Source organism: Archocentrus centrarchus, chromosome 17 (assembly GCF_007364275.1).
Source record: "Archocentrus centrarchus isolate MPI-CPG fArcCen1 chromosome 17, fArcCen1, whole genome shotgun sequence".
Lineage (NCBI taxonomy): Eukaryota > Metazoa > Chordata > Actinopteri > Cichliformes > Cichlidae > Archocentrus > Archocentrus centrarchus.
In genome coordinates, this window is record NC_044362.1 from 28,750,901 (window position 1) to 28,806,237 (window position 55,337).

Genomic DNA, 55,337 nt, shown 5'->3' on the forward strand with positions numbered 1-55,337 from the left:
CGTTCTTCTTCTGTGGCTGCTTCCAAGTTCAGGTCTTCTTCCATTTCTCTTGCCTACAGTGTGCCAGAAGGTTCTGTTTCTATTACATCTGCTCTCTTTTCAGCACATTTTGAGGACTTTTTATACCTTTTTTTGTTGTAGCGCTTGCAGAGGTATTTGGACTCTATTAACAGTTGGATGGCTAAAAGATTTTTTTCCAATGACGAGAAAGCAGATTTGTGCATAAGATAATGGAAAGTCTACATCCCATTGCCAATAGTCTGTCGTGTCTGACGTGACCATTGTTTCGGCTTTCACTATGTTCAATCTCTGGTTTATTCTTGTTTTTATCACTTAAGGAGTATTGCCAAATATTGCCAGGTTGTTTTCATTATTCACATGTCTTTCCAAAACCTCCTTAGAACATGAGGAGATTGTTTAGAACGCCACTGCGATGCTTCTAAGTACTCACGTGTTGCACCGTTGCTAATTCTGTCGCATCTCCCCATTAACTTCAAAGTCCCACTTTAAGATTGTGGTTGTGTTTTTTGGACTCTTGTATAGGCAAGCACCAGCGTATATCAGAGAACTTTCACATCCATGCATCCCCAGCAGATTCCCGAGGTCATGTGATCAGGGTCTGCTGGCTGCGCATCAGTTTAGACTGAGAACTAAAGGCAGCGGAGCTTTTGCAGTAGTGGCTCACAGACTCTCGCCCACTGAGTTTGAGATCTGTGGAATCCAGCTTTTAAAAGGCAGCAAAAAAACTCCCTAAATTTGCTTTTGGATAACTTAAACTTACAATTTAGTAAAATCAAAGATTTGCTCAAAACTCTAAATGAAGAAAAGGGCTCAGACAAAGAAAGTAAAAAGTATGTTTCAAATTTCATCAGCCACTCCTTACAATGGATCATTTATGCCTAAAGTGGCATGTGCTTAAGAGGTTTCTTCTCAGGCTGCAGTCACATATTATTATTCTGATGTTTCTGAGCAGCATGCTGGGAGAATGTATAAAACATGTTTTGTTGATAAATGTCATCACCCCCACTGTTACAATACCTCCCCACCTGCAGCGAAGACAATTAGAATTCAGACGTAACGTCTTATCTAATGACTACAATCCCGTCTGTAGGTGGCTGTGAGGAAAACAGCATAACACATAAGCGTGGGGGTTCCTGACATGAAAAGGAGTCAAAGCTTATGAACCAGACACCCGTGGGAGGCTGCACACTTGTTTGCTGTTGATGTTTGTGGAAATGTCTGATCTCTGCATGTTATTTCACACACGTCTTCTTCACTGTGAGTTGCAACGGGATTTGTGACTGCCGTCACACATTTGAGGAGGTTGGCATTCATGCATCTTCAGCGATAACTTCTGCTCTGAGCGATCAGCAATCGAACAGTTTTAAATCCTGAAAGCGATCAGGGATATGTGTCGAGTGAAACCTAAAACCTTTTGGAGAGGAAAGGCCTCGGAAATGAGCCCGCGGGCATTACGCATTTCTCATCATGCATTTCTCTGAGAACTGATATCGTTTCTGTTGATCTGAAGCTTCAGAGGAGTCAAAATGTGTGATCTGAGGGTACGAAAACAGCAGTGGCAAAAAAATAAATGTTGCCAGTGTTTGAAACATATATAAGATATTTTTACAGTAGAATAAAAGATTCCTTCTTATACGAGGATATCTCTAATAGAAGAATCTATTACCAAAGTTTAACCCAGGCCAGGCGGGGAAGATCTCATCAGATTGATTTCTAATGCTGCCATTTCACTGTCCACACAGCCGTGAAAGCAATGACTCTGTGCTTTGATCCAGTGTGTTTTTGGTTGTAATTCTCCTTTTGCTAATTGTGTTCATTTTCTGTCTTTTCATGTTTGTCTGTACTGCTCGGCTCAAAAAGCTCTTTAGAGTTTAGATTTGATCGGATAAAACGTGCCAAAGCGTGGGCTCTTCAAACACATGCACGCAAGTCAAATATTTTACACGTCCCTCTGAGTATCTGAGTCTGCTGAGACTAATGGATTGTGTTGCCACCGCAGAGCACTGCAGAGATCTGTCTGTAAACTGTGAGAGGGCTCATTCCCTCTCTGCTTCACAGAGACTCAAAAACACTGTAATAGTGGGAAGACTAAATTTGTTTGATGAAAGAAAAACATTGTCAAACTAGACCCTGAAACATGACAATACAAGTGAGAACTATATTCTTAAAAAAAATAAATAAATAAACGAAACACTGAAGCGCAGCTGCCGGGATTTCCAGGTCACAGTTGAATAATTAATCCAGCTCTCAAACTTTTTCTGGCATGCCCCATTTCAGAAGCTGGAAAAACTTCACGCCCCGCACACCAAAATTTTTCTATCAATCATTAACAGTAAAGAAGCATTTGAGTCAAACTTTAGTGAACTAAAGGTCAGCGTAGCATCCATAATTATTTTTTAATCCCATTTCCCCATTAATTAATTAATACTATCAGTCCATATATTTCCATAAAACCATTTTCCCCCCTGCCAGTAAAACACTGGTGGGATAGAGACCACCCAACAGTTTGTGATGAATCTGTTGATTATTGGATTCATAAATGACTCATATTAGAAGAACTTTTCTGCTGATCTTGCCAGAAGACATGCATACATATTAGATTACAATGCAACTTCAAGGCCTTTGAACTCACTTAGCTATAATGTAATTTAATCTTGTTGCTTTCATATATTTATTTTTGTCTTAGTCTCACCCAGTATTAAAGTCCAGCATAAGCTGATATGACTGACACGAGGTGGAAGAAATTTTAGCCCTGTGTGTTTTATATGGTGTTGTTTTTATTCGTAGATTTTGATTGTTTTATATTTGCTCATTTTTAGGTATTTATTTGCATGATTTTATGTTGAAAGTTTAGTGTTACTTCCTACCCACATCTCCCCAGTTCAGGAAATAAGCTATCTGCTCAGTCACCTGTTAGGACCTGCTGGGAATCCAGCACAGGGAGCACAGCTCAGGAGAGAAGAAGCCCAGCAGAGCAAGCTGTAGCACGAGAACCAGAATATATGGATGGCAGTGAGTCTTATTTGGGGCCGTGGCAGAAAGGCCATAGAGGGTTGGTTTTTAAGATGCTCAGATGCAGTGATGGAGGCAGGAGAGACAGCCAAAAAAAAAAAAGTGCCCCAGTCCTCGCAGAGAGAGGTCAAGGATCAACTGTCAGAAGAGCAGGATTCAATGTGTGGAGTGAGAGAGAGGCTGCTACACAAGGAGGGATGGGACCTGCCCCTGCAAATTTTAATTGGGCTTTTAACATTGTTTTAGAGGCTGTGGAGGCTGCTGACTGTGTGTATAAGAGTTTTAGTTTAGCTATTGGTGGTCAGTCCCACAGCTATGAGCCTTCCTGTAAATATTATTTAAGAACTCTTTACTTTTATTTTGCTTTTGTACTTTTTAGTTGTACAAGGCCTGGGCTGGTTTCATTGTTTTATTGTAAATAAACTATTTTTTAACCTCTGGTGTCTGGGAAACCTCCATGACTGGCCACCTTTCTTTCTTGGTGCAGTCCACCCAATCACAAAGGCTCTTTTTTTTCACACAATATTTAAAAATTCTGAGGATAATTTAAAAAATCTGAATATTATACAGGTCCATGGCATGTGACAGAGGAATGTTATGATGATGGCAGTCACATCCATGGCAAGAAAAAAAAAAACAACAATGAAAAAATCCCTCTGTGACTGTGTAACATGGCCTGAATAAACTGATCAGCCACAGCATTAAAACCATTGAAAGGTTTAAAAAAATAAGAAATATCTGATGCCATGCAACATTCTGCAGGAAACACGAGTCTCTGCGATGGTGTGGAGTATGCATGTCAAAGCAGCATCTACATTGCTGCAGGTCAAGTGTATCTGACTTCTCAAAGGCACTCCGTGATCGCAATCATCTCCCCGTGCGAGCCGATGCTCCACACTGTAAAAACTGTTCAGAAATTGTTCAAAGAACTCAACAAAACGCCCAAGGTGCTGATCTAGATTCCAAACCCACTACACCTGAACCCTACAGAGCATCAGGATGCACCAGAACAACCTCAGTCAAGGAAGCTCCACCACAGCCAAAAGCCACTTCCTGGTGCCAAACATCACAGAACAACTTCAGGGGTCCCTTGTGCGCACCCTGACGGCTCAGAGCTGTTTTGGCAGCACAGGAGGCAGCCCCACAGTGTCAGGCAGGTGGGTTTAAAGCTGTGGTTGATCGGTGCATATCCATGTTTGACACCTGCAGGTACTGCTGAGACTTATCAACACTTCCAGGTGTCACAAGCATAAATGTATTTTTATGTCCACGTGAACTGGCATGTTAAATGCGGCTCAGCCACTGCGTTACAAAGAGATTACATCTGTAATTTAAAACTGTGGCCTGAATTTCTTATCTAGAGTGACATGTCCAATATGGGTTGTTTGTTTTGCAAACAGAAAAATAATAAACCCCTTGATCCACAAAATACAGACAGTCACAGGGATGATGTAATCTGGGAGTGAACAGTACCAAATGCAATATAAAATGTATCATAAAAGCTTTGGCAAAACAAGCAATAAACCTATATCAAACACAGTATCCCGGATTTCCAAGCAGCAGGGATGAGCGCAGCCTGTCAGAGGTGTGGCCAAAGGTGAAGCAGCTTTTCTTTCACTTGCAGGGCTGGATTACAGAGACGGTTTACTTTTGACCCATTAGTTCAAACCAGAGAGGCACTTGAGATGACCAGAGGGGGGCACTGGGACACTCAGGTGACATTCTGGTGTGACAAGAGGATTGTGGTTTGATATCAGTTCAGTGAGTTTGCTTACAGTGAATCAGATCTCCCATCTCATTAAAAAAAAAAACCTGACCTGGTTTAGAAACCCCACTTTGTAAAGTTGTATTTGACTGGGTGTTTATGGAAATATCTATATATTTTATATATGTTTCCTTTAGAAAGAGTTATTTGTGATTTACCACCCATGTACACATAACTGCACACATGACTTCATATTTTTTGTAAAAGTACATCTAATGCATTCATGATGTGCATTAAGAATAGGTGACTGACTTGGTCATTGACGAATATCACTTCTTTACCTTGACAGGCTCTTGAGTTGCTTTTGCTCTGTGCTTTGGGTCATTATTCATTTGCAGGCCTGTACACTTCAGAGTTCACTCTGCTTCTTCTGTCAGCAGTCACATCACCATTCCCTGATACGCCCACCTTCCTGACAGTGTGCTTCACTTGGTTAGATCATGTAAAGGGGTTTTTCTCAACCAAAGACAGGATTCTGTGACAATCCACTTAGTTGTCTTCCGTGGTCTTCCAGACCTTTTGCTGTTGGTGAGCTGGCCAGTGCATTCCTTCTTTTTTAACATCATGCCAGATTGTTGATTTAGCCAATCTTGGTTGTTTTTCTGTCTCTTTGGTAGGTTTATTTGAATGCTTCCGACTGCTGATTGCCTCCTTTACTTCATTTCAACATGTCTTTGGACTCTGTTTGAGAATTCCAGTGAAAAGTTATCAAATTCAAGTTCGACATGTGAAATAAACTCCAGATCTTTTTTTTTTTTTTCTGATTAGTTTGTCATGGATTAACAAAGGAACAGGCCTCACCTGTGCATGATTCAATCATCCAATTACTTTGAGCCTTTGAAAGTGGAGGGCTGTGTATAAAAATGTCTGTAAATCCTAAATACTTAATTCAGTTTAACCCCTTGAATTAAAGCTGAAAGTTTGCACTTCAGTCACATGTTGATTCCTTCTACTGTGGTAGTGTACGGAGGCAAAACTGCAAAAAATGTCATCGTCCAAATACTTATGGACCTAAATGTATCTTCCCATCATCAGGAAAAGGATTTTGATTGCAGTTTCTAAAGTTTTTTTTGTTTTTGTTTTTTTGCACTGGCATGCACAAAGGGGCAAAAAAAAAGGTAAACCTGCTTGTGTGCAGAACAATGAGAAGAAAGACAAAGAGGATCACAATGTTCCTTCATTTAAACCAACTCTGATCCACCTGAGGATTTCAGCGCTGCTCTCCATCTTCAAGGTGAGACAATTATTCTTGTACTTTGTCATCATTATGGGAATATTTTTCCCTCCTCTGCTGCACGTCGCTGCCCTTCTGTTTGACATTTCTATTAGAAGTTGCCGTGCAAGCGGAGTCGCTTCACAGCAGCACTGTGCGCCGAAGACTCGGAGCTACTTCAGTCTAAATATTGCATCAGATAGGCTGTGAGAACACACCTCAGATCATATATACAGTGTGTCGCTCACATTTGACAGCTACATGCCATTAACAAGGCTGTTTAGAGTAATAGGTTTGCTTGTTATGGAGTAGAAATAGAAATGATATCAGATGTTAAAAATGTTGACTTGTTTAAAAACATTCTTACTGGTTTACTTGTTTAGCTTTTTTGTTCCTGTGGTTAGAGCAATGCTGTTTCTTATCTATCACAGATGAGTCTTGATCGTCTTGATCTTTCCTGGTGTGACACCAACGTTGAAGTCTTCAGCAAGAAACTGCCTCTCCCCTAAATTAACACTTCTTCATCTGAACCCCTTAGGCCCAAACTATTTTTAAAGATTAGTTTTCCCTGTGAGAAAAAAGCCAAATTCAACCCAACAGCTCCTCAAAGTTAAACCTAATCTTGCTCCATAGTATATGAGACAAAAAGTCTCTTTTCCCCCATGAACCGGGAAGAGTCGGTAAGTTTAGTTTTAAATTAAAGCAATAAATAACTTTGAAGTTTTGGAACCTACTCTACCAGGATTGATGCAACAGAAATGAAGCACACCAATGCTGCATCTATTTTTATTTAGCTGTGATGAGTAAACTGATCTTCATTTGTACAATTGGGTTCTATAATTTAATTACTTTATGTAATCATGTGTTTTGAGTACTGCACCTTTTTTCCCTGTGAGCTGAGAAAGTTGCCTCGGAGTCATCAAAGCTGAGGACAAGCTGGACAGACCTTTTTGCTTCTGCATTCATTTTCAGAAGAGTTTACATTATCGCTTAGGTTAGAAATGGCATGCAGACCCCCCCAGGAGGAAGGAATGGACTTCTCTTATGAATGATCCCAGGGCTACTGTTGTAGTTATTGCTTTCTGATATGGTGGAGGTTGAAGAGTTTGCTTCATTTTCTCCAAATTGTTCCTTTTGCCTCCTGCATGGACGGCAAAGTAAAACTGAAGTACATTGTTAGGCTACTATAATAAGAGATAGCATTAAAGGGCCCCCTGGAGACCCATCATCATTATTGTTTTCCACATACGTAGGTGCAGTAATGAACCACTCATCTCTGAGCACCACTGCATTCAATTCAAATTTCAATTCAATTTTTGGGGCACAAAAAGCTCCAAATAGTAATAATGTGACTGGAATATAGCAGCAGTGGCCTCCTTGGATTAAAATCAAAAGCCTCCCGTTTTCTCTTTTTATTGATGCCTTTCATTTCATTCGAGCTGCGCCTCACAGCCGAAGCCCCGTCTGGCCTGCAGAGGGCAGTCTACAGCCTCGCACGAAGGACGAGCGGGCACGTGACCTGCAACAGGAAGTAAATAAACTGCCTTCCCGCGCAGTTAAATCGGTTCAGCGAGTCGTCTACATTCAAGGAGAGTGAAACGAAATGGACGAGCTTTATTTGGATAATATTGACGAGTATGTCAATGATCATGATAAAATAGTAAGTGCGCTTTAAATTCGTGGCATTTCCTTTTGTGATGAGGTTTTCTGGCTGAGTTAGAAAGCTAGTTAGCTCTGCCTCGACATGATTGCCTGCTGAATTCTGTTTAAAAAAATTCCCGTTTTAACTTCGCCTGGCTTTCACGACAACATATGTGTGTATAGTTGTATTTTTATCAATTGTCAGGATGTTTGGGGGTCTCCTTGTTAATTCGGCGGTGCTATGATGTAGTAAATGGCACGTAAATGTAACAAAAGCTTATTTTCAGTTGACGAGTTTCAGTTAAAGCTGGGAACCGCCAACTAGACAAACACTGCTGGAAACACGAGTCAACATTTGTTAATATCTGTTCAGTATTTGATAGTTTCCGGGTCATGTAACTTAATACAAAAACAAAGGTGTCAAAGAACGGCCCACTACCTTAAAGAAATGACAACATTTTGTGTTTTCTGTCTGTCATGTATTCTCCGTTACTGTTGGCTCATACCTGTGTAAACGCCAGTGTTGTGATGTGCTTTCTGTTTACCAGGTGACCTATAAATGGCTGAGTCTCACTCTTGGAGTTCATGTCAATACAGCAAAACAGTAAGTGGCCCTGCAGCTCTTCAAGCCTTTGGCATGAAAATATGCAGATGGCCAGACTTGGCTTTACAAGTGTGAGACTGTCTTGTTTTTACTGGTTTCAGTTACTGCAAATTGTGTGGCACAGACATTAGCTGAGTTATTTTTGTGTGTACATTAATGTAGAGTGCTTTCTACAAAAGAAATGTACAAAAAAAAACTTTGCAGAAGTTTTAGTGTTTAATATCAAAAGCACAAAAATCATAAGTGCAAATTTCTTTTGTGCCTGGTGTTTCAAGGTGACCAGATTCAATACATGGTGAACTGGTACTTTAGAACTTGTTGTAAATGCCTTTCTGTAACCCCTTAAGAGCCAACAGCTTAATCTATTTAGCACCAGAACATCAGTATCTGCAGTACTGGCCTATTAGTCGATAGGGTGACATCTACTGATGTCAGTGGTCAATGTGTAGTTTATACATGTATTGGCTAAATGTTAAAAAAAGATTGATTTCTGTGCTTCTCTAACACAAAAAGTATAATAAGTGACTACAAAAACACAGCAAATGGAAAGACAAAAAAAATTACACTGGCTGTTGACCCAGAATTTGACAGTTGGTGTATGTCTAATGATTTGGCCTATAATGTGATAGGACATCTTAAATATATATAAATAAATATATAAAATTTTCTTAAAACTTCTTCAAAATGTCTTGTTTTGTTGATGCAACAATCCCAATCCTAAATTTCTTTAGTTTACAGTATTGAGTGTCAAAGAAAAGCATCACATCCAGATTTGTTTTTTAGAAGTTGGAACACGTGGAAAAGTTCAGCATTCTAAAATAGATGCCAATTCATTTTCTGCAGGTTGATAAACTGCCAAATATTTGCAGCACTGAGTTTGACAGTAATATGGAGTACAGTGTAACATCACTTTGTTTTTTTTTTGCACAGAATTAGACTGTTTTTGTTGTGGTAGTGAGATGAGGACACGCACATATTTGCATGTGTGTAGGCACATGAAAGGAGGCACCGCATGGTTTCATAAATTTAAAAAAATGTGAACTTTGTGTCAATAGATGACAGTGCTATGAATACAAATTTATCTAAGTGGCACAAGTAAAGTCTACAGATGTTTAAGTTGTGTCTTGTGTTCAGGATGCTCTACCATTACCTGGATCAGAAGAGGAAGGAGAGTTCAGCTCAGCTGCATGCCACTTATCTTGTGTCGGGGAAATTTGTGGACAACGGTCAAACGGTGAGAGCAGTTCTGGCTTTTATACCTAAGTTTTTCTACATGCACAAAGTTAGTTTTTAGTTGTGTTTTGTTTTTTTAACACTGTGTTTGCTTTTCAGAGTCACAAGGTGTCAGTTGTGAGAGAGGAACAGCTGGAAGGTGCGTAAATATTAATTCATAGGGCATCATGTGGTTTTTACTCTGTAACAGCAGGGTTGGCTAGTTGTTGGTTCTTCTCTCTTGTGTGCAAACTTTTATCTTCAGTGTATAATCAGTCACCATCATTAAACAGTACACTTTTATGTCTTGGAATCAGAGTGTTGTCTTTCTTTATATTTTCTTTTATTTAATGATGCATATTTTTCAGAAATGAAACATCAAGGTGTGACCTTACCTGCTTTCTTCTGCAGATTTTAAAGCCAAGATGAGCTTGGTAGTCAGCGTGCACGTCTACAGTGTCCAGAAAGCTTTACTTAAAGACAGTGGCCCCCTTTACACTGTGGACTACGATGCTGTGAAAGATCATCTTAAAAACTGCAGCAGGTACGCTGATCGTGGTGGTGTTTGCTTTGCTCTGACCAGTAATCTGGATTTTTACACTGATGGTGAAAGGCTGGAAAATCTTTCCAACCCTTAAATGAACCTAGAGGACGCTTTGGCTACAATTAAGAACAAAACATAATTAATGTTTAATGTTGTTTTATATTTTCTAATATTTATTTTCCTTTGGTTTTTAGATACAGTGCAATCCACTGTCCCAGCGCAGTGCCCATGTCTTCTGTGGAGCTGCAGCAGGCGAGGGAAATGCAGCAAGCTCCTGCGCCAGAGCCCGAAAACAAAAAGTCTGGCATGAATGGCGACCCCAGCCCGGTTTCAAAATCATCCACCAAGCCACAGAAAGGCATCATGGGAATGTTTGCAAATAAACCTACTCCTAAGAATCAGGATAGCAGCAAAGAGCTTGAGATGAAGTCTGAACAGAAAGAGGATGCACATGTGGTATTGCTTTATGTCCATTCGCTGTAGTAATTGTTTTCCAGGGTAGTCGAGTGGTTGCTCTATACGTTTATAAGTGTGTTTTTCCTATTTTAGGTCAATGCTACCAAAAGCAAACCAGTCACAAAAGGCAATCCAATGGCAAACTTCTTTGGGACTCAAACATCAAGTGAGTAATATGTGCCAGAATGTGTGGTGTTCTTTCTTAAAATGGAGATTACATTTCATATATTGCATTCAGATTACTGCTATTTAGATTCAAGATTCCTTTATTGTCATTGCATAAACAACAAGAGTCAGATGCACAAAATAAATATTACAATAAATACAAAATCTACTATCAAATATAAATACAACCCCACGCACACCTAAACAGACACACTAATTATTTCACACTTGTGGCATTAGATTTCAGTATGGTGATGACCTTGGGATAGCAGCTGTGTGTCTTGTGGTTCGTGCTCTGATTGTTTTTGTGTCTCCTGGATGGTGAGAGTCTGCAGATTCTTGATGCCTTCGGGAGGTGTAAATGTCTTTCAGGGTGGGCAGATGTGTGTTGTTGATGCATTCTGCAGTCTTCATGGCTCTTTGTGTTGCCTTCTTGTTTGCTGCTGAGCTGCTGCTGTACAATGAGAGGATCCCATAGATCAGGACACTCAATGGTACATCGGTAAAAGGTGACCGTGGGATGTTGTAACAGAGCAAGTTTTCTGAGTGTTCTCAGGAAGTGAAGTCACTGTTGTGCTCTCTTGACCAGTGAGTTTGTGTTTATAGTCCATGTGAGGTCTTCCAAAAATATGTGTGCCCCTGAAGCTGGAGACTCACTCCACTCTGTCCCTGTTTATGAGAAGTGGCCGATGTTCCTCCTGCTGTTTCCTGAAGTTGATCCGTTCTTTTGTCTTTTTAGTGTTCAGTGTCAGGTTGTTATCTGCACACCAGTCAGTCAGTCTCTGAAACTCCTCTCTGTATGTGGTCTCATCACTGTCAGTGAGCAGCCCTACCACTGTGGTAATCTGGAGCTGGAAAATGAGAATGATGTAATTTTCCTACCTGCATCATTTGACAGACTCGGTAAAGCTACAGTAGCAACTTGTTGTTGCTATATATCAAAGACAGACCTTAAGTAGACAGACAGGTATCCAACAATTGCATGCTTCCTTCAACCTTGTTGTCAATCACAATAAGACTTGCTGGATTCCACTGCTTTCGGTGAGGTGTAAAAATGAATAGTGTTATAACACAAACCCAATTCCGGAAAAAGTTGGGACGCTGTGTAAAATGGAAATTAAAAACAAAATGGAATGATTTGCAAACCTTATAAACCCATATTTTATTCAGAGTAGAACAAAAAAAAAAGATATCAAATGTTTTTTAGAGCTGTGCAGCTTCCCTTCTTTTAACAAAAGTCTAAACGTTTGGGGACTGAAGAGACCAGTTGCTGGACTTTTTGGGAGAGGAATGTTGTCCCATTCTTGTCTGTTAATAGTTAAGTGTGGCCGATATGAGTATGGTTACCAACTAATTATTCTTTTTCGCTACTTCAGAGAAACCTGACAAAACTGTGAAGAAGGAGGAGAACGCGGCTCAGTCATCCTCCAGAGCCGAGCAACAGCATGAAAGTTCACAACCAGAGGAAAAGCTTGAAACTGTTGCTGCAGTCGAGCCACAAAAAGACACACAGAAAGACTCCAGAAGGTGTGTGTGTGTGTGTGTGTGCTTGTGTTCATGTGGGGAATGTGAAACAAATGAGATGAAATGTTCCTCTCTATAACTGGAAAAAAAAGAACCAGCTTTCCTCAACTCTGACTTCCCCGTCTATAAATGTGACTCTGAAATGTAACGAGTCGATTTCTTGCTTTAAACAGATTTTAAATCCTTTAATTTAATAACGTTTTTCCCCTTAAACAGCAAAACTAAGCGGATAGAAGATTCTGACAGTGAGGAGGAGAAGATGGAGAAGAAAAAGAGGAAGAGGATTAAGAAACCAGAGCCAGACAGCAGCGATGAAGATGGTTACACTTTTATTTTTTTATTTGAAAACTGTTATAAGCTGTTAAATTTAAAATTGACCTACAATGATAAAATGGGATTGATGATAGAAATATACATTTTTATTAGCACATTTTTAAGCTAGTTATGCAGCTGTAGTCACACTGAAAATAATTCCGGTATGAACTTTGTAATTAATCAGATTATTTGGCACAAATAGTTTGAGAATAAACTCCAGTTTATTTGAGTCTTTGGGGGAAAAAGAAGTAATTATGAAAGAAGACATCTTAAAATTGATTAGATAATCTATTTTTCTCCTTCCAGTTATTCCAGACTCTCCACAGCCAGTGGAAACAAGGGAACCATCGGCACCGAGTCCCAAAAAGGAGGTTGAACCTGTTAAACATTCTCATGTAAGTGTTTGAGTTATGATATGATATAACTGGAAACTTCAGTAGTGTTTCATTCGATTTTGATGTCTTTCGCTCATCATTGTGTGTTTTTGTATTCTGCAGCCGGGCAGCTCTGAAATGAAAATAAGGAAGAGAAGACGAGTCCTGAAGTCTCAGATTTTTCTGGACGACGATGGCTGCATGGGTATGAAAAACATACAGGAGCGAAAATCCTACCAGTGCAGATATATAATAGATATATCTATATATCAAATATTTATAGTGTATCTAATATGTTTTCCTTTTTTCAAAATTTCCTTTTCTGTATATTCTGCTACACTATATGTGGCTAGTTTTAAATAATGAGGTCAGCGTCCAAGGAATCCATATGATTAATGTATTCATTTGAGGTATTACAGTTTTGATGTACTTTGTATCTAAAAGTGCACTTTTCTTTTCATTAACTTTCTTTGCTCTCTATCATTTGTGTGGAGCGGTTCCAGCTCCACCTTAAACTACAGCAGCATCATTTCTCCTGCTGTTGTTTTATCAATCTTTTTGCCGAGAAAAACCGAAGCTAATTGGGCTGAATCTTGTAATATCCTCTTGGCCACAGTAGATTGATTAGCTTGATTGTTTTTCTATGAATTTGTAACTGTAGTTTCTCATCCACAGTGACAGAAAAAGGCTATGTGAGCGAATCTTACTCTGAATCCGAAGATGATTTTAAAGTCACCAAACAAGCTCCAAGAGATCCCATTAAAGCAAAACTATCATCAAGTAACAAAGAGGATGAGAAGAAAAATCAAAAGAAGGCGTCAGGAAATGCAAATAAAGGAACTAAACAAGCTTCCATTAAGGGATTTTTCCAGAAGAAATGATGGATGATGGTGTTGGATCCATTCACTGGCACTGAGGACAAACACTGCTGCAGACTTCCTTTAATGACACTCTGGTGCAACTGAAATCCTCTGAAACAAATCAGAGCAGTACACTTCACATGGACATTCAAAATGACATTTTATTTTTTACTGTTATAAGCTGTGGCTACATGTCCAACTCAATAAACATTTAGAAGCTGAAATGTGTTTGTCCTGTCAGAAAACGTAGAACCATCACAGGCCTGAAAATCTGCACACATTCCCCCAAATCCACCACATTTCCTGCAACAACCAGAATATAGTTTCACTGGGCCCACCCCTTATCTCCAACCCGGAATTTGTCTTCTTCCTCCTCTGTTCATCTCAAGCTCAAAGTCTTCACCTGTTGGTGCTTTGCACTAGTTTTAAGTGTTATATCTTAATCTCATTACATGACCACCAAACCAGGGACTCGTTTACAAATGATAAAATTCAAAATTTGTTTTTTTGCAAAACGGTAAATTGTCCTGTACATATGAACATATAAATTTTTCATCAACTGCAGATAAAAGCAACAAGAACTACATTATGATAAGTCTGTTATGCATCTATGAATAACAATAAGGTGGCCTAATCCAAAAACAAAACGCGTCACAGCGTGGTCTGCAGTGTGGCCTTAAAGAATTTGAGGACACAGGACTAGTGGAGGACAGGATGGGCGGCTGTCAAGAAGCCATTATTAAAGAAACAAGAAAAGGCTGAGGTATGCCAAATCACACAAGAATGACTGAAAATCAGTGGTTATGGGTCTAATGGAGTGATGAAATTTGATGTTTTTGGTTCAGATTGGCAGAATGGAGGTTCAGTGAGTGTCTACAGCCATACGTGAAACATGGTGGAGGCTCTGTTACGCTGCAGTTCAGCCAACAGTGTTGGGCGTCTCAAAACTGATGGAATTATAAGAGTGGAAAAATAAAGCTGAAGAATGGTCATAAATACTGATTTTCAATCTTTGGTCATTTTTGTATGTGATGCTTCGACACAAATGCTACAAAAGCAACCTCCTTGGAGGAGGTAATAAGCTCAAGTTATTCATGTTCAATTATTTACAAATCAATACCTATCATCCATTACCTACTCCTACACAATAGTTGTGTAATCAAACCCTTATCTGATTTTTACTGCATTAAACTCTTAAAGTGTGTTTAAAAAGAACAAAGAAAACAAAAATGAATATATACAAAATACAATATTATTCCCTAAAAAGTAAATACTCCCCAGAGAGTGAGCTGCCTTGGTGGAGGTTTGCACTCTATGAGGGCTTCTTGTTATTATAACAGTGTAGCATGAAGCAAAACTAGAGAAAAAAAAAATCAGTGTGGAGGGAAAAACCATTCACTTTTTAAGGGTTGTCTTGTTGCCTCTCCAGTGCACCTGTTGTCAGTTTCATTTGCAGCAAAGCAGGTCAATGAATTCACAGTGGTTTGTGCTTCTTAACTGCACAGGTTGATATACCTGAGGTTTACTGACTTTGTGCTACACTGTGATGACTGAGTGATCCCTTCATTCTTTTTAATTGAGCAGTGTATCCATCCATTAATCCATCACAGTGTATTTATTCTTATTTATTTGAATCTTTCATAATTTTATTCCAGGCATCTATACATTTCCAATTTATTTAAGCCATTTTTTTTTTTTTTTTTGCTTGGCTTGGCTTATAATCATTTTAATCTTATGTGGGTTTTTGTGTTTTGTAATTTTTTAGAAACCCGCCGAGGCAAATGTTACTACATTTTCTTTAATGGGAAACCATTTTGTGCCAATGCCTGTTGTTTTAAATGTGCTGTATAAATAAAAGTGACTTGACTTGCTGAATATTACATAAAATGCAAATACAAAAACAAGACAGACCACTAACTGCATTGTTGTTCTTTTTCCCCCAAAACTGTTCACTAATTGAGTTTTATAGAATAATATAACCATCATACAAAATAACGGCACCAATGCAAAAACCACCTGACTTACATCTGTGCTATATTGAAGGGATATGAGAATGAACACTTTCACTTCAATAATAGAGACTAATGACTGAATCTAGTCCTGTAATTTGTACCTCTTTGCCTCCTGTGACCTCTGTCCGCTTGTCCGTGATGCAAAAATCAATCTCAGTATGTCATGTTGGAGGATAACAGCCTGAATACACTGAAGTATCTCTGGAGAACAGAGGAGGCTTGCTGCAGGAGCTGTGACCAAGGATGTACAGGTGTATCCTTTAGAAATGCTTTTACCTTCAGTGTTTAAAAGAGGTGCTGTATGTTGTTGCAGTTTAAGATGATCAACCTGTTTTGCACTGTATCTTGTCACACAGGGATCGTCTCATTTTATCAGCTGATTGTTTTGTCTTGTAACTTTCATGATGACCCCGATGATGGCCACAAGTCTGAATGCATCGGTCAAACAATAAAGTTGTTCTTTATATGTATATATAAAAATTATATTTCAATACCCATTTCTAAAATAGGAGGTGGAAATGAATCCATTATGGATCATGGGTTGGGAGAATTACATTTGCCATGTTTACTATTAAATCTAGACAGATACACTGATGATCAAGATCAAAAGGTGGCAGCAAAAGTGACCAAACAAACGTGAAATATGTAAAGCAAACAGATTAATACAAGAGAAAGTACACAGTAATATTTGACATAAAATTAAAAACACAACTGATGGTTTAGGAGTTCTACTAATTAGAGGTGGGAATTAAGGGCTTTTACAGGCCACATTAAGCTGTCACTGCTTAAGTCATCATTTCAGCAGCTGTTGCTTCCTCTCCCATTTTTCTCCTCTGCCAGTTCAGATGTTTCACAGGTGAAGAAAGGACAGAAATGCTGGAATGTAACAAAAAGACCATTTGAGTGAGTTAAACACTTGTTTACTGCTGGACATTTTGGCCCCCATAGATGAAGTATAAACAGCTCGTAATCATGACCTTGCAGAGCACCCACTGGTAGATGATCACAGAATAGTATATAAAATCAAAGTATTGATAAATTAAGAGCATGCAGATACAAAAAGAAAAAAGTATTTTATAATATTGACCTGTCTCATTGGAACCAGCTATCAAACACATCTATCCGGCTGCAACATTGGCACCACGAGAACAAACTGATCCGTCCTAGTGTGTACGCCCAGTCGGGGGTACAAGTCATTCATTTTGAGGTGTAACTAATCAGGCAGATAGAAGATGGAGGAAAAATCTTCTATATCAGGGGTGCCAAACACAGAGACTTAGGGCCTTAACCATTCTGGGTCTGGCTCATCCTGCTGGATTCAGTCAGAGATGTTGTTTGATTGTTAAAGAGGTCAAAAACTAGTGTTTTTATTGACAAAAACTAATCTTTTACACCTTCACTGTGATCTGTAAATTTTAATGTTCACATAATAACGGTAAACTGTTATTCTTTCTTCTTTTTTTAAATATTATTATTATTTGTTATTTTTACCTTTTGCTGGTTCTCCATCTATGACAGCTGGGACAGGCTCCAGACCCTGCGTGGACAGTTGGATTCTACTAGTCCAGCTCCCTGGAGAGTAAATTAGGCTGGATGTGGCCCATGAACTAAAACGAGTTTGACAGCATGTACAACAATCAGACCTGTCTTTCCTCAGAGGAGCTGGCCCTTGCTGGTGATTAGAAAGAATGCAGGTTTAAGGCGCTTCAGCATTGGCTTCATTTTTCAGATCTAAAGGCTGCTTGTTTTGACTCCCCAGTGACAGCACAGAAATGATGTATTTCCAGCACAGTTTAAAGAAAATAAGTGGTCTTTGTCCTGTTATGTCCTCAATAACACTGATTACATGGTCAACACCAGACAAATAAGTTAGACTGGAACACCTTTGAAGCCAAATTGTGTTTTTAGACATGTCAAGCTAAAATGAGCCTGGAAACATTATAAAAGGGGAAAAAAAAAAAAGTCTCTGTGATTTACAGTACTGTGCAAAAGTCTCGAGCTGGCCCTCATTTCTTCATATTACACTAAGAAAATGGAAAATACATGCAGGTATTTATTGAAACGTGCAAATATACAACTCAGCAGTTGATAAGAGGTCCTAATTGCCTGGTGGGCCTCTCACAGGGCTAACAGAGAGAGAGAGAGAGAGAGACAACCATTCATGGGGTTAGGTGAATTTAGAATCACCTAACCCCACTATCTGCATGTCTTTGGACTGTGGGAGGAAACTGGAGAACCTGGAAAAGGCCCACACAAACACAGAGAGGACATGCATAAAAGTCCTGGCCAAGGTGGATTCAAACCCAGGACCTTCATGCTGTGAGGCAACAAAGTTGCTCCGCCATGCTGCCCTCAGGTTAAATTCCATCCATCTATCTTCTTCAGCTTATCCTTTTCAGGATCGCGGGGGGCTGGAGCCTATCCCAGCTGTCACAGGGCGAGAGGCAGGGTACAGGTCAGACAGACAACCATTCACACTCACATTCACACTTGTGGGCAATTCGGAATCATCGATATTACCTGTGTTCCAGGTGTTCTCACAGCTGGCCCAGGGCAGAATGAGAATAGCAGGTAGACGAGAGTACAGACTCGGATTATAATGTAGATGAAGTCATATTATTAATGATAAGATTAATGATAAAATTAAACATTATATTCACCTCCATTTCCACACATTCACCAGACCCACTACATTTCCCTCAACAACCAGAATGCATCCTGTTTTGTTGGCCCACCGTCCTCTGTCTCCAACAATGCTCTGACTTCCCATTTTTCTTTCTCTGTTCACCTTAAGATGGATGAAGGATTTCACCTGTTGCTGTACAATAAGGGGTTGGATGTCAAAGCTCATTCTTCATTTACCAATCAAATCAAGTTGGGGGATATGTGACATAATCAAACTCACATCAGGCAGTAAGAAGTGCTACTGCCTGTTGCATATTTTGATAAGCACTTGGATCGTACTCATACAGTCAAGCTGACCTGCTGTCTGGCAGCATCACATACATCAGATCCTCAGTGGAAACTAAAACAAACTGTGCATGAACAGGTGAAAAAAAGCTGCATTTAATGCATTCAGTGTACATGAGTGTGTTCACTTGTGTGTCTACTCAGCACATCCAGAACGCAGCAGGAAGTACTTCCTGTCTGACTCTTTAACATGAACCACTAACCTTAATGCAGTTTGACATAGTATTTATATTGTGCATATAGTATTTCTATTGCATTTTTAAAGTATTGTATATTGTATTAGTGTTTAGTGAATTAGTGTTGCTGTAACAAAGCACTTTCCTGTACAATAAAGTTCTATTCTATTCCATTTGTGCAGTCTAGTTGCTTTTTTGCTGTGCATATGCTTTGATTCAAGATTATTCCAGTTAACTAAAACTACACTAAAAGCAGGCATGAATAAAACATTTAGTTAGCCCAAATCTGCAGCTAATTAAATTTATCTTCAGCAGATACATGTAAGAGGCTCAAAAGCTTACTTTAAGTCTGCTGTCAAAAAATCTAATTAGCACTTAATTGAAATGGGCATATTTGCTCTTATTTTACCACATTGGAAGAGGTATGGAAATATGAAGGTTCACTTTGATTACATTTCAGGAAATACTGACACTGACCCCCGTCTCTGCTTATTGTTCTAAAATGTATTCACAAATTTAATGATAATTAAAAATGCTATGATTTGTTGCCATCTATGACAGGTGAAAAGGCGCTTTAATTAACTAGCAGTCACAGAGCTGTGCATTCGTTGCAGAGGTCCTCAGCTTTGCAGTCGTCACCACTTTGTTTCACTGCTCCATTTTCTGTCTGCTTCACTGACGCTTTAGTAGGACGACAAAGGACGTGCAAACGCTGGAACATGGGAAAGGAATAGTTATTAGTGATTAAGCTGACAAATTAGTAGAAATTTTTGGAACCACCACTGCTAAAATTAGAGGACACCCACAAGGCAACTGAGTAAAACTGGTTTCAGCCCCTACTGACATGTAATCAGACCGTGGCTTATTTTTACACACTTTGTGTTTTTGGGACTTTGATAGAGATTGATAGTAGCCTAAACACAAACCTTCATTAGCTGACTAATTAGAAAATGCTGCAATTATATATTAAGCCATTATGTACAGTGTAAGTCACATGGTGTCATGAGAACCAAACAAAAAGCTCAGTTTTAACAGCATGTGGCAAAGTGGCAGGAGTATCTTCACTCAGCACAGACCTGTCTGAAGGTGCCTGGTGTTAAATACATCTGTCCCGCAGCCCACAGCGGTACAAGGAGAACAGAAGACAGAGTCATGGCCCATCCTAGCTTGTACGCCCAGTCAGGGTAAACGTACCCGTCATTAATTGTGAGGTGTTGGTAATCAACAAGGTATAAGATGAAGGAAGACTGCAAAGGTAAGGTTAATTACAAAACTAAATTTAGATACATAGTTGTTACATGGTTATAAGACATAATTATAGTCTGTCATTCACTGAAACAGGTGAAGAAACTCAGTAATGAGGATTAGCCCAGTGAATAATTTCAGGCTCACTTAGATGCAGTTAAAATTCTGAAACTGTAACAAACAGAAATTGTGATCAACTTGCTAAATTTTATCACTGTCCGTTATCGCTACAAGGCATGAAATTAACTTCAGATGCAACTGGAAATTATAGTAATAGATTACCAGCTGTAGATACATCATATAATTCACAGGCTGTACTCAAGGTACACACCAAAATAAACTGTTGAGTGAATTCAAATGTCTGAGACTTACAAATGTCAGCAGGGGAATGATGTATCTCCAGCACAGATTAAAGAAGGCAGATGGTTTCTGTCCTGCCATGTCCGCAATGACGTTAGAAAAACATTCAGCACCTGATGGAAGTTCATCGGTTGATGTCAAGTTATGGTATGAAATGATTTTTCTTATTTGCACTCTTTAAGGAAAGCAAAACACTGATAAATCTCCTGAGATGTCCAGTTTTCTGGATTCTGCAGTTCCCTTTTTAAATAGTTTCAACACCTTTTTAAAACACACAAGTGCTTCACAATTTTCATAAAATCCACATAAAACAAGCATAAATCCCACCATCCAGAGTGCATACATATACAAACTAATATAAGCTGAAAAAGTTTTTTAAAAAAGCTAAACTATTTTTTAAAAAGCCCTATTAGCAGATGTATAAAAGCAATGACTTATTCAGTCGACCTGACGGGCTGAGGAAGGCTGTTCCGAAGTTTAGGGGCTAGATTTTCACAGGCCTTTACTTCTTGTTATATTTTAGTTCTAGTTACTGTCAGGGCTGAGCCATATCTCATCATCATAAATTTTTACATAATATAAAAATGTAATATTGTGATATCGTTGCTATAGCACCGCCATGCGTTTAGGTTCCCTAGCGCACGATAACAAGACAAACCCGGGCATGTCAGAGAGCCACCGCCGATAATGATTTAGTATCTAAAAGGGAGCTACTTCAATAAACTCCAATAAAGCACAATATTGTTCCTGCTAAAGATGGTAGCAAGAAATGTGTTTCACCACTTGAGGCAGAAACACACCATCAAGTACAGCCAGGCTATGTGCGACCCAAATGTAAAAAAATGACTCCACTGAGCATCACTGGAACACTCAGTAGTTACACTTCATATGAAAAAAAGTGGTGAATGAAAGCAGGACTTTGAGCAGCTGGTTAAAAAGCTCGACCCAAGATACAACATCCCAGGTAGTGAATACACTGCTCAAAAAAAAAAAAAGGGGGGGGGGGGGGGGGGGGGGTATTTTCAACCAGAGTTTAGCATCAAGTCATTTAAATCATTTAAGTAATCGGTGTTGGGGAAGGGGGGGGGTGTTAATCTGTTTCAGCTGCTTTGGTGTTAATGAAATTAACAACAGGTGTACCCCCCAAAACAGGAATGATTTTACAGGTGGAGGCTACTGACATTTTTCTGTCCTCATCTTTACTGTTTTTTCACTTGTTTTTAGTATTTGGCTAGGGTCAGTGTCACTACTGGTACCATGAAGCGGTACCTGGTCCTGCAAAGGTTGAAAAGGTAGTCCAACTCCACCAGAAAGTTTGCTGTGTCTCCGAGCACAGCCTCAAGAGCATGGAGGAGATTCCAGGAGACAGGCAGTTACTCCAAGAGAGCTGGACAGGGCCATGGAAGGTCCTTAACACATAGGGGAGACCGGTATCTGCTCCTTTGTGCAAGGAGGAATAGGATGAGCACTTCCAGAGCCCTTCAAAGTGACCTCCAGCAGGCCACTGGTGTGAATGTCTCTGACCAAACAATCAAAAACAGACTTCATAAGAGTGGCCTGATGGCCAATCCTCTAGTGGACCCTGTGCTCACTGCCCGATTGGCCCTGTGAAACCCGACTGGCATTTGCCAAAACTGAGTTCAATTTCAGTTGCTGCAATCAGGCCTGATTACAGCCAGACCTGATGAATCAGGAAATCACTTATATAGAACCTGTCTGACAAAGTGAAGTAGGCAAAAAGATTGCAAAAAACAGCACATCATGCCGCAATCTAATTCAATTCAATTCAATTTTATTTATATAGCGCCAAATCACAACAAACTGTCGCCTCAAGGCGCTTTGTATTATGGGTAAAGACCCTACAATAATACAGAGAAAACCCAACAGTCAAAACGACCCCCTATGAGCAAGCACTCGGCGACAGTGGAAAGGAAAAACTCCCTTTTAACAGGAAGAAACCTCCAGCAGAACCAGGCTCAGGGAGGGGCAGTCATCTGCCGCGACCGGTTGGGCTGAGGGGAGAGAAAGACATGCTGTGGAAGAGAGCCAGAGATCTAAGCTCAAGAACAGATGAGAAACAAAGTTATTGATATCTATCAGTCTGGAAAGGGTTATAAAGCCATTTCTAAGGCTTTGGGACCTCCAGTAAACCACAGTAAAAGCCATTATCCACAAATGGAGAAAACTCGGAGCAGTTTTGGAGTGGCCGGCCTACCAAAATTACTCCAAGAGCGCATCAACGACTCATCCAGGAGGTCACAAAAGAACCTTGAACATCATCTAAAGGACTGCGGGCCTCACTAGCCTCAGTTAAGTTCAGTGTTCATGAGTCAACAGCAAGAAAGAGGCTGGGCAAAAATGGCATCCTTTTGCACATTTTCTAAAAATCCAGTTAAAATAGTTTCTGCATTTGGGTTTCTTGGCTACCTTGTTAATTTTACCAAACAAAACAGAGCGAGAACAACTGTGCTCAGGGTTTGGCTGTCTGGTTATTAGGGTAATCTGATCTATATGTAGTCAAATACTCACCAAAAATCCAAGCTACAGCCACACACTCACAAACAGCCATAAAATCCTGACAGGCTCTGGTGCAACCGTAATAATCAATAAGCTGGAATATGTAAATTCCTCCCTAGAGCAGAATGAAAAAGCTTTTTAATAATTAACAATATTTAGAAAAACAAACACAACATCGTATTTTGTTTTACCTCTGTGACCAAGGTCAGATGTATGAGAAAGAAGGCTGAACAGACGGCAAGGACAAAGATCTCGTGCCTCACTGGAGCGTGAAACAATGTCGGAAACAAGTCGCTGACAGAGGTGATAACAGACTCTACTGTCACAAACTGGAGACAGTGATTAAACAGACTAAATTAGACTATTTTCAAGGGTATGTTCAACTGAATAGTTGATAGTTAATAAAAGCCTTGTTAAAATATTCCTACATGTGTGTCGACACTGAGCAAAATGAGCATCAGGAAAAAGCAGATAGTCCAAAACTGCGGCAAAGGCATCATCGCTGTAGCCTGAGGGTACGCAATGAAGGCCAACCCTGGACCTGTGAATCACAAACACCAAAGTCTACACTACAAAAATTCAAACAAAAAAATACAAAAGCTTGTTCAAATGAATATTTGTCACAACTATTCTTTTGCTAAAATCTTTATACTGTGCTGTAAATCTTTTTTATATGTACAAAATGTTATACCTGACTGAGCCACAGCGTCCACAGTAACACCCTGTTTCTCTGCCATGAATCCCAGTACAGAGAAGACGACAAATCCAGCAACAAAACTGGTTCCACTGTTCAGCAGACACAGCCAAAAGCAGTCCCTGTGGGACAAAGTAAAGCAATCATGAAGTTATTCTTTCTGACACCAAACAAACATGCTATATACAGTTAAACCTGCTTCTTAATTCAATGCAGGAGACAAATCATGTGACTTGTACCTACTTGTAACAGTTGTTGTTGTAATCATTGTAGCTGCCCAGAACATTTAGAGTCCCCATCGTCAGGCTGTAGGAGAAGAATATTTGAGATCCTGCCTCAATCCAGACCTGGAACATCAGGAAAAATTGTCACTTGAAATGTGTTTTCTGTGAATGGTAATGTTGGCATGTTTGTCAGTTCACTGCTTTTGAAGATGTCTTCACAAATGTGCAGATATCCTCAGAAAAGCTTTGTGTAAAGGGAGTCTGTTATGCTAATCCTTATTTTCTATCATTTAAATGGCCAAAGTTTTATACAATAAGTGAGTCAAAAGCACTGGCTTCACACTGCTCTAAATACTTGGTTTATTTTCTCTGCTCTTGGTTCTGTGATTGAGCACAAACTCCCACATTCTGTTTGCAAGGGGCAGCCAAGCAGAAGACAGACAGTGAAAAGGGACTGTTTCAGATCTAGATGAATTAGGTGGCTGCGCCAGAGCCAAGAATAAGCTTTAAAAAGCAAAAAACAAAACAGTGAATTATGCAAAGCTATTGTGCCTCATATGGTCATCTCAGGTACTCAGAAACCCTGCCCACGTGCTGCTCAATCCTTTTGTTTGTAGAGTGCAGCCAATCAAAAACAGGTGGCTTAAACGCAGGGGTAAGGAAGCTGGATTATTTTAAACTGTGACTCACACAAAGAGTCCAGAAATAAAATATGGAGTTGGAAATTAACCTAACAAGTCCCCTTTAAAGTAAAATTATAGTTACATTTGTCAGCACACAAAAACAGACAGTTTTTCAGACAGTGGATGACCTGAAGCGACCTAAAGCCCAGTATAACATAAATAAAGATTATTGTGAACTATTAATCACACCCAAAATACATCTTTTTTAAAACTGGAAATCACCCCATGACCCTGAAAAAGATAAGTGGAAGAGGATAGATGGATGAATGGATGATGTACATCAAAACAAGACAGTAATCTACCTGAAGGTTAGCCAGGTGGTTCACATCTGGATACAGGTAGAAGTAAATCCCTTCCCATGCTCCAGGTAAAGTCAAGCCCCTAATGAGCAGTATCAGGAGGATCGCATAAGGAAATGAGGCTGTGAAATAGGCTACCTAAAAAGAAAAAAAATACATATATGTTTTACACACACACACACACACACACAAACAACGCACCATATACGCTGCTCAAAAAAAATAAAAGGAACACTTAAACAACACAATATAACTCCAAGTAAATCAAACTTCTGTGAAATCAAACTGTCCACTTAGGAACCAACACTGATTGACAATCAATATCACATGCTGTTGTGCAAATGGAATAGACAACAGGTGGAAATTATTGGCAATTAGCAAGACACACTCAATAAAGGAGTGGTTCTGCAGGTGGGGACCACAGACTACTTCTCAGTACCTATGCTTTCTGGCTGATGTTTTGGTCACTTTTGAATGTTGGTGATGCTTTCACACTCGTGGTAGCATGAGAAGGACTCTACAACCCACACAAGTGGCTCAGGTAGTAGAGCTCATCCAGGATGGCACATCAATGCGAGCTGTGGCAAGAAGGTTTGCTGTGCCTGTCAGTGTAGCGTCCAGAGGCTGGAGGCGCTACCGGGAGACGTGGAGGAGGCCATAGGAGGGCAACAACCCAGCAGCAGGACCGCTACCTCCACCTTTGTGCAAGGAGGAACAGGAGGAACACTGCCAGAGCCCTGCAAAATGGCCTCCAGCAGGCCACAAATGTGTGTGTCTGCACAAACGGTTAGAAACCGACTCCATGAGGATGGTATGAGGGCCCGACGTCCACAGATGGGGGTTGTGCTCACAGCCCCCATCTGGCAGAGTCTCGAGATGCCGTGGAGAGCGATCTGCTGCCTGCAACATCCTTCAGCATGAACGGTTTGGCAGTGGGTCAGTAATGGTGTGGGGTGGCATTTCTTTGGAGGGCCGCACAGCCCTCCATGTGCTCGCCAGAGGTAGCATGACTGCCATTAGGTACCAAGATGAGATCCTCAGACCCCTTGTGAGACTATATGCTGGTGTGGTTGGCCCTGGGTTCCTCCTAATGCAGGACAATGCTAGACCTCATGTGGCTGGAGTGTATCAGCAGTTCCTGCAAGATGAAGGCATTGATTGACCCTCACAAGATGGCTGCCGGGATGAGAAAAATGGCTGCCGGGATGACACGCAATGTGGCTGGCTCTGTGTGGATGCCTCAAAAATCCTTTAATAACATCGAAAGGAATCGGCTTTTGCCTTTAACTGGTCTTTTCTTTTCTTTTTTGTGTTTTTCTTTATCTGTATGTCATACTGGTCTGGAAAAAAGGGATAACCAAATCCTGTGCCCAGCACAGGCGAGTCAGCATGTCCTTTTCACAATATTATTGGATAATGGTCATGCCAGACTCACCTCACCCTCAGGTAAACATGGACAGTTGGATGATACTAAACTAGTTCATGTTTTAATAATACTTCTTTTGGCTGGAGACATTGAAGTAAATCCGGGGCCACAGCCAGCTGGCCCGCGGCCGCTGCTGTTTGGATTACCAACGTTGCTATTTGGGCTGCCATCGAAACTGCCTTGGTCTGTTCCTGTGCCTCGTCCGTTTCCTCTGCTGCTCCCCGGGCCTGTTTCTGGTCTTCCGCCGCTGCTCCCTGGGCCTGTTGCTGGATTTCGGCCGCTGCTCCCCGGGCCTGTTCCTGGTCTTCCCTTGCTGCTCCCCGGGCCTGTTCCTGGGCTTTTGCCGCTGCTCCCCGGGCCTGTTTCGGGGCTGGCGCCGCTGCTTCCCGGGCCTGCTTCTGGGTTTTCGCCGGTTTGCGCCGGGCCGGCTTCCGGTTTATCATCGCTGCTTCCCGGTCTGGCTCCTGGGCTGACTCCGCCGCTCCCTGGTCTGGTATCTGGGCTGACACCGCTGCTCCCCGGGTTTGCTCCTGAACTTTCACCGTTGCGACCTGTGCCAGCTCCTGGGTTGCCTTTGCTGCTCCCCGGGCTTGTTGACTGTTCTGATGATCTCCAGCAGTCCCATCCAAAAAGGTACAGGAATCCAGTTCTTAAACGGCATAGATCTACTAAAATATTCCGGACATTAAACCAGGCTAAGGTTGTCTGGGACCCGTTATCAAAAATAAAGGGATTATTTGGCGGGCACTTGAATATCCGCAGTATGAGGCCAAAACGTGAACAGCTGGAACACCTGCTCTGTAATTCCAACATTGACTTTTTAGGACTTTCAGAGACGTGGCTGTCCCACTCTTCCCCAGAGGCTGTAGTAAATATGCCCGGTTATAATGTATTTAGGAAGGACAGAGAAAGTGGGAAGGGTGGGGGAGTATTAATATATGTTAGAAATACTCTTAAGTGTACAATGATTGAATGGCCAAGTGAAATAGTTTTGGAATGTGTTGGTGTAGAGATATCACTTTCTGAAACAATGTCTTTTATAATAGTATGTATGTATAGAAAGCCCACAGCAAAAAATGATTTCTATGATCAACTTAGGATTCTTCTTGATCATTGTGATAAATTTAAAGAAATTATTTTACTGGGTGATTTTAATATTAATTGGAATGTAAAGAAAGAACGAACAAATCTTAAACGAATTACTGATTATTTTAATTTAACACAAATAATAGAAAACCCAACTAGATTAACAAATCATTCTGAAACTCTCATAGATCTTTTATTTACAAATCATGCTGAGAGGATTCTTAAAACATATAATCTCATTACAGGTCTTTCTGATCATAATATTGTACTTTTCTCCCGCAAATTAAGTAAAAAACGATTCAATACCGCTAATTTTAATAATCATCATAAATTTATTCCAAAACATTCACATTCAAATCTTGAAGATATTATAAACGAAGTAAATTGGCCCGAATTGTTTTTGGAAGATAATATTGAACTCAACTCTCAAATATTTAATTCAAAAATCACAGAACTTATGGAACCTTTTCTTAAAAGGGGAAAAGAAAATATAAGGAAAAAACAACTGCCATGGCTAAATAACTACTGTAAAAAACTTATGAAAGAAAGAGACATTTTGCTTAAAACCTCTTTGAAAACTGGGTTGACTGTTGATAGGCAAAGATTTACTTCCATGAGGAATAAAACTACTAATGCACTACGTAAAGCCAAAGCAAATTTCTTTCTGGATGTAATCAAAGGTGCTAATGGAAACGTCAAAATCATATGGCAAAACATAAATAAACTGATAGGTAAGGAACATAAAATGATCAATGATAGATTGGAAATAAAAGTTAATAACAAGTTGTTGATTAATCCAAAAGAATTAGCAACTGAGTTCAATAACTTTTTCATTAAGTCTATTGATGAAATAAGACATATGTTTAGTCAGTCAGAGACAGTTTGCAATTCTAATGACTTTGGACAGCCTCTTTTTAGATTAGATCAAATTACAGATATGGAAGTCGCTAGTATAATTCAATCAATGAGGGCTTCAAAAACTAAAGATGCATACGGGCTTGACACACACTTTTTAAAAACACACAAAGATGCACTGGTTTGTCCAATAACACATCTGATAAATTTATCCATCAGAATGGCAACAGTCCCAGCAAGTTGGAAGGCTGCCATAGTCTCACCAATTTTTAAATCAGGAGACAAATCAAATATTTCTAACTATCGTCCCATTAGCATCCTCCCTGTTGTTTCTAAGGTTGCAGAAAAATGGATTGCCAAGCTGCTGAACAAACATCTCAGCCACCATTCTCTTCTGCACCCCATGCAGTTCGGGTTTCGCCAGCATTCCACAGAGACGGCAAATTGTGTCCTTATAGAAACAGTGAAATCCCTGCTCGATAAAACCACCTGTGTTGGTGCAGTCTTTCTAGATTTAAAGAAGGCATTTGATACAGTGGACCATCAGGTCCTTCTGTCCAAACTGACTTATTTTAACTTTGCCGAAGATGCACTAGCTTGGTTTCAATCTTATTTATCCAACAGGAGACAGTCTGTGTCTGTCAGGGGCACAATGTCGTCATACCTTGACTGTCCAGCAGGGGTTCCCCAGGGCTCTATTTTGGGACCAGTCCTGTTTTCTTTGTATATAAATGATTTGCCAAATGTGTGTCAAAGTGTCCACTTCCAAATGTATGCTGATGATGCTGTTATTTTTACACCTGCAAAAAGTCCTCAGGAAGCATCTTCAATCCTCACATTAGCCTTGGAGAATATACAACACTGGCTCCTTCAGTCCTCCTTACTGCTGAATAAGAAAAAAACAGTTACAATGATGTTTACAAAAAAACCTATAAAACTGGAGCGGTCTAGTGTGTTCCTGGGGGGCGAAGAGCTTGATCTTGTGCAGGATTTCAGGTACCTTGGGGTCACACTGGATCCCACACTGTCTTTTAAAAAACATATAAAACTTACAGCAAGCATAATTAAATTTAATTTAAATAACTTCAAACAAATTAGACCATCAATGACAATTGTTTCAGCTAAGGTTTTTCTACATTCAATGATATTATCACATATAGATTATTGCATTACATCTTGGTCACTCACTGGAGATACGTTCTTAAAACCAATAGAAATATTATTTAAAAAGGCTATAAAAATCCTTGATCAAAAGCCCTTATCATATCATCAGTGTAATATTTTGGAAAAATACAATATGCTCAATTTTGAAAATTTTATTAAATTTAAAAATAGCTGCTTGATCTATAAAGTTCTTCATGGACTAGCTCCAGTTCCACTTTCAACATACATTAAATCAAGAACTGACCGAGGTTTTGGCACCAGAGCCTCTTCCAGAGGAGACCTTGAGATCCCCCGTAGAAAAACAACCTTTGGACAAACGGTTCTGTCAGTCAGAGGGGGTCATTTCTGGAATACTGTACCGACTAACATCAGAGAATGCTCCACTTACAGTACTTTTAAAAAGCACCTTAAGCATTTCATTAAAAGTTCCCAGACATGTTCGCACTTTCACTAATTTTTATTTTTATTTTATTTTATTTTTTTCTTTTTTCTCCTTTATTTCTTTTTCCATTTGTATATTGTTTTAATGTTTGTCAATGTGTTGTCTTTTACTACTATTGTATATTCATGATGTTTTCTGTTGTTTGTCCTTCTGCCTAGGGACTACAGATGCAAATTAGCAAATATGCTATAATCTGGCTCATTTACAATCTGTACTAAGTATTGATTGTTTTATTAATGTGCATTGTCCCAAATAAATAAAAATTAAAAAAAATTAATTAAATGAAGCTATGGACTGGCCTGCCCGTTCCCCAGTCCTGAATCTGATTGAGCACATCTGGGACATCATCTGGGACATCATGGCTCCATCCACCAACGTCACCACAGCCTGTCCAGGAGTTGGCGGATGCTTTAGTCCAGGTCTGGGAGGATTTCCCTTAGGAAATCATCCGCCACCTCATCAGAAGCATGTCCAGGTGTTGTAGGGAGGTCATACAGGCACATGGAGGCCACACACAATACTGAGCCTCATTTTGACTTGTTTTAAGGACATTACATCAAAGTTGGATCAGCCTGTAGTGTGTTTTTCCACTTTAATTTTGTGTGTGACTCCAAATCCAGGCCTCCATTGGTTAATAAATTTGATTTCCATTGATGATTTTTGTGTGATTTTGTTGTCAGAACATTCAACTTTGTACAGAACAAAGTATTCAATGAGAATATTTCATTCATTCAGATCTAGGATGTGTTATGTGAGTGTTCCCTTTATTTTTTTGAGCAGTATATTGTATGTATTAGTGATCAAAATACTTCCAATGACCTTTCCAGAAGATCTGACACCTTTCCAAATGCTGAAGTAGCAGAACACCCAGCTGGCCAGTAAACAAAGAGCCAGCTCCCACCTAACACCGCCCATTTCTTCAATACCTGCAGACATGGCCAGCATCCGCCGCCTTGGAGAGAGAGAATTAGGCAAAATAAAAATCACGTGTTTAATAAGTTTAACAATGTTGATGTTACTTTAAAGCAATTACTTGATATATGCATAAAACACAGATATCAGGACACATGCATTTTATGACGGTGCAGAATATAACTGTGGAATGCAAATATGTCACAGGGCCTGTTAATCCAAAGGAATTTAAAAAGTGACAACAAAAACTAAAGTAACTATAAATGTTTTACTCACGATGGCGCTTTAAATTATAAGAAAATTGGACTCACTCCCAGAACTCGACTGCAGCAGAGGTGGTGTTGGTTAGATTTGCAGTCCCGTTAGATGAATGAAGGCCAAGACAATTAGCTGAATTTGGATGAGAAAAACAATCCTTTTAACTGTTCATGTGAAGTAAACTGTCATACAGCAAAAATATGAAAGTGATAGCCTGAAAGACAACAAAGTATGATAGAGAGAAATATACAAAGTTGAAAAATGAAAAGACAAAGGTCATGTTTATGTCTCTATTGTCTTTCTCAACAGTTGTTACAATTTATCTCAGTAAGACTCGATAAGGTTCTCTGCCTTTTATTTTTTTTACATTTTATGTCAAGGCAGGGATCTTAAGATTGGACCTCAACAGATTATTCCTGGGCTTCTTGTCTCTGTGTTTCATGTGTCTTTTTGGTTGTTTCCTGTTTTACTTTGAAGGTTAATTTTCTTTCTTGTCTTTCCTTCCTGTGTCTGCCTTCCCCCTGATTTCCTAACTGTTCTCACCTGTGCTAATTGTAGTCCGCCTCATTCACCACCAGACCAGTCTCCTGTCAGTCATCTGCGTGTATATATAGTCCTGGCTTCCTTTGCTTCAGGGTTTCTGTCAGCTTCATGTTTTTTGCTTTGTTTTCAGCCTAAATTTAAGACTCACTTTTTGTCATTTAAGTCTGCCTGCAGTGTCGTGCATTGCAGTCCACATATCTGCGCTCCACACAACAATCCTTCTTTCTGACAGTAATAAGTTCATAAATTTTTTATTACTTGGTTCATTTTAGATGCCTAATTGTTTTAGCAGTAAGGTAGACGCTGCAACTTAAGTGTTCATAATATGGGTTTTATGTGAATAATTCTTATTTCAGTTTGTTATTAATAATATATAACTTTAGACATGTTTGTAGCACAAACTGAAGAACTCAAATCGATGGATTTTTTTCATGGTGTAGTTACATTCATTACTCATTGCTATTGCTTCCATCAGAGCAACACAATCTTGTAACAAATAGAAAACTGCTGTTAGTAACTCTTCTTTTATTGCAGAGATCATTTTGAGTAAAATTCTATCTTACCTGTATTCCAGGTGTTCTCACAGCTGACCCAGGGGAGCTGGGAGCGGAAAGAAAACACCAGGTAGAAGAGAGCCCAGACTTGGATTAAAATGTAGCTGAAGTCGTAAAGTTTCATTATGAAATATCCATATCCAATTCCTAAAATGAAAATAAAAACTATAGTTAAAATGTTTGTATCTGTGGAGCTAATTCAACACGAACATTTAAAATGTCACATATAATTTTTATGTCTTTTAATTCTGAAATTAAAAGTCTGATTTTGCCTGATGATTTAATATTTTAGTTGAACAAATCAACTCACCTTGTGCCAGTGGACACAGTTTCTGCCAGCAGGTGATAAATCCTTCTTGGCTGTACTGACCAATTGAAGACTCTAATAGGAACAATGGTATCCCACACACCATGGCTAAGAGACAATATGGCAGCAGAAAGGCACCTAAGAATATTCAAAGTATAAGTGGAAGAAAATAGCTGGGTGGGTGGATATATTTCAGTGACCACGAATTAATTTCAGTACTACTTAGGCAATGATCCTTTTAATTCACCTCCACCATTCTTGTAGCAAAGATAAGGAAATCTCCACACGTTGCCCAAGCCCACCACATTTCCTGCAACAACCAGAAGATATTCTGTTTTGCTGGCCCACTGTCCTCTGTCTCCAGCAATCTTCTGACTTTCCTTTGCTCTTCCTTTGTTCATTTCAAGATGAAGAACTTGTGCTGCCTTCATTTCATTACCCTATTAACAAAATAAAAGTAACACTATAAATTATTCTAAAGCTTTAGAAATGCATGTGACACATGACGGGAAAATCAACTTGATCAGCAAACAGATAACAGCCCATGTGGGATCCCCGGTTCAGGCGCGACTCTCTGTGCTCTCTGCCTCTGTGCAGTGTCCACCGCGTGCAGGATGCACTCCAATTACGTGCTCATTTTTACAGTTATGGATTACAGATGCTCTCCTCCTTGCGACACTTGTATTTTTAACTACAGTCAAGTGAGCCCTTTCTTTTTCCAAGATGGCGCCGGTGAGGTCAGCAGCCGTCGTACCTGCTCCTACGCTTTGTTTGTATATATTAGGTTTAGCTCTAATTTTTGACTTTATAATTCCGCCTGCTCTGTGTCATATCACGTATGACAGACAGACTCTTTTTAATATCAGAATACAGCACTCTGGCTGTATTCTGACACCTTTTTCTCCCGACCCGACTTGGCCTCGGGAGATCCAGCGTTTCCAGTGGGCCAGCTCAAACAAAGGACGCGGAGCACCCAGGTCACGGACAAGGCCCCGAGGGAAAAGAGCCGGCGTAAGAGAGAGGCTGAGGCGCAGAGCGCACCAAACGCCACTGCCGAGCATCCTGTTGGCTAATGTCCAGTCACTGGATAACAAGCTGGACGAACTCAGGGCCAGGATACAGTTTCAGAGGGACATAAGGGACTGCAACATCATCTGTCTCACGGAGACATGGCTGACCCCCCTCATACCGGACCACGCCGTACAGCCGTCGGAGTTCTTCAGTGTTCATCGCACGGACAGAACGAGTGAGTCTGGAAAATCAAGAGGAGGAGGTGTGTGCCTAATGATTAATAACAACTGGTGTGACAGTAGGAATGTTGTCCTTCTGAAACAATCATGTTCACCTAACCTGGAGCTCCTAACCCTGAAATGCCGTCCCCACTACCTGCCCCGCGAGTTTACGTCGGTCATCTTCAGCGCCGTCTATATTCCACCTCAGGCGGACACAAACACTGCACTATCCGAGCTACATGAGGCTATTTCCACCTATCAGGCTAACCAGCGTGATGCGGCTCTCATCGTAGCCGGGGACTTTAACAGTGCAAACTTGAAAAAGCTGATACCGGTGTTACGTCGAGCCGCGTTTCCCCATCAGATACGGTTTCCCCAGCGTCTCTGCGCCGCCCACCAGCGTCTCTGCGCCGCCCACGCGGCAAAAAACGCGCGTGCTTGTTCAGCGCTCGTAACCAGCGCAGCGTGCTTGCGCCGCAAGAAAACTACGGACACCGTGAAAGCTCAAACAACATGTTTCGGCGAAGTTGTCCCACTTTTTGCAAATGCGCTCCCATCAGATACGTGCGCTCTCTCTCTCTCTATGTTTAGATGTTTATCGATAGATAGATAGATAGATAGATAGATACTCCATATAGCCCATGCGGATAGCTCTATATAACCCAAAACTGGGTAAACACATCTTGATAGCCTAATAACAGCCATCAGAAACCGTTCCCCCTGTGTTAAACTGGGGGAACGCATCCTGAAGGCCCAGTGACAGCCATCAGAAACCGTTCCCCCTGTGTAAAACTGGGGGAACGCATTCTGATGGCCCACGGACAGCCATCAGATACCGTTCCCCCTGTTTTAAAATGTCACATTTAGCCATCAGAGTTTGATCTTTTAAAGTTGGAAAAAATCAGAAAATAAATATCTGATGGCTGTCCCTGGGCCATCAGAATGCGTTCCCCCAGTTTAACACAGGGGGAACGGTTTCTGATGGCTGTCCCTGGGCCATCAGGACGCGTTCCCCCAGTTTTACACAGGGGGAACGGTATCTGATGGCTGTCCCTGGGCCATCAGATACCGTTCCCCCAGTTTAACACAGGGGGAACGGTTTCTGATGGCTGTCCCTGGGCCATCAGGATGCGTTCCCCCAGTTTTACACAGGGGGAACGGTATCTGATGGCTGTCCCTGGGCCATCAGAATGTGTTCCCCCAGTTTAACACAGGGGGAACGGTATCTGATGGCTGTTATTAGGCTATCAAGATGTGTTCACCCAGTTTTGGGTTATATAGAGCTATCCGCATGGGCTATATGGAGTATCTATCTATCTATCGATAAACATCTAAACATAGAGAGAGAGAGAGCGCACGTATCTGATGGGAGCGCATTTGCAAAAAGTGGGACAACTTCGCCGAAACACGTTGTTTGAGCTTTCACGGTGTCCGTAGTTCTCTTGCGGCTCAAGCACGGCGGTGTGGTTACGAGCGCTGAACAAGCACGCGCGATTTTTGCCGCGTGGGCGGCGCAGAGACGCTGGGGAAACCGTATCTGATGGGGAAACGCGGCTCGACGTAACACCGGAGTTGATTCAACACATCGACTGCCCCACCAGAGGAGAGAGGACCCTAGACCACTGCTATTCTCCATTCAAAGATGGCTACAAAGCAAAGCCTCTTCCGCCTTTTGGGAAGTCTGACCACACCTCTGTGCTTCTCATGCCGAAATACAAACAACGGCTCAGGCAGGAACCCCCTGCTGTGAGAGAAGTGACACGGTGGTCTGATCAAACAGAGGCCGCTCTGCAGGGTGCGTTGGATTCAACCGACTGGGACATGTTTCGCAGCAGCGCGGGCGGAGACATCGAGGAGTTTACGGAAACTGTTGTGGGATTTATTGGGAAAGTTGTTGAAGACACTTCACTTAGGAGGACCATCAGGACTTTTCCCAACCAGAAGCCGTGGGTGGATAAATCTGTCCGCGACGCCCTGAGGTCCCGCACCGTTGCCTACAACTCCGGCCTCGCCTCTGGGAACATGGAGGACTACAAGGTTGCATCATACAACGTCCGCAGAGCGGTGAAAGAGGCAAAACATCGCTACGGCCGCAGACTGGAACAGCAACTACAACAGTCTGACCCCAGGGGACTGTGGCAGGGACTACGCACCATCACGGACTACAAAGCACCACACACACACCCGGTGAGTGCCGACGCTTCTCTGGCTGATGAACTCAACATCTTCTTTGCGCGCTTTGAGTCGGGAAGCCGACAGCCCGCTGCGCTCCCGGCCGGAGGGGCGGAGACACTCACTGTGACGGAGCGCGACGTGAGGAGGGCGTTTAGACGTGTAAACACCAGGAAAGCGGCTGGACCAGACGGTATTAGCGGACGTGTCCTTAAGACCTGCGCTGACCAGCTGGCACCTGTGTTTACAGTGATATTCAACCTCTCACTGAAACTGTGTGTGATTCCCACCTGCTTTAAAAAGTCCATCATAGTCCCTGTCCCAAAGAAACCACACCCCAGCAGCCCCAATGACTTCAGGCCCATAGCACTCACCTCTGTGGTGATGAAGTGTTTTGAGAGACTCATCAAGACATTCATCACCTCCTCACTGCCCACCACCCTCGACCCACTACAGTTTGCATACCGGCCAGACAGATCCACAGATGACGCCATATCCTTCCTCCTCCACAAGACCCTTTCACACATAGACACTGGTAAGGGGAACTATGTGAGAGTGCTGTTTGTAGATTACAGCTCAGCATTCAACACCATAGTTCCCTCCAGGCTGGTCTCTAAGCTGCTGGACCTGGACCTGGGCCCATCCCTGTGCAGGTGGGTTCACAGCTTCCTGACCAGCAGACCACAGGTGGTACGAGTGGGTCACCTCACCTCATCCTCCCTCACCCTCAACACTGGATCCCCCCAAGGCTGTGTGCTCAGCCCTCTGCTGTACTCACTGTACACCCATGACTGCGAGGCCACGTCAGAGTCCAACGTCATCATCAAGTTTGCTGACGACACTGCTGTTGTGGGACTAATCTCTCACAATGAGGAGACAGCCTACAGGAGAGAGGTCTCCCGCCTGGAGAACTGGTGCCAGGAGAACCACCTCCTGCTCAACGTCAGCAAAACAAAGGAACTGATCGTGGACTTCAGCAGGAAGCAGCAGAGGGACTACCATCCACTTGTCATCAGTGGGGCTGAGGTGGAAAGAGTGGACACCTTCAAATACCTGGGAGTGACCATCTCACAGGACCTGTCCTGGACTCATCACATAAACATCACTGTGAAGAAGGCCAGACAGCGTCTCTACCTCCTCAGGCGGCTGAGAGACTTCAAGCTCCCACTCAAGGTGCTCAGGAACTTTTACACCTGCACCATTGAGAGCATCATGCGTGGGAGCATCACCACCTGGATGGGAAACTGCACCAAGCAGGACTTCATGGCCCTAAAAAGGGTGGTTCGTTCAGCTGAACGGACCATCAGAACCACCCTCCCCAACCTGCAGGACATTTACACCAAGCAGTGCAGGCTGAGGGCCATGAAGATCCTAAAACAGCCCAGCCACCCCGGACACTCTCTCTTCTCCCTGCTCCCATCAGGCCGGCGTTACCGCTGCCTGAGGGCTAAGACTGAAAGGTTGAAGAAGAGTTTTTACCCACAAGCCATCCGTCTGCTCAACTCTGAGCCCTAACTGGACCATTATTGCACAGTGTAAATATTATAATTTAAAAAGTGTGTATAGTGTATAGTATATAGAGTATAGTGTATAGTGTGAATTACTTTTTTTTATTTTTATTCTTATTTATATGTGTGTGTATATAAGGTTGCAGGTACAAAATACATTTCACTGTGCATTGTACTGTGTATAACTGTGCATGTGACAAATAAACACTATCTCATCTTATCTTAATCTTATCTATGTGCGAAGTCACGCCAGCCGCACCTAGAATTGTGTTGCGCTTCTCTTCTAGATAATACGGTACAGGTGCCGAGTGGCCCAGAGCAGAAAAAGTTTTAATTATCCTGCAATTAGACCACTTTACTGCACAGTCCAACTTCTGCGTGTGCTTGTGGGTATAATTGGTGTGTTAGAGCAACGTAAGTCATAATAAAAATGTATTATGACTTTCTAACTTTAGTGACCCAATGTGATGAAAGGCAGGATTAAAATACATAAAATACATTTTGGACACAACGGACAGCTACAGAGGCCTCTACAAAAAAAAAAAAAAAAAAAGGCGGGTGAGCAGATCCCATTTATCTAAAATATCTGCTGATTGAAGAGCACTAAATTAAGTTGCAAGGTGTGTCTATGATGTATATAAGCCTGGGTGGCTTAGTGGTGAAGCCGGCGACCACATACATGTGCCGCGTTTTGGTGCGGGCGGCGCGGGTTCGAGTCCCAGCCCGTCGCCAATTTGCCCGCGTGTCTTCCCCTGTATCTTTCCCCCATTTCCTGTCTCTCTCCACTGCCCATAAGGCAGGAAAGAAGCGGCATTAGTAAAGCATGCTATAGGTATGAATATAGTCGACTTGGTTTGAGTGTGTGTAAGTGTGTGTGCGGTGTGAGCAGAGGCCTATCACCCCCTCCTTCTCATGTCGCATGTTCTTGGGTGTGTCTGTGTGTGTGTGTGTTGCCCCTGTTGAGAAAAGTTTTGTCCCTCTTTTCCTCTGAAGAGCAGAGTGGTGTGTGATTAACAAATTAAGTTTAATTATTTTTAAAGAGAAGTACAAGGTTGTATAAAATTGAATAGTTTGAGTAGGGGATTTGACAATTGGTGTTAACATTTGAAAAAGTGATAGTCTGGCTGGATTTGTAGGGATGTGTGTGTGTAGTGGTGCTTTGTACATAAAAATAATCATTTGTTGCTGTGAATATTGCTTTTTGGAGTATGTTACTCCAAATAGAGTAAATAGAGTACATGGTTGTGCAAGATTTCAGCAGGAGGAGAGACAGAGCTGTGAAGTCTCTGTCTGCTCAGAGTTGTAAATGATCCACGTGTGGATTAATTAATTGAAAGAAAAAAAAAGGGGAAATTTGAGAATTCAGTAAAATGTCTGACAACGATATCAAAGTTTTGAAAGCAATTACCCCAGTAGAGGTAGTTCAGCGGAGTAATTCATTAATTAAATTACTTAAATTAAATTAATTCAATTACTCATTTAAATAATTAACATTTGATGCTTTAAATTTTATTTGTTGCCTTTACAAAAGATATTGTTCAGTGTTTCTTGTCTCTTTCAGAAAAGGTGTTCAAGAACCCACTGAGATGAAGGGTTCATACAAATGGACAATAAAATGAACTGACAAATGCCCAGAATCAACACATCATGGACACCACATGAAAAAGCCAACGCTGTTGGAGAACTACAGTTGATATTCTTATTTTTGCTGAATTCACATGATAATAAAGATTGATTCATTATTTTGAAATGTATGAATTATAGTTTAGAGATGTTCATTGTAGAAGTAATACTTGAATGTATAACACTTTTAATTAGCCAGTCTGAAGAATGATATTTCTGTTATTTGGTAAGTACATTGGGACCTCAGATGTTTTTTTTCTTTTGCTCGATTCTAGGGAAAGTGATGGATAGGTAAGGACAGGTCCATAGAGAGGTCCGATGGGTCAACCAGCTGATCTAATGGACATTTTTTGATTTTATTTGCTGAGGCTTTCCTGAGTATTTGCTAAATGGTCACATGACAATCATTAATACTCCCTTTTTTCTTTTTTGAGTTTCTCTGGGGTGCCAAAGGTGATCGCTGTGGGCAGCAGGGTTGTGGGAGAATTTTTCTAGCCTTGATTGTGTGAAGATGGTCATTTAAGAAAGAAAGCTGCCAGGCAGGGTTTTTTTTTTGCTCCCACACCTCACAGGAAGTCAGAAAAAGCTTTTGTTAAAATCACGCTATGGGAGAAACTGTTATTTGGAGTAATAATAAACATCTTTGTTTTTCGAGGCTTTTTAAAGTCTCGAAGGGGGGGAATATGTAGTGTCTGAAATGCCTTTGTGAAACTGCATGTGTGTTGTCTCCTAAAGGTGTAGGAAAATTCCATCAAGGGGCCTCTCAGTTTGGGCGCTCATCTTCATTGCTTATCTTTACCAAAAAAGGAAAGGTATTTATTGGGAGTCTCTGAGCACCTCCAAAAACTGGTAGAAACAAGTCTAAGTGTGACAACGTGTGTACCAGATGTTAAAGTCTATATAAGGCTGTAAGTTTCTTTGTTCAGGGTGCAGAAGATCATTGGCTTTCCTTCTCACCCAGATGTCTGGAGCGTCTGTATTTTGACATTGTCTTTTTTGTAATAAACCTTATGTTATTCTATAAAGACTGAAGGAATTCTTGGTCAACACAAACACAACATCATGGCATCAAGATCAAGAAACCAGTTTCATATAACATTGTGGAAATGTTGTATACAGTTTTAAAGCTGCATCTCAACAGTGTTCTCAAAACACCCTCAGAATGTTTCAGTCAGAGCATCATGTCTCAGTTAAACATTTAACCTTACAGGATCATTATTTGAAAAGATCAACGACCTTTGGACATTAGAACGATTTTCTTGAAAACATTAATTAGAATTTGTAGGTAGGGTTTGCAGATGTGCAAACATTGCATGCTTGAACACCACAAAAAGCACCTATTATAAATACAGACACATGGAATATAAAAACATAAGCACACTAACACACACACAAAAAAAAAAAAAAATCACACAAAAATCACTTTGTGTGTGTTTGGTCTGGTTTCTGTCCAAGCTATTTTGGTTTTGTTGTGTAACTATCTGAAACTAGTTCCATATAGTTTCCATGGTTTTGGACAGACCCACTCGCGCATGCCAACAGTGTGTTACGACACCGGAGGAAGCATTAGCGATTCATGTTTACTCGCTCTGCGCTAAACGCTAAAAAAACGGAAACCCGCAGCTCCCGGTGTCCGGATATGACATCATTTTAATTCTCTGCCGTTGGGTGTCTCCCCCAAAGTTTGTCCGGTTCAGATCCGATTTCTCTAAAAAAAAAAAAGTTATATTTTTGCAAAGAAAGGTGAATTTTAACCCAATATCTTGCACACTCACACCCCTCATACCACCAGGAAAACCCTCTATATCGATTATTTGGTCCCTTAAGGCCCTTTCACACCGGATGCGTTGCGTAAAAACGACACGAAATTCCGAATCTTTCGGATGCGAACCTGTCATGTAACCTATATACACACCGGATGCGTTGCGTTTTTGCGACTAAATCCTCCCTATATAACGCACGGTGGAAAAAAAAATGCAGTCGACATCAAGTGATGATGTAATGGTCCTGATGTTTCTAAACAAGAGAAGGAAGAAACAGAGTTTATGGGTTCATCCAACTCATAAGAAAGCAGCAGCAGGGAGAGTTTCATGGTTTGATCATGGAGCTGAAGCTGCATCACGGATGCTTTCACTCAAATTTCTGGATGTCAGTGGGACAGTTTGAGCTCTTGTTGGCAGAGTTGGGATCACATGTGAGGAGGCAGAGGATAATATCAGAGAGCCGACTGACCCGGCGCAGCGTGTAGCTGTGCGTCTGAGGTAAAATATTATGATTTAATTGTTCCCACATCACTGTATATTCAGTACATCGGTTCGTGTTTTGAGCTATGACCTCGCATGCTGCTAAATGCAGCACTCTGATTGGTCAGTCCTGTTTGTTCGCTTGCGAAAGTCAGAAAAATTGAACTTGATCCGAAAAAATCAATGCCGCAAATTCGTCCTGTGAAATGACGTGGTCGGTGTGAACGGCTGCATTAAGAACAGGAGAGTCCGAAAAATATTTTTAACGCACGAAACATTCGCACAGAATTTACGCGTCCGGTGTGAAAGGGCCTTTAATCATAAAACTATGAAGTTTGAAACTATAATTCGACCGCGCCGGCACTTCACTAGGCACCGCCTTTGTCGAGTGACACTTGCGAGGTACCAGGAACTACCGAAAAAACAAGTTTTATTATTTTTGATCAATGCGTGAAGTTATTTAATTGTTGTTATCCCAAATATACAAGTTGTAATGGATCAGATTAATAAAAAAAAATCTAAATACAATTTCTAATAAATATATAAATAATAAATATATAAAAGATATTAAAGATATATTAAAGATATATTAAATATTTTAATTTTTATATTTTATTTTCAATTTCAATTTTCATTTTCTTTTCAGGAACATGATGAAGACAAAGGCAGATTTTCATGTTCTTAATGATAATTATGGGAATCAAGTTTTGACTTATACTAGGAGGAGGTTTTAAAAGTAATTTCTGGCTAAAATGATTCCATCATCCTTTTTCATTTGCAGATTCATAATCTTTGTCAAATTCCCTTCATTTTGATATACTATTTGCTATATTTCAGATATGATCAAAATTTCACAGTCATGATCACGCGACCTTGAAGGTTAAAGGTCCAGGTTAAGTGCTAATGCCAGGGTCATAATGTAAATGCAATCCTAAATCTTATAGGTACCTGTGCAATTGCTAAGCAAGTAATTGGAAGCCTATTTGAAGATGTACTACGTTTGGTTTCAAAAACATAGAAAAAAAATCACAGTTTCACAGATTTCCAAAAACTAAGTGTTCTGTAATCTGTGTGAATAGTTCTACCAAATTAGTTTAGAATTGAAATCAAATAGACAACTTTCATAATTTATCCAAGTACCTACATTTATTCACCATTCTTCTTGAATCCACATCCAGTGCTCCTTGCCTTGCTTCCCTTCAACCTGATTCTCTGCACACACAATATATCTACCCAGGGGCGGAGCTTCTGGAGGGGCTGGGAGGGCGGCACGCCCCCGGCCCGGGGCTAGCGGGGGCCCGGGGCTAGCGGGGGCCCGGGGCTAGCGGGGGCCCGGGGCTAGCGGGGGCCCGGATGGGAGAGAGGAGAGGAGAATAAGATTTCAGGTAGCCAGGCCTCTGTCACATCCAAAGCGAGGTGGAGAGGGAGGGCCCTGTCTTGATTATATTGCAATATGCATGGCTCAATGTGCACAGTATACAACCCACTATACATCACCCATCATTCATGTTTTACACGGGGGTTTTAAAGGTTGCCACAGTCAGGACTGAGTCATGGTTGCTCAAAACTTTACAAGACCAACTGACTTTAGTGATGTAGTAGGTGTAAAATATTGAATAAGATGTTGGACTGCATGACTGGCTTTATTTTCACTTTAAAGGCCCTTTCACACCGGATGCGTTGCGTAAAAACGACATGAAATTTCGAATCTTTCGGATGTGAACTTGTCGTGTAACCTATATACACACCGGATACCGGACTATTTTACCTCAGACACACAGCTACACGCTGTTCTGAGTCAGTCGGCTCTCTGAAATTATTCTCTGCCTCCTCACATGTGATCCCAACTCTTTCAACAACAACTGCCCATGATGATATGAAATGTGCGCGAAAGCATCCGTGATGCAGCTTCAACTCCTGGATCAAACCATGAAACTCTCCCTGCTGCCCCTTTCTAATGTGATGGATGAACCCAGAATCTCTTTTTCTTCCTTCTCTTGTTTAGAAAAATCACAACCTCATTACATCATCGTTTGATGTCGGCTTCCTTTCTTTCACAGTGCGTTTTATGAGGGCAATTTAGTCGCAAAAACGCAGCGCGTCCGGTGTGTATGTCGTTTACACGACAGGTTAGCATCCGAAAGATTCGGAATTTCATGTTGTTTTTACGCAACGCATCCGGTGTGAAACGGCCTTAAAGGCCTTAGGTGGAGCATTTTTACGGACTAAGATAACATGAGTGGCACTTCATAACATACACATTCCCGCTGTTCTGGGCATGTGTATGTTATAAAATGATGTTATGATGAGCTTTATTATTTGGGTATAAAGGGCCCGGTCATTTGCCCCGCCCCCGGCCCGGCTCTGATTTGTTCCGCTAGTGTATCTACCTTCCTTCTCTCCATATCAGCCAGTTTTACCAGTTAGAGTTTACCAGTTTAGAGTTCCTCCTCTCACCTCCGCATTCCTGCCTTTCCTTCTCTCGGTACCTTCCCCCTCTCCTCTTCCTTTCTTTTTGGCTAACAGTAGCACAGTTTCCGCATTTTTACGTTCCCCTTCACCCCACCACTTCCACGATGGTGATACTGTTCTTTTTTGACAGGACTGCTGTTATGCACTCACTTTCAAAAGGCCAACATAATTAACAGTTTCACAAACATCGTTTTTGTGTTTAATTTACAACCCTGATAAAATTAGAAGTAAAATTTAATGCCTCTCTAAAATGGCCAGTTTATGAGTTGAGACAGCATAAAATGTGATATCAGGCACTGAATGATTAACTGCAACCAGCGGGCTTGTGCTAAGTCCACAAACAAAATAAAGTTACATTTTAACAAGACATAAGTAACTGCTATGAAGCTTCTAAGAGTCTATGGTGTCTATGGTGCAGAAAGGATGGAACTGCAACACTGGACTTCCTCTTTAATCTGGTACAAAAATCACAGCACAGTCATCAGTGTGGTTATCCAACTGCAACATTCAGCTCTTCAGCCTGGGCTTGTTTTCCTATTTGTGCCAACAAACTATATTACCTCACAATGTTGTCAAAGTCTTCCCATATAAATTCTAGTTCAGACCAAATGTGTGATCGTATAGTGGCATTAATTTTTCGAACAGTACCTGAGCAATAAGCACTATTATTATTATTTTTTTTTTTTTGTCTAACAACAGTCAATAGCTTACAATTTTGCTCATATAAAACAAACAATGCCTACCTGGTACAAAAATCACCACACAGTCATCAGTGTGGTTATGCAACAGCCAACATTCAGCTCTGTTAACAAAGATTAGAAAATCACAATCTCGTACTGCTATAGAGCATTAGAGCCAGGGACAAGGCAAGCTTGAAAGCACCAGGCTGGCTAACTAGTATTAACTTAGCATGGTAACAAAAGTGCTGGTCGTGAATAAAGTTTGTGCAACAAAACACCTGTAACTTCCAGACTACATGTCAGCAGTGCTTACAATAAAAATGCATATTAACAATTGCTGCTGAGAGAATGTTTTCACTATTAAACATACAGAAAATAACTACAGCATTGTTCACATGCACCCACCTCCAGCTTGGGATCGTTTTCCTTTGCTGAGGCAGGTATGGGCACTGTTGCCAACTGGTCAGCAAGGAAAGTATTCATTGGCTGTCCTAAAAGTCTAGAAGCTGCTATATGGCATCATCACCTAATTTGCATAATTGGTTACAGTGAACCCTCGTTATAACGCGCTTCACCTCTCGCGGCCTCGCTGTTTCACGGATTTTTTTAGTGCAGTTTTTTTATGCTTTTTTTTTTTTTTTTTAAACAGTCTATGAACGCGCATCGTGTTCTGCGTCCTGATTGGCTGTCAATCAATCTCCTCCGTCCCTCGTCTCTGTCCAGCACAGAACGTGCTCGGCTTGAAAACAGGTTTTGATCTTTGGTTTCCTTCTATAGTACTGTATAATAATTGTAAAAAATAAAGCTGACTACTTCGTGGATTTCGCCTATCGCGGGTTATTTTTGGAACGTAACCCGCGCGATAAACGAGGGTTCAGTGTATTTGCATGTAGTTGCAATCGAGGATGTAGGAGAGAGGAATAACATCTTTATAGAGACAAAAAGTGAAGAAAAACCCTAAATATGTTTAGAACTACTAGGGCTGGGCAATATGGACCAAAATAATATCTCAATATTTTTTACCTGAATGGTGAAATACGAAATATATCTTCATATTTTTTCTTCACAAAGGTATAAACAAAAAGGCACTTCTGAGTCAAAGCTGCATGTCCCAAATGTCACACAGACACTTTCATTAACATTCAGCTGTAGCTGTAGATGTACATGAGAAATTGCTCAAAAATAAACCACTGGCATATTTAAATAATAATGCTCCTCAAATAAATTAATGCTTTTTCCCCCTCCATAACAAAAGACTCCCAGTCGTGCTATTAAAATGTAAACAGAAAAGATCCAGAGCAAAAATAGCAAAAGGCTGACTGATTCTTTCAAAAGCCAGTCTGCAGTGAAGTAGACTTCACCACAGTGCTTCCTCCTGTGTAAGATAACAAAACACGTAAACAGACTGAACAAACTTTCATCCTTCGGTCAGCAGGATTTGTGAAAGTCTACAAGTTGGCAACAGTGGGTATGGGGCAGCAATGAGGAACCTTGCAGTTGCATTATTTATCTACAAGGTGGCTTCAACTATTCACAAACTCTTGTGGATTGATATGCAGGGCTGAACTGGCAATCGGGCGTACCGGGCATTTGCCCGGTGGGCCGACAGTTCTCAAGGGCCGATGCCCTTGGTTTTTTTTTTTTTTTTTCTAAGAGACCGGCCCACAATTTAGAGGGGGCGGCCCATTGGCCCGTCTTCAATATAGAGAGTAGATGGAACCAATCAGGATATAGGATGAAAGCAGCCCTACCCTTTCGCTGCGTGGTGCAGAACACTGAAACTACTCCCGCTAGTAGTTTCAGTGTTGAGTGCGTGTGTTAAAGGAGCGGCAATATGGAGAAACCGAAGCGGCGGAAAGGGGGTGCAGAGAAGTTACGTGTGAAGAAATTGAAGAGTGTCACTGTAGATGCTACAAAATGTGTAAAGATCACAGACATGTTCGCTGCTGTAGTCTCCACGTCCTCTGTAACAGCAATGCTCCAGCAACAGCAGGCTGTAGGTAGAGCCGGTCCGAGGAACAGGCGACATATGCGGCTGCATAGGGCCCCCTGACCACCAGGGGCCCCCCAAGCTCACCCACATTTGTCATGAAACTTTTTTGGTTTGTTTTAATTTTTTTAATTTAATTTTTTACAAATGCCAATTTCCTAAAAGAAAGAAGAGACAATTCTAACTGTCCAGATTTGTACACTTGTAACAACACAACACTACACGGTAATATTTCTGTCTCAGAGTGATGCTAAAAAGCTAATTCATGCATTTATTACTTCTAGGCTGGACCATTATTATCAGGCTGTCCTAAAAGCTCCCTGAAAGCCTTCAGCTGATCCAAAATGCTGCAGCTGGAGTACTGACAGGGACTAGAAAGAGAGAGCAGATTTCTCCCATATTGGCCACTCTTCATTGGTTCATAGTACCGTATCACCAGACTGCTGGCTTACTTGTGGTTCCTAGGATACTTAAGAGTAGAATGGGAGGCAGAGCCTTCAGCTATCAGGCCCCTCTTCTGTGGAACCAGCTCCCAGTTTGGATTCAGGAGACAGACACCATCTCTATTTTTAAGATTAGGATGACTGTTGGGTTTTCTCTGTAATTACTGTGGGGTCTTTACCTTACAGTATAAAGTGCCTTGAGGTGACTGTTGTGAGTTGGCGCTGTATAAATAAAATAGAATTGAAAAAATGAATTGAAAAGGCTGAAACTGTAATACATCCTTAAAAAAATTAATAATAACCCTAACCCTAACCCTCCAGCATTAATAACAATTAAGTTCAGGGGACAATGAAATGGTATGAAGGGGGCCCCAAATCAAATCTTGCTTAGGTCCCCTTCAAGGCTTGGGCAGACTCTGCTGTAGGTGAAGACAGCAGCAGTGTGATGAGCAATGGCGATTGATTAATATCAATATTTATTTACATTTGCATAGTTCCCCAAATCTGGCAGCCACGGCACCTTAATCTGATAAAATAGCAAACGCTCAAGGCTGAGAAGTGTTGGATGAGCAGCAATTGTCCATTTTAGGCTGCATCACAGCATTTTAGATAATTAGGTTAAAGGTGTGCTGAAAGGCTGCACAGCAGTTTGAATTTGTAGCCTCTATGCTGGTTAAACATGTTTAAAAAGGACCCAAGAAGGTGAAAAAACAGATTTTAAAAAAACTAAATCATACGTAAAAGCTTTGCAATTTAAGCATTACTAAAGTAAGTTAAAAAAAAAAAAAGCATAAAAGGATTATTAGCAAAAGGTATGGCCACACTGAATAAAAGGAAGACAGTGTCAAATGCTTCTAAGACATAGTTGCGGGCTGGTCTAAGTCAAAAATGCCAGGGCCGATTTTTTGTCCCAGTCCAGCCCTGTTGATATAAAATAATTTTTTCCGCATTGTGATTAACCTGATCACAATGCGGAAAAATTCCTTCAAAGAGTTCAGTTTGTTTTTGTCCAACATTCGCTGCGTTTTGATGTTATACACCACATGTACTGCACTGACGATAAAGTTTGTTGTAGAGTTTATTCAATTTTGGAGTTCATGTTTTTCTTTATGTTTCTCCCTGTTGATGTTCATGTGTTTCCTTAATACACATTAAGCATATAATGTTGCTATTTTGTGAACAGTTGGTTGTTGAATGCAATTTTTCAAACGGTATCTTTTGTCAAATTATCATTACACAATAGTCACTCTTGCACCTGACAAAGTACGAAAAACTAAAACTAACGAAAACTAAACTAAAACTAAGCATGAAACCAAAAATGAAAACTAATAAAAATGAGCTAAGCTAACAACCACGACATGCTCTTTAAATTTACCTCTCCTGGAAGGTCGGCAACCCCATTCCACAAAATACAACACTCTTGAGAGGACAGGGTCACTCATCTGCTCCTGATGGAGCTCACCCTCAGAGAACACAGGTTGGGGATCAGTAGCAGGGGGAACCAACTGTGGAAGCTGTTGAAGAGCATCAACAGCACAGGCTCTGGCACTCGACTCCCAAAGAGTGTGTGTCTCAAAATTGGCAGAGACCTCCTCTTTCTCCTTTAGTGAGCAACCATGGACACATAAGGCTCTTCCTCAGCCTGGCTGTTGCAGAGATGTCAGCTGGAGTTTGACTGCCTAAAAGCTTCCTGGACTGAGCCAGCAGAGATGGGAAGAGCTTCTCCAAAGAGGTTACTGTAGGGGCAGCAAAGCAACTGTTCACCCACAGTGGACCTTACAAATGGCCGACGGCTCAGTGCATCCACGACAATATTCTTAGAGCCCAGACCGTACTTGATGTTAAATACATAGGATGCCAACTTCACCACCTACCGCTGCGTCCAGGCAAGGTTTAGTCATGATGTGCGTGAGTGAGTTATTATCCGTCCACACAGTAAAGACATGTCCTTTGAGCCACACACTAACCATTTTAATGCAAGGAATTCAAGGCGATGGGCAGGGTACGTTCTCTGAGCACAGGAAAGGGATTTACTGGCAAAAGCAACTGGTCTCGGCACACGATCACCTTCCTGAACCTGTGAAAGAACTGCTCCTAGTCCATCCATGGAGGCATCGGTGAACAAGACAAAAGGATCAGATGTCCAGTCACTAGGTATCAACTTCCGAGACTGAGTAGCATGTCCTGCACACAGTTGTGGCAAAGTGGAAATAACAACGGATCTCCTACGAAGCATGGGGTTAGGATGATTTTATGTTAAGTTTTGCATGCTTTTGTTTTTTTGTGTGATATAGGCCACACCCATGTGGGAGTGGAGGTCCCACTCTAGTCCAGCTGCCAGGTATTTGGAGTTGAGTACTGGAAGTAAGTGATTGGTGTGGGTTTGGGCCCTCCTCTACAAAGGGGAAAGGAAAGAGGAACGCTGCGCACGTGAGAGACAAGAAGTAAGGGGACTGTAGAGCACAGGAGTGGCTGCTCAAAACAAATCTGGATTGGCAATCTCAGTTGAGGAAAACACCTTTTTAAAGGAAGCTCATCTTTTACCTGGTCTGGTTGATTTTAAGTCTTTTTAAAGGGGTCTAGTTTTACTGAGAGGAGGATTCATTTTAATCAAAGTGTGTTTGGACTGTTTTAACAAAGAACAGGACTGGGAACTGCTAAGGAGAGCCTGCATGTAAAGGGAGCTTCAGGAGGGAAAGTCCACTGTGCCATTAGGAGGTGGCCAGCCTGATGAAAGCACTCAAGACCTGGAGAGGAAAAGACCGAGCTGCAGTCCCAGGATTTCATGTGGAACCCCACTCCCCACTAATGCAAGGCCTTTGAAGGTGCGTGGAAACTCTTTAAGGAAAAATGCAAGCTCAGTATTTGATTGACTGATTATTCCTTTAAGTGACCACCTTGGTTTTTTGTTTATAACCAAGCAGATAACCCTGGTGGTAGTGTTCTTGGGCCAGGATTGTACTCCCAGCACAGCACCACGCTTTGAAAAGAATAAATTATTGTGAACCTTATTTCCAGCGTGAGACTGTTGTGTTTTTTGCTGGTCACTCCTTGAACTCATTCCTTAGTTTGGGGCTGACTTGGCCCACTTTGTAACACGGTCATCCCTTACGCCTCATTTTCTGGCCAGACAGGAGGTGAAAGAGAGGCCTCACTATGGTGGAGTAATTGGGCACAAAGTGCTGGTAATAGTTCACCATCCCTAGAAATGACCTGACACGAGACTGTGATGGAGTGGTCCCAACAGACTCCATTAGGTCTCCAATGGTTATGTTGTTGACAGTGTCAACTTTGGCAGGGTACGTGGATACACCAGCTTCAGAAATGATATGCCCAAGGAATTTCACGGATCTCCTGATAAGCCAGCACTTTTTGAAGGCTAAATTCAAGCTGTGCAGGCGAAGTCAGCTGAAAAACATTTCCAGCCACTCCAGCGCCAGCTGTTCAGGTGGTGCAAAAACCAGCATGTCATCAAGGTAGCACAACAGGCTGAGAAAGATTTGATCACAAAAAATACAGGTCATCATTCTCATGATGCTGGCTGGACTGTTGAACAGAAACTTATATGTGGGACCAAGTTTTGCATAATTTTTGAATTTCAAGACTTTTCCATTGAGTGGTACATCGACCTCCCTGACTCATCTTCCACTTCCCAGGTGTGTCTGACATATTTTTCAACAATGGAAACTGGAATGGAAATGATACCATTAACTAATGTCTCTTCTGATGCAGTGACTGCAGGACACACGTCTCTTACATCTTTTGTCTCCACTAATAACGTTATTCAGCTCTTTCTCTATCCCTTTTCTTTGTTTCTGTTCTCTCTCCTTCTGAGCGAGGAGCAAACGGTTCTTCTCTACCATTTTAGCTTGTTCCTTCCTAATTGTCCTGAATTTTGCAGCATGGGCTATTGCAAACTTGATTAGGTGTTGTTGTTCCTCCTCAGTTTTTGACTGAAGCGATGAAAGTGTCATTTTTCCTGGACCTTACTTTTCCATCAATAAATCCTGCAGTAGCATTATGAGCTCACTTTAATTGATGATCAGTGAGGTCAAGTGTCTGCTCTGCAAAGATATTATGCAAAGGTCCAAGGCTGTCTGTTCAATCATCTCTGCAGTTGGTTTTGACAGCTTTCGCTCAAGGTACGATAAAAGCTGTTTCTGGAGAACCTGCAGAAAACTAGCTGCAAGGGCAGAAATGGTTTTTGTGAATGCTACCTTGCATTCACAAGAACCTTCAGGATCCAATGCATCCCTGCATTGGATCCTGAAGAAGTGCTGTTAAAATTTCATCTACCAGAAGATGATTGCCGAATGCATCATCTGCCTTGGTAAGGATTGAGAGTGGGCTGGCCTGCAGTTGAGGCAAACTGGACATGAAAGAGGCTCTGACATCTACAGGTTGTCTTTTTGTTGCATTTTGGCAGAACAACCTCATCCAGGGTGCGGTCAAATATTTGCCAAACAAGCCAAGACATCGTAACTGGACAACTAGCTGGTCATTCATTAGATCTTCTTTGAGAGTTTGTTTCAATTTTAAAGCATTACCACCTGCCTGCCCAAAGAACTGGATCATCTATTCACGAAAAAAGTACACCACACCAGCTAGGTGGAAAAGGACACACAGGCGATTGCCAACATATCTGACAAACATTCCTGACTTGACTTTGTGTTTTTTCAGAAAGAGTTTAAAGCCACCAGGGTCGCCCTTGCCCTGTTTGTACCTAATTTTGCTTATGCCGTGTATCAGATTGGCTGTCTTGCAAACTTTGCTAAGTATCTTGGAAGGCTGAACTCAGTTTCACATTCTTTCAAAACTGTCCTGGCTTTGCTGGCTAGCCCATCAAGAGGGTGGAAATTACAGTTTAGTTCCAATATCAAAATATCAAGCTCTGCCATTAGGTGGTCAACAACACAGTGATTAACAGGACATCGGTCTGTAATAGAGTTTTTCAGGTGGATACAGGGGCGGTTCTGGGGGCGGGGCCACAGGGGAATTGGCCCCATCTGAAATCTGATTGGCCCCCCGAAGTGCCCCTGTCCTGTCACTCATCTGTCCTTTGTCCGAGAGCGAGGATCAAATTATAGGTGGATGCAATTCCATGCCAAAACACCAGTAGCGCTAATGAGCCAAATAGGAATGTCCAGCGTGAATAAAGCTTAAGGAAGAAAAAGAAGATTTGAACGATGGCGGGGAGAAAGTTTTTTTTTTTTTTTAACCGACAACCGATGCCAGTCTACATTTTGAGGAGTTTGTTGGTAATGAGTCATAAATCCCTTTTTACACACAGCTGTCACATAGCGTAAGCCTGATAAACATTAAATTAAGGAGCAAAGTTAGTAAAAAGTAATGTTAACTGAGGCCCTACTTGTGTTTGGACATGAATGTTAGCATTTCACTAATTCATGTAATGCTGATTCATGTACTTCTTTGTAATTTGCATTTGTGTGTTAACTTTAACTATAATGTTTGGCAGTGATAGAGAAGAATATGAAAAGAAAGGGTCAGTCTCAGGTGGGAATTCAGCAGTTTTTGAGCAAAAGAGTGAGTCTGCCAACTGAAAATGAGCAGGGTGAGAGGAGGGAGAGAGCAGCAGAACACAGTAGACCAGAGGCTGGTCAAGAGCAGGACACCCCCAGTCGCTTTTAATCAGATTCAGAAATCATTTAGGGAGAGCAACAACAGTTAATGCTGTAATAGTGTATGAAATGTCTGATATTGTTATTTAGTGAAATGGCACATGAGTTCATTGAATTCTTACACCTCATGGTGATAAGATTTACCATAACTTTAATGTAATGAGTTTAATTTTTATTGGTCCGTACATCTACCACAAATACTTGGCCCCTCTATGAATACTGTGCCCCCTTGATGGCCCCTTACTCAGAAAAATCCTAGATCCGCCACTGGTTGTATTTATGCTCATCTGCTGATTGTTGTCTGTGTTTGCTTTGGAAATGTGCATATGTGAATGGATGAATCTTCTACAGAACAAATTTACAGACTACTTTGCTTTTGTTAGGTTATGGTTTCCAGACTTGTGCTTGTTTTAAGTCTAGTTTTTAATCTGTTGTAGTTATAGGTTTATTTTATAATAAAGGGATATTTGTCAGGGGAAAGAATCAAGATGTTCTGAATAGCTACCTCTTTGAAGGCAGTTGAGTCAGTTATGTAGACATTTCATTCTCTATGAACATGCAGTAGTGCTTCCTCTGGATTACTGAAGTGACAAATTTGACTGACAGACTAAAACAAAAGACATTCCTGTATAATTTATTTTTACAGCACTATTGTCAGTTTTCAATTATTAATTTCAGCTAACTAAAAATATTTAACACAGTTTTAATTTAGTTTTAGTTAACTGTAATAACCAAGACTGCACAAACTGAGTAGGATTAAAACAGCATGGACCATTGTTGCCATAGCAAAACTGCTTATCGGGAAGTAGAAGCCACCTTTTAGCTCAGTCACTGCAAATGCAGCCTGGGGTTGTACACACAAGTGAGCAGATTCGTTTTCAGTGTATTCTCACATGAAGTTGTGTTTTGCGAATTTGATGTAAGATATGGGTGCTTGTGGACTGTACACTACCAATATATATGAAAATGAAGGTTCTTCCACCTGTTCATGCACAGATTTCTTTTAGTTTTCACTGTATGTGATGCCGTAAGACTGTTTTTTCTTTTGGTTTTAGTTATTGCATTACATTCTGTTTTCCCTTTGTTCTTGACTTCCCATGTCTTTGTGTTCCTGTGTCTGTCTGTTTTCCTCAGTGTGTCTGTCTGCCCGTGTCTTGGCCCCTTGTCTCGTGTTTTTTGTTTAGCTTCGCTTCTTGTTTTCCTGAGTATTGTGTTTTGGTTTCGGGCTTATCGTGTTCACTTCCTGTTTTATTTTGGCATTTCCTTGTCCTGTGTGCTTTGTTTAGTTTTACTTCCTTTGTGTTATTAGTGTCATTTTGCTCACCCATGCCTCGTCTTCCCCAGCTGTCTCTCTTTTCCCTGATTACATAGTGTGTGTATTTAAGGTCTCAGTGTTTAGTTCTTTGCTACATCGTTGTCGTCATCTCCTTGCTGTGTGTCACCCTGCTCCTTTGTTTTGTATTTTGTTCTGTCGCTTGTCCAGCTCCAGTTTTGCTATGTTTGTTTGTTCCTTGTGCGTTACCTAATAAACCACCTTTAAATTCAGTTCTGTTTTGGAGTCTGCATCCTGGGGTCCAATCCTGCCTACCACACAGCCAGTCATGACAGTAGCAGGCAGTAACAGTTCCGCCTGTTACTGCCTGGTGTGAGTCTGATCATGTCACACATTTCCCAACTTGATTTGATAGGTAAATGAAGAATGAGCTTGGATATTGAATGGCAGCAACAGGTGAAGTCTTTGATCTTGAAATGAACAAATGAAGAAGACTGGAAAGTCAAAACATAATTGAAGACAGAGGACGGTGGGCCAGAAAAACAATATATTCTGGTTTTCTCATGAAATGTGTTTGGTCTGGGCAGCATGTGAAGATTTTCTTATCTCTGCTACAAGAATGGTGGAGGTAAATCAGAATCTGTGATTTAAATATCCAGTTTTAGATGTACTGAAATCAGAACATTTCAGTTTTCAAAGCCTATTCATAAAAAAAAGGTGACAATTGAAATAATGTTTTGAAACAACATAACTTGCCAAGGCATGCCATACAGCTTCTTAGTTGTGATGTGTGGAATGCTATTAGTCCTACTGGAGACTTCAGCTGGGCACCTGCTGGCACAAGTTGAGTTGATTAGCATGAATCTAAAGATGTAGCCAGTAAAAGAAAAAACACCATAAAATGAAACATAAAAATATTACTAGTTATTGTGTGTTCTCAGATAAACACAACACGATAAATGATTTTTACTTGTATTTTCGGGTATGCACAAATGATGATCAAACTCAGTGAGTTTGAAGTCTAGGCTCTCTTCTGTTGGTGTTATTCTTCAGATCCCAACTCCCATGGTCCAGCTGTGAAAACACCTGGACCACAGGTAAGGTTAGACTATGGAATTTTCTTAAAATTAAAACCCTTAAAGTATTACACCACAAAGAAGGCAGTAAACATCCAGCAGTGTCTAAATGAATTACAAATACCTTCCACTGCATTTTAATTAATATGGTTATCATATGAAGTACTACCACTAGTGCCGTTTAAAGCTGTATGGAGGTTCAGAGATCAGCAGCATGTAATGAAAGAAATGTGCAAAATCAGAGGAAGTGATTTCTTTTTTTCTAAATAGCACATTGCTATCGTTCTTTTGCTGTGATAACGTGTTTCCATAACACACACACTGAGAACAAACCACACATAGCCAAAAGGAAGCATCACACTAAGCGCACACATTTTGGATCTGGCTGCAGTTGCCAGTAATGAACAGCTGCAGAAAGTTGCCATGATTTATGCATTACCAGTAGTCCAATGAAACTCCATGACGAGGCAAGCTATTATTTCTGGAACATTCACTATTGAGCTAACAACTTTCTTCTATTTTCTAAAATGGTAATTCCCCAAGTTTATAATTT

At 41.0% G+C, this 55,337-nt stretch overlaps 2 protein-coding genes across 2 annotated transcripts; one reads left to right on the forward strand and one right to left on the reverse strand.

Moving 5' to 3' along the window:
• Positions 1 to 7,520: 7,520 nt before the first annotated feature.
• pold3 (polymerase (DNA-directed), delta 3, accessory subunit) lies at positions 7,521 to 13,946 on the forward strand. The gene is made up of 12 exons (XM_030752092.1): positions 7,521 to 7,671; positions 8,201 to 8,256; positions 9,391 to 9,490; positions 9,589 to 9,628; positions 9,880 to 10,012; positions 10,207 to 10,468; positions 10,562 to 10,634; positions 12,010 to 12,160; positions 12,374 to 12,477; positions 12,779 to 12,867; positions 12,970 to 13,051; positions 13,522 to 13,946. The coding sequence occupies exons 1-12, from the start codon at positions 7,615 to 7,617 to the stop codon at positions 13,725 to 13,727; spliced, it is 1,353 nt and encodes a 450-aa protein (XP_030607952.1). The 5' UTR covers positions 7,521 to 7,614; the 3' UTR covers positions 13,728 to 13,946.
• Positions 13,947 to 19,453: 5,507 nt separating this feature from the next.
• LOC115795621 (sodium- and chloride-dependent GABA transporter 3-like) lies at positions 19,454 to 44,487 on the reverse strand. Its single transcript, XM_030751611.1, has 15 exons — positions 44,427 to 44,487; positions 32,681 to 32,873; positions 32,437 to 32,571; positions 32,136 to 32,273; positions 31,083 to 31,161; positions 30,679 to 30,811; positions 24,890 to 25,024; positions 23,924 to 24,027; positions 23,678 to 23,802; positions 23,415 to 23,527; positions 23,178 to 23,315; positions 22,999 to 23,101; positions 20,482 to 20,582; positions 19,941 to 20,111; positions 19,454 to 19,576 (listed from the first exon to the last, which is right to left on the reverse strand). The coding sequence occupies exons 2-15, from the start codon at positions 32,862 to 32,864 to the stop codon at positions 19,454 to 19,456; spliced, it is 1,782 nt and encodes a 593-aa protein (XP_030607471.1). The 5' UTR covers positions 32,865 to 32,873; positions 44,427 to 44,487.
• Between the last annotated feature and the right edge of the window lie 10,850 nt (positions 44,488 to 55,337).

Coding starts and splice junctions, on each gene's coding strand:
- LOC115795621 (XM_030751611.1), bottom strand. CDS start 32,864: ATGAAGGCAGCACAAGTTCTTCATCTTGAAATGAACAAAGGAAGAGCA. Junction 23,803..23,923: donor TACAACAACAACTGTTACAA/GTAGGTACAAGT, acceptor TTTGTCCCACAG/GGACTGCTTTTGGCTGTGTC. Junction 23,528..23,677: donor GGACGCTGTGGCTCAGTCAG/GTATAACATTTT, acceptor TGTGATTCACAG/GTCCAGGGTTGGCCTTCATT.
- pold3 (XM_030752092.1), top strand. CDS start 7,615: ATGGACGAGCTTTATTTGGATAATATTGACGAGTATGTCAATGATCAT. Junction 10,013..10,206: donor CATCTTAAAAACTGCAGCAG/GTACGCTGATCG, acceptor TTTGGTTTTTAG/ATACAGTGCAATCCACTGTC. Junction 13,052..13,521: donor GGACGACGATGGCTGCATGG/GTATGAAAAACA, acceptor TCTCATCCACAG/TGACAGAAAAAGGCTATGTG.